Below are 72,089 nucleotides of genomic sequence, written 5' to 3' on the forward strand. Positions count from 1 at the left end.
AACAGCCGAAGCCTGTGTGGAATATAAGGAAAGTAGGAAGGAACTTAAGCAAGGAGTCAGGAGGGCTAGAAGGGGTCACGAAAAGTCATTGGCAAATAGGGTTAAGGAAAATCCCAAGGCTTTTTACACGTACATAAAAAGCAAGAGGGCAGCCAGGGAAAGGGTTGGCCCACTGAAGGATAGGCAAGGGAATCTGTGTGGAGCCAGAGGAAATGGGCGAGGTACTAAATGAATACTTTGCATTAGTATTCCCCAAAGAGAAGTAATTGATGGATGTTGAGTCTGGAGAAGGGTGTGTAGATAGCCTGGGTCACATTGAGATCCAAAAAGACAAGGTGTTGGGCATCTTAAAAAATATTAAGGTAGATAAGTCCCCAGGGCCTGATGGGATCGACCCCAGAATACTGAAGGAGGCTAGAGAGGAAATTGCTGAAGCCTTGACAGAAATCTTTGGATCCTCACTGTCTTCAGGTGATGTCCCGGAGGACTGGAGAATAGACAATTTTGTTCCTTTGTTTAAGAAGGATAATCCAGGGAACTACAGGCCAGTGAGCCTTACGTCAGTGGTAGGGAAATTACTGGAGAGAATTCTTCGAGACAGGATCTACTCCCATTTGGAAGCAAATGGACGTATTAGTGAGAGGCAGCATGGTTTTGTGAAGGGGAGGTCGTGTCTCACTAACTTGACAGAGTTTTTCGAAGAGGTCACTAAGATGATTGATGCAGGTAGGGCAGTGGATGTTGTCTATATGGACTTCAGCAAGGCCTTTGACAAGGTCCCTCATGGTAGACTAGTACAAAGGTGAAGTCACACGGGATCAGAGGAGAGCTGGCAAGGTGGATACAGAACTGGCTAGGTCATAGAGGGCAGAGAGGAGCAATGGAAGGATGCTTTTCTAATTGGAGGGCTGTGACTAGTGGTGTTCCGCAGGGATCAGTGCTGGGACCTTTGCTGTTTGTAGTTGCTCATTATATAAATGATTTGGGGGAAATATGTAACTGGTCTGATTAGTAAGTTTGCAGACGACACAAAGGTTGGTGGAATTGCGGATAGCTATGAGGACTGTCAGAGGGTACAGCAGGATTTAGATTGTTTGGAGACTTGGGCGGAGAGATGGCAAATGGAGTTTAATCCAGACAAATGTGAGGTAATGCATTTTGGAAGGTCTAATACAGGTAGGGATAATAGGTTTAAGGTACGAGGGGCAAGAATTGTACACCTAGATCTCTCTGACTTTCAATACTCTTGAGGGTTCTACCATTCACTGTATATTCCCTACCTGCATTAGACCTTCCAAAGTTCCAGAAACAGACCTCTTCATTCACCTGAGGAAGGAGCAGCGCTCCAAAAGCTCGTGACATCGAAACAAACCTGTTGGACTTTAACCTGGTGTTGTAAGACTTCGTACTGTGCTCACCCCAGTCCAACGCCAGCATCTCCACATCATGTTTTAATAATGAGTATCCTCCCGGTAAGTTGGTACAGAGGGGAGTGTATCCTGTTTCTTCAACGCAAAATTAGTGTTTGCACAGTTTGGCCTTGTACAAATGTAATAGTGACTTTTTTTTCGGGGTGTGGCTCTGTATAACCTGCAGTCCGCGGGGGGAGGGGGGGAGCCCTTTGCTCATTACCTGTTGCAACTGAGGGCGTAGCCTCAACAGCTCAGGAACTGAAACACCAGGTGACAACTCTGGAGTGGAGTGCAAGGGTTAGCCAGAGGGATCCCAGAGCTTTTTCCAGAGCAGGGATTTTTGTAGCAGGGAGGGAGGAGATGAATGCAAATGACAATTTGCTGCACAAAGCCAGCTCCCGCAAGCCGCTGGGGAAACTGGCCCAGAGGCTGGAGGAGGTGAAAAACCCCTGGAGGCAGAGCTCCGCGCTGGAGCTCAGCCACAGCGAGGTGGCCAGGCTGGCCACGGACGCCCTGCTGGAGTCCGGCCCCGCCGCCTACCAGCGGGCTCTGGCCGAGGAGAGGGAGCTGGCCTTCCTGTCGCAGCTGGAGATCGCCTACATCAGCCGCAGCGGGGCCGCCCAGCTGGCCGGCCCCACGGCGGAGCTCCGCGACAGGGGCAGCCGGAACAGCTACGCTGAGTCGGAGCTGACCTCGGTCACTTACTTCCCCATGGAGTCCGACTCGGAGGCTCCCCTGCTGGAGCTGGGCTGGGGCAGACCCCAGCACAGTGTCACACTGCCCTCCCAAACCCAAATCATCTTCCAGAGGGACCGCAGCCACAGCATCAAGGACACCATTCGCCTGCTGCTCAGCAAAGCCAAATCGGTAGGACAATGTTCTTTCCTGCAATTAAATTCAATGATTATCCTGGACAAATTGGGAGGGGAATCCTCCAACCCTGTGGCTCTTTGACAGAACTATCCAATGAAGCACTGTGGCTTCACAGCGCCAGGGTCCCCGGTTCGATTCCCCGCTGGGTCACTGTCTGTGCGGAGTCTGCACGTTCTCCCCGTGTCTGCGTGGGTTTCCTCCGGGTGCTCCGGTTTCCTCCCACAGTCCAAAGCCGTGCAGGTTCTGTGGATTGGGCATTCTGAATGCACTTCGTGTCCAAAAAAAAAGGTTAGGTAGAGTTACGGGCATAAGTTGAAAGTGTGGCCTTAAAGGGCCGGTGCAGACTCGATGGGCCAAATGGCCTCCTTCTGCACTGTAAATTCGATGATCTATGATAAATGGCCTTATGGCCCATTCCTACACCTATTTCTATCAGGATGGCAAAGCGGCACAATGGTTAGCACTGCTACCTCACAGCGCCAGGGACCCGGGTTCAATTACACTCTTGCGTGACTGTCAGAGTTGGGTTTGCATGTTCTCCCCGTGTCTGCGTGGGTTTCCTCCGGGTGCTGCGGTTTCCTCCCACAGTCCAAAGACGTGCAGGTTGGGTGGATTGGCCGTGATAAATTGCCCTTCGTCACTAAAAGGGTTAGGAGGGGTTATTGGTTTACGGGGATAGGGTGGAAGTGAGGGCTTAAGTGGGGTCGGTGCAGACTCGACGGGCCGAATGGCCTCATTCTGCACTCTTATGTTCTATGAATCCTGTTCGTTCCCCTGCACAATATTTATCCAATACCCTTTTGAAAATTATCTCAATCGTTTGCTGTCCTTTCAGGTAGCGCATTCACTTTTCTTTTTTTATATAAATTTAGAGTGCCCAATTCTTTATTTTTCCAGTTAAGGGGTAATTTAGCATGGCCAATCCACCTAACCTGCACATCTTTTGGATTTGTGTGGGTGATACCCACGCAGGCACGAGGAGAATTTGCAAACTCCACACGGACAGTGACCCGGGGCTGGGATCGAATCCGGATCCTCAGCGCCGTGAGGCAGCAGTGCTAACCACTGCGCCACCGTGCTGCCCAAGGCAGCGCATTCACAATCGTTGTTAAATCCATTATCAAAAAAATACTCTCATCTTCCCTCTTGTTTCCTCTGGTGACAGACCCTCCTGCCCCTCGAATCAGCCACCCCTCGCCCCATCTGCTCTTTCAAAACTTTTGAATCTCTCTTTTACTTCCCTGCTGTCTTCTCTGGGATTTCCATGTCCGACAAGCGCCTCAGGAAATGTGAGTTTCCCCCCACGATTGACGAAGCATCAGCAGAGAGTGGGAACATGCCCAGTGTAGAACATAACAGTCGGGCCTCTGTGCATGTTAATATATCCCAATATCAAAACATTACAGTGTCGTCACTGCAGAGCAAGTTGCTCCAGAAATCGCCATGAGGTTTGCCCAAATCCATCCCCAAGATGTACAAATAAATTAGTCTTCAGCTACTCACTCTGAAATTAGTCTCTTACAAACAAGTACGGTTGCTAATTGTATTGTGTTATTGGAATCTTGAAACGTGTTGTTTGTTAGCCAGGACGTGGGACCCGGGGCAGGGGGGCGGGGCATTCCCAATCACCTGTAAAACGCCTGTTGCCGCTGAGTATCCCCCCCCTCATTTTCCACCATCCCTCCTTTCCAACTCGATAGCCCAGCTCCTCAGCCTGACTACCTACACACTCCCCCTCTTCACTCTGTATCCCAATTAGATTTTATTTGTATATTTTTAAAGGTACTTTACAACACAAGTTGAGTGTTACAGGACAGAAAGTGTACTCCAGGCTGTCTCAGTCCACTTAGACGCAGACTATAGCTACATTTCCATCTACGTTACAGCCCGTGCAGTTTTACTCCGGTTCCAGTTCTTTGGTATCTTTCTTTATTCTTTCACAGGATTCGGGTGTCACTGGCAAGGTCAACATTTGTTGCTCAACCCTAATTGTCCTTGAACTGAGTGGCTTACTGGGCCATTTCAGAGCGGCGCTGAAAAACCAACCATATTGCTATGGGCCAGGAGTCACGTGTAGGCCAGGCCAGGTTAAGGATGGCAGATTTCCTTCATGGTCACTGTTTCTGAATGTATTATGGTAGGAGAACTCGAGACTGTGGCCTTTCCCCATTGAGCCTTTGCAGTGGCTGCCCCCAATTCTGTCCCTCCTTCAGCACATAGTCCTGGAAAGCACTCAGTTGCCCCTCGCACTGAAAGACGAACAAATTTAAGACCGACCAAAGAGCATCTTTCGCCAAATTGATGTGCTCCATCAGTAGTTGATGTTATTCCTGGTGTGTTTCCCTGGGAACAGCCATAGAGTACAGGAGGCTGTTATTCTGGAGCTGTTCAGGGTGAACCTGAACTCAAGGCATTCCATCTCTTTCCAGAACTTTATTCCCAATGATTCATCCCAGAGACGCTGAATGAGGGCCTCTTTCCCCTCCACATGCAGTGGCGATGCTGAGATTCCATATGCGACTGAAGAATCTGATGGGGAGAGGCAACCTCACAAAAGCCAAATGCTGTCTTGATGCTTGTTTGAAAGTTCTGGCGATGAGGTGTTCTGGCGATGAGGTGTTCTATCAAATGAGAGTCTGGTCGGGGAACCACACGACGGGATCCTCGATTTACTTTTCCTGCAGGGCCTCAAGACCATTATGTGCGGACCACTGCCTGATGGGCTGGTGGTCAATGGTGCTTTCCTGCACAAACATCTCGATGATGTCAGTCCAGCCAAATGGTGCTTTCTGTAGCACAGCGACCAGATATATCCCTTGCAACCCCAGGACCGAGACATGAGGACACCTCACACCTGATGACCAGGTCCTTACCCACGATGGAGCAGAATTATTGCTCCCACATGCCCAGCTTTGGTTTGAGCCTGGCTGTTCATTCATCCCAGAGTTTGGCACATGCCCCGGCCCCTCTGAACCATATCCCAGAACCTTCAGGTAGCCTGACACGATGGTGAAGAAATCAAGGAATTGATTGGCCCAGTTCCCAAGTAATACATCCTTGCTCTTTCCAAGATTCATTTTGGATTTTGAGGAAAATCTTAGCGAATTCCAAGACAGCGAGCTCTTCACTTCCTGGAGATCCTCCTCTTTCTTACTGAGACCATCTTCAGTTCTGCTTCACCCTCAGTTCTGCAGTTTGCCCTCTCTGGAACTGAGGTTAAGTATTGGACTTCCAGCCACAGCGATCATACACTGTGCCCTCCAGCATGTCCAAAAATGGGCACAGTCTGATTTCCAAGTCAACTATTCTAAGAATTCAGCCTATCCAGAAACTTCCTGATAATTCTTAAAATGCCTTCACTCTTTGGACAAATTTTACTATTTTTGGTTTTTTTTAATATAAATTTAACGTACCCAATTATTCTTTTCCAATTAAGGGAATAATTTAGCGTGGCCAATCCACCTACCCTGCACATCTTTGGGTTTGTGGGAATGAGACCCACGCAAACACGGGGAGAATGTGCAAACTCCACACGGACAGTGATCCAGGGCCGGGATCGAACCCGGGTCCTCAGCGCCGTGAGGCAGCCGTGCTAACCGCTGCCCCACCGTGCCTCCCACGGACAAATGTTACTATAACAGATTGTTTTGAGATACTCTGCAAATCTGATCAGCTTTCAATCAGTTGAATTTCTACAAAGTTCACTTTTATTTCAAAGTTTATTGCTCATGATCATTTTTGTTACCTTATACATGGGGCGGTCCAGTGGGATGGAAACACACAATGGAATATTTGTTCAGAAGGCAGTAATTTGAGTCGAGCTGATGACTTCCTGGTGAAAGAGGCTGTATAACTGAAGTCACTTGACATAGAACCATCCCTCATTGAGCACCAGTTGGCAATATTGGCAAGGTCACAGAATGATCAGTGTGGGAAATGTATAAGAACAAATGTGGCATGTACTGCTTCAATGCAATGGTACTTTGCTAAAATTTGATTGAGGTCAAGGAAGTGCTGCCGTGTAAGGAAACTGTGAGCCATTTAACCGGGGACTGCTTAATGAGGACAATGCCTTCATTTCCAGAACCAATATGTGTCAGGTTCACATTGACCTAATTGACATCTTCAAGTTATGATAGAGCAAATAATAGATCTTTTTCACTGGCAACAAATATCTTTAACATAATAAGTCAAATTCCCAAGACATAGATATAGTCTTTTATAGATATAGAGGTAGAAGGAAAGGTGAATTCCGGGCAAAGGGAATAGGGAGGGGAGGGAAACTTAATAGTTGGCCAGTGGTGGGTTTCAAGTAAGACCTTGATGAAGATGAGCTGAAGAGATTTGGGGAGGGAATTCCAGAGTGTGGGTCTTGATGACTGAAGCACGCCTGCCAATGTTGGAGTGACTCAAGGAGGGGTTACATAATAGACCACAATCCGAGGCGCCAGCGGTTTGGTGGGTTAGGGTTAGGGTGGGTATCACGGCTGGGGTATGTTAGGAATAGGGAGACGTGTTAATTTGTTAGAGGGTTAAGTTGTTTTTGTTGGCATATTGTTTTGTTCTCTTTGCATTCTCTTTTCTTTTGTAGTAAAGATTATTGAAAATTTTTGAATAAAAACATTTTTTTAAAAAAAGGAATAGGGAGGGGTGAGGCCATGAAACATTTGAACCAGAATCATAAAGTGATCAATTTTAAATTTGAGGAGCGAGGGGCCAGTGTTGAGGAGTGAGGAGCGAGCGCAGTTAAGTAAGGACCGGGCTGGTGGTCCAACAATCGGAGACTGGCAGCAGGGCTTAGGGTGAGATGACTTTTACAAAGTGTGGGTGCTGGGAGGCCACCCACAGGGACACTGGATTAGCCGAGACGGGAGGTGAGAAAGGCATGGCTGATGGTCTCAGCAGCAGACACAGCAGAAATGAGAAGATAGATGGTCATCAAAATATTAGGTGGGAGGTTATTAAAAAATCTGTCTGCAGAAAGTGGTTAAACTGTGGAACCCTCTGCCACCAGGCATTATTGAGACACTGTTCTTGTATCCTAATTAAGGGAATGAGATAATTGCTTGGAATGGAGGAATAATAATAATAATCGTTTATTGTCACAAGTATGAAGTTACTGTGAAAAACCCCTAATCGCCACATTCTGGCTCCTGTTCGGGTAAGCTGGTATGGGAATTGAACCCGCGCTGCTGGCCTTGTTCTGCATTACAAACCAGTTGTCTAGCCCACTGAGCTAAACCAGCTCTTGTATATTACAGCAAAAGGGCAGCAATGGAGCACTAAAATGAAAGCAAAATACCGCGGATGCTGGTAATCTGAACCCAAAACACAAGCTCAGCAGGTTTGGCAGCATCTGCGGAGAGAGAAACAGAATTAACGTTTCGAGACCGAATGACACTTCAGAGCAATGCAATGGAGCACGACGGCTCATGTGACCAAACGGGCGGGCCCAGCCTTGACGGGCACAATGGCCAGTTTTGGTGTTGTGACATTCTGCGATCCACATTCTGCGATCCTATCTGCTGCCTTGCAAGTAAAATTCTCTAGACAGACGGTGCAACTTTTCCCCATCATTCACCTCCATCAGTTTGAAATAGTTGCTGTTTATTCCACAAGAGTTGCTTTTGTACAGGCTAATTGTCTACCGACAGTCCCTCTGGCCTTTGTAACTCTTCAACAGTTCCAATGTTGGACGCCCCTCCATGTGGCAGACAATGATTGATTGATTTTTTCTATTTTGCAGCCAGTGTGTCGTTTGGTAGTTTGTTTTGCAAAAAGCAGAATGAATAAGATTGGAATCAATATCTCTATCATTCATGTCCTCTTTCTAATGCAGCTCATTGCAATTGTGATGGATCTGTTCACTGACATTGACATATTTTGTGACTTGTTGGAAGCTTCTAATAAACGACGAATCCCTGTGTACCTGCTTCTGGATGAGAGCAACCTGGAGCATTTTATGGTGATGTGCGATGAGCTTGACATCCAAAGAGATCTCACTGATGTAAGTATCTCTGGCTTATATTATGTCATGTTGACAGATCACGGTGGTCTTTCAAAAATGTCAGATTCTTTTATATTAGGGCTTAGACCTCGGAGATGTTATAACCTTGAATTTCTATGATTTTGTGAAACCATTAATTGTGGAAAAGAATAGATGTTTCCTTATCTTTGAGTAACTCTTTCCCTCATTCTCACTTTCAGTGGATTCCTTTCCGTGTCTTCTGCCTTATGATGACCCTGTGCCTTCCGCACAGCAAGACACAATGTAGGGGGGGAAGTTACGTTTCCCCTTGACATGGGAGCAGCACAAGGAACACGTGCCCCAGTTAAACTGGTTTCTATCACATTCAATATGTCGCCCAGGAGTTCCACCCATATTACAAACTAAAAGCCAGGGTTGCAGTGAAGCCAATACTCAGCAAGGTGCTGTTCCTCTGGGGAGCTGGCATCTGATGCTCCTTGGTGCTGTGGACATTGAGCATTTTGTGTTTGGTCATTCAGATGGATGATTAGGAAACCCATTGCTTTGGGTAAATTTAGACTGTGATGTTTATACATCAAAACCTTTGGAACAAGGTTTTAAGTAGAAAACATTTTTCATGAACCTTTGGTGTGCCTGCACGGCTCTTGGAATGAATTACATTTTTGTAAAGGTTGTCCACCCGCTCTCAAAACTGGGCCACAGTCATTTCGGTGTCAGAATTCCTTCCCTAAACATTTCCAACTCTATTTCTGCCTTGAAGATTCTCCTTAAACCCCACCTCTTTGGCATCTGGTCTAATATCTCCTGATGTGAAATTTTGTTTGATAACTCACCTGTGAGGTGGCTTGGGACGTTTAACTATGTTAAAGCTGACTTCCGGGTGCGGCGATGACCAGCTGAGTCCCACGTTTCGGCAGCTCCCTGTGAAACGGACTTTTGGGCTCTTGATAGGAGCCCCAACGGCAATTTTAACGGCTGAAAACACCGTGCGGTAAACCAGAAGGGTGTTCCCCCTGGACACGGATGGAAAAAGGCGAGGAAAGTGGCCGGATTGCAGCGGATCCTTTGGAACAACGGCAAGGAAGGCAAGCAGAAACCAAGATGGCGTCGGAAGGTGGCAGTTTCATATGAGGCCCTGAACAACAAGAGTTTTTGAAACGCTGCGTGGAGGAGATAAAAAAGGAAATGAAGAAAGAATTGTTGGCCCCGATATTACAGGCGATTGAAGGGCTGAAAGAGGAACAAAAGACCCAGGAGCAGGAGCTTCGGGTCGTGAAGGCGAAAGCAGCAGAGAATGAAAACGATATACAGGGTCTGGTGGTGAAGTCAGAGATACAGGAGGCACACCAGAAACGATCTGTGGAGAGGTTGGAGGCACTGGAAAATAACGCAAGGAGGAACAACTTGAGGATTCTTGGCCTTCCTGAAGGTGTGGAGGGGGCGGACGTCGGGGCATATGTGAGCACGATGCTGCACTCGTTAATGGGAGTGGAGGCCCCGACGGGTCCGTTGGAGGTAGAGGGAGCATACCAAGTTATGGTGCGAGGATCGAGAGCAGGAGAAGCTCCCAGAGCCATAGTGGTGAGATTTCTCCGTTTTAAGGATAGAGAAATGGTCCTTAGATGGGCGAAGAAAACTCGGTGTAGTAAATGGGAGAACGCGGTGATCCGCGTCTATCAAGATTGGAGTGCGGAGGTGGCGAGAAGGAGGGCGAGCTTTAATCGGGCCAAAGCGGTACTTCACAAAAAAAAGATAAAGTTTGGAATGCTGCAACCGGCAAGACTGTGGGTCACATATCAAGGGAGGCACCACTACTTTGAGACGGCGGATGAAGCGTGGACTTTTATTGTAGAAGAAAAATTGGAATGATTGGACTACGAAAATGAACGTTTGGACAAAGTGGTGGGACGAGTGGGGGGGGGGCGAAGAGGGATTGTATGATTAATCCTGCGGTATGGTAACTTTTCTTTCTCCCACAGGTGGTGATGGGGGGAGGTGGGGAGGGAGAGGAGATGGGGCGTTGGCCATGGGAGGCGGGGCCGAGGGAGAGGCGCGGGCTTGGTTCCCGCGCTATGATAATTATGGCGGGAATAGAGAAGCAGGAAGGAGGGGGCGCCGCACGGGGCGAGCCGTGATCACGGGGGGAAGCCGAGGTCAGCCAGAGTTTGCTGACTTCTGGGAGCAACATGGGGGGAGTAATTACGCTAGCGGGGGGTCTAGCGGGGGGGGGGGGGGGGAGGGGGGAATTACTGGGTTGCTGCTGCTGGGGAAAGGGGGGAGTGGGTACGGGAAAGGATGGGCGGGGGGGGCACCGTCTGGGAGAAATACAGCTGCGTGGGAACTGGGCGAGAAGCTGGAAAAAGATGATGGCTAACCGGCAAGGGGGTGGGGTGGGAAGCCCCCCAACTCGGCTGATCACGTGGAACGTGAGGGGGCTTAACGGGCCGATAAAGAGGGCACGAGTACTCGCACACCTTAAGAAACTTAAAGCAGATGTGGTCATGTTACAGGAAACGCACCTGAAACTGATAGATCAGGTTAGGTTGCGCAAAGGATGGGTAGGGCAGGTGTTCCATTCGGGGCTGGATGCGAAAAACAGGGGGGTGGCTATATTAGTGGGGAAGCGGGTAATGTTCGAGGCAAAGACTATAGTGGCGGATAACGGGGGCAGATACGTGATGGTGAGTGGCAAATTACAGGGAGAGATGGTGGTGTTGGTAAACGTGTATGCCCCGAATTGGGACGATGCCAATTTTATGAGGCGAATGCTAGGACGCATCCCAGACCTAGAGACCGGAAAGCTGATAATGGGGGGAGACTTTAACACGGTGTTGGAACCAAGGCTGGATAGGTCGAAGTCCAGGACTGGTAGGAGGCCGGCAGCAGCCAAGGTGCTTAAGGATTTTATGGAGCAGATGGGAGGGGTGGACCCGTGGAGATTCAGTAGACCTAGGAGTAAGGAGTTCTCGTTTTTCTCCTATGTCCATAAAGTCTATTCACGCATAGACTTTTTTGTGTTGGGTAGGGCATTGATCCCGAGGGTGAGGGGAACGGAATATACGGCTATAGCCATTTCGGATCATGCCCCACACTGGGTAGACTTGGAGATAGGGGAGGAAACAAGAGGGCGTCCACCCTGGAGAATGGACATGGGACTAATGGCGGATGAGGGGGTGTGCTTAAGGGTGAGGGGATGCATTGAAAAGTACTTGGAACTCAATGATAATGGGGAGGTTCAGGTGGGAGTGGTCTGGGAGGCGTTGAAGGCGGTGGTTAGGGGGGAGCTGATATCAATAAGGACACATAAAGGGAAGCAGGAGAGTAAGGAACGGGAGCGGTTGTTGCAAGAACTTTTGAGGGTGGACAGACAGTATGCGGAAGCACCGGAGGAGGGACTGTATAGGGAAAGGCAAAGGCTGCATGTGGAATTTGACTTGCTGACCACAGGCACTGCAGAGGCACAATGGAGGAAGGCACAGGGTGTACAGTATGAATATGGAGAGAAGGCGAGCAGATTGCTGGCACACCAATTGAGGAAAAGGGGAGCAGCGAGGGAAATAGGGGGGGTGAGAGACGAAGATGGAGAGACGGAGCGGGGAGCGGAGAGAGTGAATGAAGTGTTTAAGACATTTTATAAAAAATTGTATGAAGCTCAACCCCCGGATGGGAGGGAGAGAATGATGGAGTTTTTGGATCGGCTGGAAATTCCCAAGGTGGAAGAGCAGGAAAGGATGGGATTGGGAGCACAGATCACGGTAGAAGAAGTGGTGAAAGGAATTAGGAACATGCAGACGGGAAAGGCCCCGGGACCGGATGGATTCCCAGTTGAATTTTACAGAAAATATTTGGACTTGCTCGCCCCGCTACTGACGAGGACCTTTAACGAGGCAAAGGAAAGGGGACAACTGCCCCCGACTATGTCAGAAGCAACGATATCGCTTCTTTTAAAGAAGGAAAAGGATCCGCTACAATGCGGGTCCTACAGACCAATCTCCCTCCTCAATGTAGATGCCAAGGTATTGGCCAAGGTAATGGCAATGAGAATAGAGGAATGTGTCCCGGGGGTGGTTCATGAGGACCAAACTGGGTTTGTGAAGGGGAGACAGTTGAACACGAACATACGGAGGTTGCTAGGGGTAATGATGATGGCCCCACCAGAGGGTGAAACGGAGATAGTAGTGGCGATGGATGCCGAGAAAGCATTTGATAGAGTGGAGTGGGATTATCTGTGGGAGGTGTTGAGGAGATTTGGGTTCGGAGAGGGGTATGTTAGATGGGTGCAGCTGTTGTATAGGGCCCCAGTGGCGAGTGTGGTCACGAATGGACGGGGATCGGCATATTTTCGGCTCCATAGAGGGACAAGGCAGGGATGTCCTCTGTCCCCATTACTGTTTGCACTGGCGATTGAGCCCCTGGCGATAGCGCTGAGAGGTTCCAAGGGATGGAGGGGAATACTTAGGGGAGGAGAAGAACACCGGGTATCTTTATATGCGGATGATCTGCTACTATATGTGGCGGATCCAGCGGAGGGGATGCCAGAAATAATGCGGATACTTGGGGAGTTTGGGGATTTTTCAGGGTATAAATTGAACATGGGGAAGAGTGAGCTGTTTGTGGTGCATCCAGGGGAGCAGAGTAGAGAAATAGAAGACCTACCGTTGAGGAAGGTAACAGAGACTTTCGTTACCTGGGGATCCAGATAGCTAAGAATTGGGGCACATTGCACAGGCTAAATTTGACGCGGTTGGTGGAACAGATGGAGGAAGATTTCAAGAGATGGGATATGGTAGCATTGTCAATGGCAGGGAGGGTGCAGGCGGTTAAGATGGTGGTCCTCCCGAGATTCTTCTTTGTGTTTCAGTGTCTCCCGGTGGTGATCACGAAGGCTTTTTTCAAAAGGATAGAAAAGAGTATCATGGGTTTTGTTTGGGCCGGGAAGACTCCGAGAGTGAGGAAGGGATTCTTACAGCGTAGTAGGGATAGGGGGGGGCTGGCACTACCGAGCCTAAGTGAGTATTATTGGGCCGCTAATATTTCAATGGTGAGTAAGTGGATGGGAGAGGAGGAAGGAGCGGCGTGGAAGAGATTAGAGAGGGCGTCCTGTAGGGGGACCAGCCTGCAGGCTATGGTGACAGCCCCATTGCCGTTCTCACCAAGGAACTATACCACGAGTCCGGTGGTGGTAGCTACACTGAAGATTTGGGGACAGTGGAGACGACATAGAGGAAAGACCGGAGCACTGGGGGGGTCCCCGATAAGAAACAACCATAGGTTTGCCCCGGGGGGAATGGATGGGGGATATGGAATGTGGCAAAGAGCAGGTATAACGCAATTGAAAGATCTATTTGTGGATGGGAAGTTTGCGAGTCTGGGAGCGCTGACCGAGAAATATGGGTTGCCCCAAGGGAATGCATTCAGGTACATGCAATTGAGGGCTTTTGCGAGGCAACAGGTGAGGGAATTCCCGCAGCCCCCGACACAAGAGGTGCAGGACAGAGTCATCTCAAAGAAATGGGTGGGGGACGGTAAGGTGTCGGATATATATAGGGAAATGAGAGACGAAGGGGAGACTATGATGGACGAACTAAAAGGGAAATGGGAAGAAGAGCTAGGGGAGGAGATTGAGGAGGGGATGTGGGCAGATGCCCTAAACAGGGTAAACTCGTCGTCCTCGTGCGCCAGGCTAAGCCTGATTCAGTTTAAGGTATTACACAGGGCACATATGACTGGAACACGGCTCAGTAAATTTTTTGGGGTGGAGGATAGGTGTGCGAGGTGCTCGAGAAGCCCAGCGAATCATACCCATATGTTTTGGTCATGCCCGGCACTACAGGGGTTTTGGATGGGGGTGACAAAGGTGCTTTCGAAAGTAGTAGGAGTCCGGGTCGAACCAAGCTGGGGGTTGGCTATATTTGGGGTTGCACAAGAGCCGGGAGTGCAGGAGGCAAAAGAGGCCGATGTTTTGGCCTTTGCGTCCCTAGTAGCCCGGCGCAGAATATTGCTAATGTGGAAAGAAGCCAAGCCCCCGGGGGTGGAGACCTGGATAAATGATATGGCGGGGTTCATAAAGTTAGAGCGGATTAAGTTCGTCCTAAGGGGGTCGGCTCAAGGGTTTACTAGGCGGTGGCAACCGTTCGTCGAATATCTTGCGGAAAGATAGATAGGGGAGAACAAAGAAGGCAGCAGCAGCGGCCCAGGACTTGGGGGGGGGGGGGGGGGGGGGAGGGATGGGGGGGGATGGGGGGGTGTGTGGCCTGAGACAAGGCAGTTGCCAATTAGGGCTAGTTTTTATTTTTTGTTATTTAATATTTATTTATTTGTTGTTGTTTTTGTTTAAATTTAAAAAAGGTCATTATTATCTGTATTGTTACAATGTTGTGTAAAGGATGCACAATGTACTGTGTTGGTTGACCAAAAATTTTCAATAAAATATTATTTTTAAAAAAAACTATGTTAAAGCTGCTGTATAAATGAAATTGTTGTATAATGCACATCATTGCAAAAGCGAAATTGTCACTGGTACTGATCGGACCCAGACCCATCTCAATGCATTTCTTCATTCCAGCAATGATATGAACTCATGCTGACCCCACGCTGTACCAGACAATGTCAATCTGCATTATTCTTAGTTAAAGTTAACATAGACATACATAGAACATTACAGTGCAGTACAGGCCCTTCAGCCCTCGATGTTGCGCCGACCTGTGAAACCACTCTAAAGCCCATCTACACTATTCCCTTATCATCCATATGTCTATCCAATGACCATTTGAATGCCCTTAGTGTTGGCGAGTCCACTACTGTTGCAGGTAGGGCATTCCACGCCCTTACTACTCTCTGAGTAAAGAACCTACCTCTGACATCTGTCCTATATCTATCTCCCCTCAATTTAAAGCTATGTCCCCTCGTGCGAGACATCACCATCCGAGGAAAAAGGCTCTCACTGTCCACCCTATCCAATCCTCTGATCATCTTGTATGCCTCAATTAAGTCACCTCTTACCCTTCTTCTCTTTAACGAAAACAGCCTCAAGTCCCTCAGCCGTTCCTCATAAGATCTTCCCTCCATACCAGGCAACATTCTGGTAAATCTCCTCTGCACCCTTTCCAATGCTTCCACATCCTTCCTATAATGCGGCGACCAGAATTGCACGCAGTACTCCAAAAGCGGCCGCACCAGTTTTGTATAGCTGCAATATGACCTCATGGCTCCGAAACTCAATCCCTCTACCAATAAAAGCTAACACACCATACGCCTTCTTAATAACCCTCTCAACCTGGGTGGCAACTTTCAGGGATCTATGTACATGGACACTGAGATCTCTCTGCTCATCCACACTGCCAAGAATCTTACCATTAGCCCAGTACTCTGTCTTCCTGTTATTCCTTCCAAAATGAATCACCTCACACTTTTCTGTACTAAACTCCGTTTGCCACCTCTCAGCCCAGCGCTGCAGCTCATCTATGTCCCTCTGTAACTTGTAACATTCTCAGCACTGGATCCTGATTTTACTGTCCAAGTAATCCCTCTCTCTCACATTCCCAAATTCTCAGTAAAATGACTGTAGTTTTTTTCCCTCCTAGAACATGCGGATCAGGAGTGTGATGGGAGACACTTACTGTACAAAGTCTGGGAAGAAGTTTAATGGTCAGGTGCTGGAGAAGTTCATGATCATTGACCTGGAGCAGGTGATGGCAGGTTCATACAGGTAAACAATGAGAATGTGATTTACACTAATTATTTCAATTGTTACCAAACTATTACCTGGTCTACCCCTCCAAGCCTTCTCCCCAACTTCCAACATTTTAACATGTCTCTCATGCCTTCATTTTCAGGCTCTAACCATCCAAACACACCCTGAACTGTCCCAGTGCTCTCTTGTCCAGCTTCGCACCTTCCATTCTTCAGAAAACACAGCTGATCCAAATCTCTGTTCACCATGTCCCAACTCTCACCATGACCTGTTCACCCCTCTGCTCAATGACCTACATTAGTTTCTGGTCAACCAATGCCTCAATTTTTAAAAATAGATTCTCTTCATTATCTTCAAATATCTCTGTGGTCTCACTCCTCCCACTCTCTGTAGCCTCCTCCAGCCTTACATCCCCCTCAGAACCACATCCCTCCAACTCGGGGCTCTTGTGCATCCCTCACTTGATTTGCTCCACCACTGGGGCAGCCTTCAGCTGCCTGGGCCCGAAACTGTGGAATTCCCTACCTAAACCTCTATGCCTCTCTCTTCTTCAAGGCACGCCCTAAAACCTACCTCATTGACCCACGCTTTAGTCACTTGTCCAAAGTCCCCTCCCGGTGCCAGGGACCCGAGTTCGATTCAGGCTTTGGGTGACTGTCTGTGTGGAGTTTTCACATTCTCCGCTTGTCGGCATGGGTTTCCTCCGGGTGTTCCGGTTTCCTCCCACAGTCCAGGGATGTCCAGGTTAGATGGATTCGCCATGTTCAATGTGCGTGGTTACAGGGAAAAAATGGGGTGAGTTGGCCATGGTAGAGTGCTCATCATAGAATTTACAGTGCAGAAGGAGGCCATTCGGCCCATCGAGTCTGCACCGGCTCTTGGAAAGAGCACCCTACCCAAGGTCAACACCTTCACCCTATCCCCATAACCCAGTAACCCCACCCAACCCTAAGGGCAATTTTGGACACTAAGGGCAATTTATCACGGCCAATCCACCTAACCTGCACATCTTTGGACTGTGGGAGGAAACCGGAGCACCCGGAGGAAACCCACGCACACACGGGGAGGAAGTGCAGACTCCGCACAGACAGTGACCCAAGCCAGAATCGAACCAGGGACGCTGGAGCTGTGAAGCAATTGTGCTAACCACCATGCTACCGTGCTGCCCCGTTTGAATGGCCTCCTTTTGCACTGTAGGGATTCTATCGAGTATCAATTATCTGAGTTTTGTTTTGTGATGTTTTACTATATTGAAGATGCTATATAAATGTAAGTTGTTAAATATTGTTGTGAAACCATCATTAGCTCCAACAGTGAGGCTCAGTCTCAATCTTCGATCAACACATTTATTTCATCTGATATACATTCCTCATCAGTTTCCTCTTCCCTGCCTCCCATTCGGGTAAGATTTGAGATCAGCATTGGCTCTGCGCTCTATATGGGGAAGTGTCAGGAGTGATATTGACGTCCTTCCAAGAAATGAATTCAACAAAGTTACCAAGAGTGGGAGAGGGAATAAGCATTAGGCTTCAATTGGCATCTGTTGACATTTAATTTTTTAAAAGCAACACATGTAATTGGAGCAGTAAAGTTGTTGAATTTGGAGTCCTTTCCTTTGCTGTTGGCCCACTGACCAGTCATTGCAGGTCGACACTGGTTAAGTTGTGGGATGATGGGTGTGACCATGTATGAGAACCCCCCCCTCCCCCACCGTTCCCCCGCTGAAGCTGTTTGGCAACATTCCCAATATTGTCCAGGAGACACAATTGGGAGCACAGCTTCCCTTGGGAGTTTTTGTAACCAGCGATCCTGTTCGTTTTGGTAGAATTAATAGATTTCTTGTCGCACCTTGTCCAACCCCCCCTGAGGTCAAAATGGCTGAATGGATTTCCCAGTCTGGGAAGATCCAATGCTCAATTCGGGATGGATGGTAAATGCTGGCCTTTCCAGCAATGCCAATTTCCCCCACACAGACTGGAAAACAAATTATGGGCTCTGCTGTTTTGATCATTTTCACTCGGGGCTCTGTAATTAATCTCAGTGTCTCGGCAACTCTCAGTTAGTGAAGACAGAGCAGGTGAGTAGAGTGGAAATCATCCATAATTCCGGCTCCTAATTGTATCTTGGGTTCCTGTTATCCAGTGTGTATGTCAATGTGCAGTGGGGACTTGCATGAAGAGAGGCTGAGAAAGAGGTTCAGGAGAGGCCTCAGCACTTGGTGATTGTAAGGCAAGAAAGAACGAGGGTTGGATTCTCCAATAATGGGGCTATGTCTCCACACCAGCATCGATACGCTGGCGTTTCACTCTGGACTTTCCTTAAGTCCTTACCTGCAGGAGGCTGGCAGGCCCCGAATGCTTGTTGCAGCTCTGGCTGCGGATACGGGCCCCGCACTTCCTGTCGGGAGTCAACGCGTGTGCACAGTGACGACCTGCAGCGTCCGCCCCGGGGGACATGGCGGACTTGGACCACGAAGCGGCACTATAAATGTAGGCCTCCCCGATATCGCGTGACACACGATTGTTTCCCTGGCCATCCATGAGACCCCCCCCCCCCCCCCCAGTGATCGATATCCCTGCCCCGCCACCAGGGCGGGCGTGGAATGAGTCCACAGCCGGCACCCGACAATCCCGACGGCCGTTAGGTGGTCAGAGCCACGCCGTCGGGAACTCGGCCAGTTTTGCGCGGAGAATCGCGGGGGCCTCTGTCAATGGCCCCCTACCCGCGCCTCTGTCAATGACCCACTACCCGCGCCACGTAGTTCGCGCATGAGAATCTCCCCGGAGAATCTCGGGAGCGGCGCCGGTCCAGCATTCCGGTTTGACGGCCATTGTCCGCCCCCGCGCCGAACGCGGTTTCGGTGCGGAGAATCCAGTCCCTTGTGTTTATATAAAGTCTTTCCCGAGCATTTTAAATTTCCCGTTGGAATGTAGCAAAAGCAGCAACTAATTTGGGCATATTTTTATTTGTTAAATTCATCATGTATCACAGGCAGTCCCTTGATCGCCACCTTGTCACAATACTCAATGGGAACTGTACAGAGGCGCAAAAGTAAGATTTATTTCAGCCTGAAGGCTGAATTGTAAATCAGTGGATAATAATCTTTATTATTGTCACAAGTAGGCTTACATTAACACTGCAATGAAGTTACTGTGAAAATCCCCGAGTCGCCACATTCCGGCGCCTGTTCGGGTACACAGAGGGAGAATTCAGAATGTCCAAATTACCTAACAAGCACATCTTTCGGGACTTGTAGGAAGAAACTTAGGGTGCAGAAGAGATTTACCAGGATGTTGCCTGGTTTGGAGGGCATTAGCTATGAGGAGCGGTTAAATAAACTCGGTTTGTTCTCACTGGAACGACGGAGGTTGAGGGGCGACCTGATAGAGGTCTACAAAATTATGAGGGGCATAGACAGAGTGGATAGTCAGAGGCTTTTCCCCAGGGTAGAGGGGTCAATTACTAGGGGGGCATAGGTTTAAGGTGCGAGGGGCAAGGTTTAGTGGAAATGTATGAGGCATGTGTTTTACGCAGAGGGTAGTGGGTGCCTGGAACGCGCTACCGGAGGAGGTGGTGGAAGCAGGGACGATAGTGACATTTAAGGGGCATCTTGACAAATACATGAATAGGATGGGAATAGAGGGATACGGACCCAGGAAGTGTAGAAGATTTTAGTTTAGACGGGCAGCATGGTCGGCGCAGGCTTGGAGGGCCGAAGGGCCTGTTCCTGTGCTGTACTTTTCTTTGTTCTTTGAAACCGGAGCACCCGGAGGAAACCCACACAGACACCGAGAGAACGTGAAGACTGCGCACAGTGACCCAAGCCAGGAATCAAACCCAGGTCCCTGGCGCTGTGAAGCAACAGTGCTAACCACCGTGCTACCGTGTCGCTGGGTAGTTATTTAAAAGAAAACTGTGAGGACCAATTTCAGTCAGCATTGTCACCGGATGATCCTTCTTTAAAATGAGGTACTAGGAAAAGTAAACTGTTTTATTTAAAATAACAAATGTTGAGGATATCACCAGGGTTAATTTACATTTTTTGTAGGAGAGGACTAGTCTGAAAAACACTCCTGTCAGAAGGCAGGTGGGGATCAATTGAAAATGCCAAGACTGAGGTTGATGGCTCTGTGTTGAGCAGCAAGCGAGGGTAGATGGACTTAAGGTACAGTTGGTCAAATTGAACGGCAGAGCAGAGTTGAGAGGCTGAATGTTCAACATCCTTTGCCAGGTTCCGTAACTGGAAAGTTACTGAGATCCCAGTATTGTGTGATCGGCAGATTGCAGAGACAAAGTCCTTTCCCTCAGGTGATTCGGGTTCAGTGATGTGCGTCGACTTGCCTCCTTCAATCTTTCACGCTCATTAATCCTCAGACAATCATCTCCACTGATCCCATCAGCGTTCCTTGTTGTAATGAAAAATATGCAACAGAACCCTTCCTCCCACCCAAACAAAAGGAACACTAGACATCATGAGATTTACAAAAACAACAGGGCTAAAAATATACAACAGACCTGATGGTATCTGGGGGGAAAACCATAAAAGGTAAGCTCTGTACACGGTTTCCTGCAACAAAATTTAAACCTGTCCTATTTGAAGAAAACCAGCATGGTGGCAGATTTTATTTTAAGTTTACTTTATTCATTGATTTCAAATCATAGAGTCTTTTAGCACGGGAGGCCATTCAGCCGATCGTGTCTATGCCAGCTCGTTGAAGGAGCAATCCAGTTAGTCCCATTCCCATTCGCTCTTTCCTCCACAGTCCTGCAGTGTTCCCTTTAAATCATGCAAAGTCCACTTTGAAAGTTACTATTCAGTCATAAAAATATTAAATCTGATTTTTGATTGAATGTTCCTGATCATAACTCACTGCAAAATATAAAGCCTCTCCTCTTTTCTCTTTCTCCACTCATTGATATCACATAATTTGATTACAATGTCCTCTAGTTACCAATCCTGCCACTGGGAACCAATGAGAAGCAATAGAAGCCACGGAATATCAACAAATCTTGCCCCAGTAGTTGAGAGGCAGATGGAGCTGCCAGTTATACTGTGTGCATTAAACAATGTTACCCTTAAAGAATCACTTGCGTTACCTGAAACACCTGTAGCCAGGGGTAACAACTGACCTGTAAAACTGGCTGATTGGAAGGGGAGATTTTGGGTGATTTTCATTTGTAACTGATTTGATTTTGATTTGATTATATTTGATTTATTGTCACATATACCGAAGTGCAGTGAAAAGTATTTTTCTGCAGCCAAGGGAACGTACACAGTACGTACATGGTAAACAAAAAGAATAATCAACAGAGAACATTGACAAATGGTACATCGACATACAGTGATTGGTTACAGTGCGGAACAAGGGACCAAACAAAGCAAACACATGGGCAAACACTCCGGGCTTGTGGGGTCCATTGAATTTTAAAAGAAGCAGATGAAGTTTCAAAGCCAGCAGTCAATTTTTATTTTAAAAAATGATTCAGTATTTTCTAAACGTTTTTGTTTTGCCCTGTGCCGGAAGCAGCCAGAGTTCTTTCATCAGGAATCACTGATCCCAATTGGAATCTGGATGTTGGGTAAGGACAGGAGCAGACTGGGGAATGATTCCCTGCAGAACTGAGCAGTACTGAGAAAGGGCTGCACTGTCTGGAATGCTGTCTTTGCAATGAAACCTTAAACTAATCTGCCCCATCTGCCCTCTCGAATGGGCAAAACAGATTCTCCGCTCCGTCGCCGAACGCGATTTCGGTGTCAGGGAGCGGAAAATCCAGCCCTTGTTCTCCTCCATGCCCTGGCCAATATTTATCATTCAACCATCAGCTCGAACAGATTACCTGGCCATTATTACAATGCCAGTGGGATTTAATTGTGCAAATTGATCTCTGGGTTTCCTGCATTGCACAGGTGACTGACTATGCTTCAGAAGTGTGGCACGGTAGCACAGTGGTTATCACTGTTGCTTCACACTGCCAGGGTCCCGGGTTCAATTCCCGGCTTGGTCACTATCTGTGTGGAGTCTGCCATTCTCCCCGTGTCTCCGTGGGTTTCCTCCGGGTGCTCCGATTTCCTCCCACGAGTCCCGAAATACGTGCTTGTTAGGTGAATTGGACATTCTGAATTCTCTCTGTGTACCCGAACAGGCGCCAGAGTGTGGCGACTAGGGGCTTTTCACAGTAACTTCATTGCAGTCTTAATGTAAACCTACTAATAATAATGTAAGACACTATTAAAGATTATTATTATTACGCTTAATTGTAAAGCACTCTGAAAAATCCTGAAGAGGTGAAAGTTGCAGTATAAAAGGCAAATGTGCATTTCTTTAGACCACAGCGGCTCACAGCCTCCTGGCCTTAGATTCCAAGTCAGCAGAGTTGGAATCTTGTCGGGGGTTTGGAGGCTGGAAGGGCCTGTGTGTGGGTCGTACCCAATAGTGGTGTACCCAAGCCCTGTCTTCACCTGAACTACCTTCTGGATGGGAAGGCTGAAGGTTGACCTTCCCACCCAAATCCATGGGGCGCTGATCCATTGTAAGAGTCCTTCCTGTTATTTCTTTTGTTCCCAGTTTGTTTATTTTGACCCGTGTACTCCTAATCGGGATGCGCCTTTAAACAGAAGATTAAAAGTGAACCAGTCTGCTTGCAGGGATAGTTTCCCAGGTTTTGTATTTTGGAGAGGAGAAACCCAAGTCGATCTTGGGAATCAACTTTGGAGGGCATGGGTTCAAGTGGTTAACTGGCAAATATGGGGCTGGTCAGGAACAGTGTTCTGCCTGACAACAGTAAGTGATTAGTTCCTGCGTGATGCTTTCTCAGAGAACTGGGCAGAAGTGTTTAGATCTTGGAAGTGAAAGGAGCGCTAACTCTATCTCTATGTCTCAGTCTCACTCCCTCGCGCGTTCTGAAGTGAAAGGAGCGCTAACTCTATCTCTATGTCTCAGTCTCACTCCCTCGCGCGTTCTGAAGTGAAAGGAGCGCTAACTCTATCTCTATGTCTCAGTCTCACTCCCTCGCGCGTTCTGAAGTGAAAGAACTGCTCAATTGTTCTGAAAGCATTGCGTGCCTGGCACAATCTTTGCTGTGAATCGTAGAATCATTGAATTTACAGTGCAGAAGGAGGCCATTCAGCCCATTGAGTTTGCACTGGCCATTGAAAAGTGCAACCTACTTAAGCCCAGGCCTTCACCCTATCCTCGGAACCCAGTAACCCCACTCAACCTTTTGGACACTGAGGGGCAATTTATCACGGCCAATCCACCTAACCTGCACATCTTTGGACTGTGGGAGGAAACTGGAGCACCCGGAGGAAACCCACGCAGACATGGAGAGAAAGTGCAGACGCCGCATAGACAGTGACCCAAGTCTGGGATCGAACCTGGGTCCCTGGAGCTGTGAGGGGGGCGGTGCTAACCACTGTGCCACCGTGCTGCCCATGAACCTGAAATAATGCTGGGACTGCTGAAAAAGTCAACAACCTTGCCAGAGAAAACCACCTCGAGCCCAGAAGGAAGAAGTATCGAAACGAAAGCCTGAACTTCAGAAAGACATTGACTGGAAGTCATCCCAGTGCATCAAAAATCCTTATCCTTTTATTTTTTTTCTCCCTTCCCACCACCCTTTCGCCTGTGTGTCTGTGAGTTAGGGCTGGGAAGAGGAAGTTGGGTAAGTGATACTAGATAGTTGATTACATTTTCTGTCTGTTTAATTATAAAACTGTACATAATGAAAGGTCACTTACGTTTTAAAGTTACAAACCAGGTGACTCCAGTGTTTTGGGCTCTGCCAAAGATCTCGAGTATTTAAAATAAAATCTAATTTCACCTGTGTTGCGACTCCGGGTCAAGTAGGGCTGGAATTGACTGTGCACAGGGCCAGGGTGTCGTGACACCATCAATCTCAGTTTTGGCATTTTCAGTTGATTCTGGGAATACATCCTGTTTGTACATCAAAAAGAAACAAATGATTCATAGCATGTTCAATGACATGTTCTTGGAAATCTGCCAAAGGAATCTGATACCATATTTGCATATCTGCCATGAGAGTGGCGGAACATTCAGACTTGATCTGCATTCATTTTACTTGCGAGGTGAATTGAACAAATACAGTTTTTATACGTGCCGTTGGCAGGTGGGGTCACAAATAGACTAAAAGTGGTATGTTCCCTTGAAGAATGCAGGAGAATCAATTTGCTGCAGGCCTTATTTTGTTTTTGGTGGTGACCCAGAGATTGCCATCTTTATTAAGTTCAGCTTTACAAAAGTGCCACGGAAGGATTTGAACTGCCCAAAATCTGGCTCGCTGTTCAATTAGCATAACCACTGGTTTGCTGTTTGGGAACCTTTACATAAACAGTGGGGGTCGGGGGACAACATATCCTCATATTTCTTTTGCTGTGCAGCTTTCTAAAAAATCATTCTTGGGGATGTGGGCGTCGCTGTCTAGCCAGGAGTGTATTGCCCATTCCTAATTGCCCTTGAGAAGGGTGTGGTGAGCTGCCTTCCTGAACCACTATTCCATGTGGTGTTGGCACACAAACAGTGCGGTTCGGAAAGAAATTCCAGAATTTTAACCCAGAGACAGTGAAGGAATGGCGGCATATTTCCAAGTTAGGGTGGTACGGGACTTAGAGGGGAGCTGGGGTGGAGTTCCCATCTGCCCTTCTAGATGGTAATGATTGTGGGTTTGGAAGGTGCTGTCAAAGGAGCCTTGGTGAGTCCCTGCAGAGCATCTTCTAGATGGTACAACCTGTTGCCACTGTGCATCAGTGGTGGAGGGAGGGGATGTTGAAGGTGGGGAATGGGTTGCCAATCAAGCAGGGCTGCTTTGTCCTGAATGGTGTCGAGCTTCCTAAGTGTTGGTGGAGCTGCTCTCATCCAGGCAAATAGCGAGTATTCCATCACACTCCTGACTTGTGCTTTGTAGATGGTGGAAAGGCTTTGGGGAGCCAGGAGGTGAGTTACTTGCAGCTGGATTCCTAGATCCTGGCTTTCTCTTGTGCCCACAGTATTAATATGGTTAGTCCAGTTATGTTTCTGTTCAATGGCAGCCCCCAAGATGTTGGTTGTGGGGAATTCAGCAATGGTAATGCCATTGAATGTCAATGGGTGATGGTTAGATTCTCTCTTATCAGAGATGGTCATTGCCTGGCACTTGTGTGGTGCAAATGTTGTTTGATTCACTTAAGTGCACAGGTCCTTTAAATGTTCTTGCACGCATGCGGTATAATACAAGGGGCCAAATTGTGCAGGAGTTTGCATTCTGTACAGTTGTGCAACTTGAGGAAGCAATGGTGGGTGGGGGTGGGGTTAGGTTGAGATAATGAGGAGAAATGTTCCTCCGCAGTAAGTTGTTGTGATGCGGAACACACTTTGAAAGGAATATGTTCATAGAATCATCGATCATAGAATCATAGAATTTACAGTGCAGAAGGAGGCCATTCGGCCCATCGAGTCTGCACCAGCTCTTGGAAAGAGCACCCTACTCAAGCCCACACCTCCACCCCCATCCCCATAACCCAGTAACCCCACCCAACACTAAGGGCAATTTTGGACACTAAGGGCAATTTAGCACGGCCAATTCACCTAACCTGCACATCTTTGGACTGTGGGAGGAAACCGGAGCACCCGGAGGAAACCCACGCACGCTTGGTTCTGTTGGAGACACCTCGGTGCCTGTGAAAATGCAGCCCTAAGCATTTCTACAAGTATATAAAAAGGAAAAGAATAACTAAAGGGTGTGTTGGTCCTTTCGAAAGAGTCTGGAGAAATAATAATAATCTTTATTAGTGTCACAAGTAGGCTTACATTAACACCAATGACGTTACTGTGAAAAGCCCCTAATCGCTACATTCCGGCACCTGTTCGGGTACACGGAGGGACAATTCAGAATGTCCAATTCACCTAACAGCACGTCTTTGGACTGTGGGAGGAAACCGGAGCACCCGGAGGAACCCACGCAGACACGGGGAGAACGTGCAGACTGCGCTCAGACAGTGACCCAGCGGGGAATCGAACCCGGGTCCCTGACGCTGTGAAGCAACAGTGCTAACCACTTGTGCTACCGTGCCGCCCTCCTGGGAAACGAGAAAATGGCAGAAGCAGATATTTTGCATCTGCCTTCACCGTAAAAGATACAAATAACATCCCAGAAATACTTGTAAGTCAAGAGGTGAAAGGAGAGAGGAAATTAAAACAATTACAATAACCAGGGAGAGAATACTGAGAAAAATATTAGAACTACATGTTGACAGGTCCCCCACTCCTGCACCCACGCGTTTTGCTGAGATAGTAGATGCATTGATTGATTATAATTTTCTAAAATTCCCTAGATTCTTCAAAGGTCCCAGCAGATTGGAAAATAGTGAATGTATCCTTTATTCAAGGAAGGAGCGAAACAAAAAGCAGGAAACTATGGACAGAATGTTATGCTACCCCCAAGGCGGGACTCTCCATGCGCCCCCCCACTCCCACCCTCGCCGCTCAAACCCAGACGCAACTTCACAGTAGGGCCTCGGGCGGGAAACCCAACCTTTCACCTATTAGGGTCCTTAAGTGACAACCTAATGGCCTCTTAAGGGCCTTTTCCTGCCCAGCTTCAATTTTCGGGTGTGAGTAGGGTGGGCAACCAAGAATAAAACTTTTACCCATTTCGGGGCAGAAAGTGTGGGGATGCCTCTCCGCAGAATCCTTTAGATTTGGAGCGCAGTACATTCCGGGACTTTGAAGCACCAGCACCCTTCTCTCACCCCCCCTTTCCCGGCCACTATCACACCTCTCCCAAACCCCTGGGGCACCTCCTACCCTCCTGCCCCCAGGACTTTCTTTGAGAGTGGTCCTGGGATTTAATCTCAGGAACTGTGTTTCAATACTTCCTCCGACCACTGCACCGCTGTGCCTGGATGTGCCAGCCCATCAGATTGGTCAACAGCTCTGACGGGCGGGACATCCCTCCTGGGTTGATGGAGGTTCCACCCACTGCATATCCCTGACTTCCGAGAGTCGGTCAGGATGGCGAGCAATCAATTTCTACCCTATGGGCAAGTTATCTTAACATCTGTCATAGGGAAATTCATAGGATCTATTATTAAGGACACTTAGAAAATCTTAATGTAATCAGGTAGAGTCAACATGGTTTCATGAAAGAGGAATCGTCTTTGACTAATTTATTGGCGTCTTTGAGCAAGTAATGTGGATAAAGGAGACCCTGTAAATGTGACGTACATGGAATTCAGAAGGCATCTAATAAGGTGCTACAGCAAAGATTACAATTCAAAATAATGGCTCATGGTATAAGGGTAACATATTCGCATAATATTAGCAGAGAATAGGGGGAAATGGGTCATTTTCAGTTTGACAAGCTGTAACTAATGGAATGCCACATGGATCGGTGCTGCGGTCTCAATTATTTGCAATCTATAACAATTACTTGGTTAAAGGGGCTGTATGTATGATTGCTGATGACGCAAAGATGGGGGGAGGGATTCTCCAGTCCCCCAAGCTGGGAAGTAGCGTTGAAGCCACAACCTAATTAACCATGGTGGAACAGGCTCAAAGGGCCGAGTGGCCTACTCCTAACTTCCAGGCTCATACGTTGACAAGGCCATAAAAAAACAAACCAAGCACCAGGCTTTATTTCTACACTGAGGAAGTGCATATAAATTTAACGTACTGTGACATCTTCAAAAGTTGGCATTGTTATTACCAGTTGCGGAGGAGTCAGATGACTTCACTCTTTTCCCACTCCTTGTTTGACTGCAACAGTACTTATTGTTAAAAAGGATGTGCTTGCCAACTCAATAAGTGTTTGAATGTTTGCGTACGGTGGCTGTAAAAGACGCAAACGAAGATGTTTCCTTGAGTTTTGTTTTAAAGAGAAAGAATTGTACTTATAGTATTTAAACCAGGTTGAAAAAGATAATAAAATTCTCCAATTTACACACATACACATATACTGATTACAGCGTTGAAGGATAGATTAAGCAATTAAACATCTAGTGAAGTTACAGGGATTTGGCTATTGAAGGTTGGTGATTTGGCCAGCTTCAGATTGAACTTGCTGGTCCTTCTGTGTGAGGGGTTGAAGTGGTTTAAAGATGTAAATGGTCAAAATCAGTAGACTGGATTCAAAACTTTGCAAGTTGGATAGAGAGAAAGCAAGAGAGAGGGAACCCAGCCATCTTGCTTCCTTAGCATCGCATTTACTCAACATGGCCTGCAGAGAAAACAGGCGCTCAGCCACACAAAGGGGGTAGTGCCACATGACTCTCTACCAATTTCCACGTGACCCGAATATGGTCATGGTGAGTGAATTCCATTTGCCTGACTTGAATGATTAGAATGCATCTGGGTGCATTCCTTTCATAGCCAAAGCCCCTTGTCCAAGTGATTATGTGCAATGGTTTGTCTCCGCACAGTTGAATATCAAAATGACTGACTGGATGCTTTGCTGATGGAGTAGAAAATGGCCCCCATTCATACTCCTTCAAGACAATTGTTCCCAGTGAGGCTTTGCAAACAGGTTGTCTCAATTTCAAAGGTTTGGGAATTTAGAAGGTGCAGTGATGCAAATATTCAGCCATCTTTGACTGTGGGTTTAAAGTCGTTGGAACGTGGCTTTAGTCTTTTTTAAAAATTGAATTTGTGGTTTCTAGCCAATAAATCATGTAGTTGTTTTTTTAATATAAAGCATGGCTTCATGGCAATATAGCCACAAGGAATTCTGCGAACACTGACACCTGCCCAGGGACTCCAGTCTGAACTTTTGCAATTCTGCTATCACCTGAAGGAAAACCAATACTATGATTTATCTTTTAACTGGGCGATTCTAACCGAAATGAAGTACTGACAGGCCAACAAGTACTGTAATCTGATAACCTTCGGGTTTCAATCTGTGAACCCCATTGGCTTGAGACTCTCGTGCTAAATATACTCACTTGCTACAAGGAATTCTGCCGAGGTTTACAGCCTCGTAACTGACGGCTGGTATGCCACAGATGTCTCTGCGAGGCGGCACGGTGACACAGTGGTTAGCACTGCTGTCTCACAGCACCAGGGACCCAGGTTCGCTTCCGACCTCTGGCAACTGCCTGTGTGGAGTTTGTATGTTCTCCCCGTGTCTGCGTGGGTTTCCTCTGCGTGCTCCAGTTTCCTCCCATAGTCCAAAGATGTGCGGGTTAAGTGGGATGGCCATTCTAAATTGCCCCTTAGTGTCTAAATATTAGGTGGGGTCACAGGGATAGGACGGTGGATTGGGCTTAGGTAGGGTGCTCTTTTGGAGGGTCGGTGCAGACTCAATGGGGCGAAGAGCCTCCTTCTGCACCGCAGGGACTCTGTGATTCCCTTGTGCACGGGTTCTTGTTGCGAAAGCTAGACCTTCCTTGGGACCTCCTGCAGCAAACATGGACGGGTGTCGCCAAAGGACCTGAGGCATAGGGTGTTTGGTGCTTAACGGCCATACACTGGCATCAAGAATAATCTATGGTCATAAACAAGGGGTTTGATGGTTTCAGCCTTGCCTCAGCTTAGTCAGAAGGTTCTGGGTCCCAGTCCCACTCAAGGGATTTGAGGGCATAATCCATGCTGGCACTGTAGTTCCCACACTGAGAGAGTGCTGCATTGTTTTAGATGCTGTGTTTTGGATGAGATGTTTAAACAGAGGTCCATGTAAAAGCTCTGAAAGATCAGGGAAATTCGCCCTGTGTTCTGGTCAATATTTATCCTTCAACCAGCATCGCTGAAACAGATGAATTGAGTCAACGTGAGCAGGGTGAATTCACAGCAGCTGCAACTTTAGCCGGGTACTGACTCCCTTTTTAACCTTCCACCTGTCAAACATTGGCAATCGTTTCAAAATGGGGAGGAGGTTCCCTTTTGTCGAGAAACAAGAATGTCAGACATGAGCCGTTCCAGATTTATATGGTTGGATTATAATCCTGGACCACTAATGTAGAGGATGAGAGGTTAATTCCCACTATGGACCGGAATTCTATAAATTTGGTGATTTGAGGATCGGCAGTAGAACAAAAAGATTATAAAAGCTATCAGATTGTCTTCCAACAAATTCACTGATGCCCTTCCAACCCCACGTAGCTTACAATATTCTTATGGTCATTTAATGTTGTCAGAATGATTGCCGCACTTTCTCGGGCAGCTAAGATGGACAGTAAATTATGGCCATGTCAACATCATCCACTTTATAGACCCAAACGGAAAAAATGAAGGAGCCCATTGTTAAAATTGCAGCTTAGTTTAATACTGTAGCAGCCTGCTTTCGCTAAACTGCGATTTTCATTTAAAAATTTTAAAAATCCATATAATACACATCAAAATCTTCTACACAAATAAAGATGTTAAGCCATGTTCACAACGTGTGGTTCATTATATATACATACTATTACTAGAGCCTAATTAAAGCCTGTGGGTATTAGAGAGACACCAGTTTTGATACAAACTCTGGGGGAGCTCCCACAAACAGCAATGTGATTATGTGCTGGAATAATGAATCATTTGGACCTGCTGTGTAGAATTTTGTAAGAAGTACAACAGAAACAGGGGGCGAAATTCTCCGGTATCGGCGCGATGTCCGCCGACTGGCGCCCAAAACGGCGCAAATCAGTCGGGCATCGCGCCGCCCCAAAGGTGCGGAATGCTCCGCATCTTGGGGGGCCGAGCCTCAACCTTAAGGGGCTAGACCCGCGCCGGATGAATTTCCGCCCCGCCAGCTGGCGGAAAAGACCTTTGGTGCCCCGCCAGCTGGCGCGGAAATGACATCTCCGGGCGGCGCATGCGCGGGAGCGTCAGCGGCCGCTGACTGCATTCCCGCGCATGCGCAATGGAGGGAGTCTCTTCTGACTCCGCCATGGTGGAGATCGTGGCGAAGGCGGAAGGAAAAGAGTGCCCCCATGGCACAGGCCCGCCTGCGGATCGGTGGGCCCCGATCGCGGGCCAGGCCACCGTGGGGGCACCCCCCGGGGCCAGATCGCCCCGCGCCCCCCCCAGGACCCCGGAGCCTGCCCGCGCCGCCTTGTCCCGCCGGTAAGGTAGGTGGTTTAATCTACGCCGGCGCGACAGGCATTTTAGCAGCGGGACTTCGGCCCATCCGGGCCGGAGAATCGCAGGGGGGGGCGGGCTCGCCAACCGGCGCGCTGCGATTCCCGCCCCCGCCGAATATCCGGTGCCGGAGAATTCGGCAACCAGCGGGGGCAGGATTCACGCCAGCCCCCAGCGATTCTCCGACCCGGCGGGGGGTCGGAGAATCTCGCCCAGGCTGTTTCCCCCCAACCAGTCTGTGTTGGTGAGTGTCCTCCACGTGGACAGTCCAGTGACTTTGTCCCAAATCCCCTTTCCTTCAGCCATCAACCTTAGCTGTTCTTAAATGTTGGCATGATCTCTACTTCAATAACTCACTGTCCAAAATATCTTGAATTTAATCAGATCTCGGTGGATGGCACGGTAGCAAAGTGGTTAGCACTGCTGCTTCACAGCTCCAGGGTCCCAGATTTGATTCCCGGCTTGGGTCACTGTCTGTACGGAGTCTGCACGTTCTCCCCGTGTCTGCGTGGGTTTCCTCCGGGTGCTCTGGTTTCCTCCCACAAGTCGTGAAAGACGTGCTGTTAGGTGAATTGGACATTCTGAATTCTCAGTGTACCTGAACAGGCGCCGGAATGTGGCGACTAGGGGATTTTCACAGTAACTTCATTGCAGTGTTAATGTAAGCCTACTTGTGACACTATTAAAGATTATTATTATTATTCCGCCACTTGTCAATTGTTGCTCAGGCCTCTGGCCTACCCATTCAGGTTTCGAACATGACTGAGTTTGTTGACCTATCTCATCCCCTACCTGAATGGGACATTCAATCTAAAAATGTATCTGATAATCCAAGTGGTATTAATGCGACAGTAGCTAAAAGTAAAGGATTGGTCTAACCTCCAGTAGTGTTGTGATGCGGCACAATGCAGTGGTAAGATGCAGGTGACATTAATACCACTGTACGAAGTCTTACAACACCAGGTTAAAGTCCAACAGGTTTGTTTCGATGTCACTAGCTTTCGGAGAGTTGCTCCTTCCTCAGGTGAATGAAGAGGTCAAGAGGATGCTAAATAGAGATGGGTGCAGAGAAAGATGGAAGAGTCATTCTTGGCCTGTTCTCACAGGTTGGAGATGGGCAGTTCTGTGCAGTGTTGGTAAGGCGCTCACTGTACGTTATCCACTTGTTCTCTCAACTACAAGTATTGTTTAGTCCAGAAAGACCCCATTAGAAGCTGAAGTAAAATTGACTATGTTCTGTTTCTTTCTAGCTTTACCTGGCTGTCAGGACAGGTGCACCTGAATTTCGTCACACTTTCGACAGGACAGGTAGTGCAGACGTTCGATGATGAGTTTCGATGTCTTTACGCAGAGTCGAAGCCTTTAGAGCGTTTCTCCTGCTCAGTGGACAAGGATCTTTCTTATTACACGTCCAATCTCCGGATACTTCCGGAACGCCAGAATGTGAAGGAGAGGCTGCCGGAACCGATCCATTCTAACCCATCCAGCAGCCAATCAGGGAGTAGTCCTCGCAGTGTCATACAGTTAGCTGCTCCAGCTATGAAAAAATTATGGGATGGCGAGCAAATCAGCCCTTGTGCATCCAATAGCTCTTCTAACATTGATTGCACAATCAAAGGGAACGACAAATCAAACACAAACCGGAACCATGAGCTATTGCCTAGGCCTAGTGGATTAGGCTTTTGTGATGCAAACCCTGGCAATGTGCATTCTCCAGTCAGTTCTCGTTTTCAAAATCAAGGGGCAGCTACCCAGCAAAGAAACCCCATAGTCCCATCTACACCGACTGAAATGCCAAAGGCCGACTTGTCTGACGCGAGACTGCCAACCCCTCCAACATCACCGCGACCGTGGGCTGCCAATTCACAAAGGCTCAATCTTGCAGAAGCTCCCGAGGAGACGGATGACCCCGCCAAAGATTTAGGGCAACTTTGGGGGGGAATTGCAAGGTCACCAAATCGAATGACCCTTGGCCACAGTAAATTAGAAATGAGGATGAAATATAATGATAAAATGAAGGCCAAAAATGTTTACAGTCGGTTTCAGTTAAGGAAACACGATCCTTAAGCACGGAATTAAAGCTAAAAGACTCCAGATGCTGGAAATCTAAAATAAAAACAGAAAATGCTGAAAAAGCTCAGCAGGTCTGTGATCATCTGTGGTGAGAGAAACGGAGTTAACGCTTTGAGTTAAAAGTGACTCTTCATTGGAACTGAAGGAAGGTTCTTAAGCATGGATTCCTCTGGCAGTGCTCTCTTCAGACTGTTTCCTGCTGACAGTCAAGTTACCAAAGCTGCTTCATTCATTGAAGAGCCAGTTTCCTGCACAATTGTTATCTGGAGCCCAGGAAGGATGGGTTCTGTGGTCGACGGCATTGTTCAAAATCTACAAGGTGGATGGTTCACAAGGTCGACCGGATTCATGGCCACATGTGACAATGAAGATGATGGGGGGGGGGGGCGACAATGTTGACCCTTTAAAGTGGTATCGTCACCCAGTTGGGAGGTCTGAGGCCGAGGGAGGGAAGGTGGAAAGCGAGGTTCAGATGAATCAAGTGGGTATGTTGAAAAGCACTTTTGTAAAACCTGTTTCACAGACTATCCAATCGCCGTGGTGCCCTTCAGAAGACCAGTGAGGACTTTCATTAATTTGCCATTTGCTTCCTGTATATCCAGCAGAGGAAATGTTGGACAGACATGTTACTCAGGCTTGTTTTGTGTCAGGCATGAATTAGTTGGTAGCACCCACCCCTCAGATCTGATAAAAACATTGCAGAGACTCCCCTATACAGTACTGAGGGGGTGTTGCACTGCCGGAGGTTCTGTCTTTCAGTTGAGACATTAAACCAAGGTCCCACCGACCCTTTTGGGTGGTGATAAAATGATTCCTTTGCATTATATTGAAGGAGAACAAGAAAACTCTTCCTAGTCTCCTATTTATCCCCCAACCAAAGTCACTAAAAGAGATTATTTGGTCGTTATATCTCATTGTACGTGGCAGTTTGCTACATAGAATTTACAGTGCAGAAGGAGGCCATTCAGCCCATCGAGACTGCACCAGCCCTTAGAAAGAGCATCCTACTTAAGCCCAACCCCCCCTATCCCCGTAACCCCACAAACCTTTTTTTTGTACACTAAGGGCAATTTATCTTGGCCAATCCACCTAACCTGCACATCTTTGGACTGTGGGAGGAAACCAGAGCACCCGGAGGAAACCCACGCAGACACATGGAGAACGTGCAGACTCCGCACAGACAGTGACCCAAGCCGTGAATCGAACCTGGGACCCTAGAGCTGTGAAGCAACCGTGCTAACCACTGTGCTACCGTGTTGCCCCAAATGGGCTGCCATGTTTCGTATCTTAACAAGAGTGACTACATTCCAAAAGTGATTAATTGGCTAGAAGCACGTTGAGACAACCAGTGGCCATGAAAAGTGCTATGAGTCTTGATAATGTCAAATCTCTAACTTCACAAGTATAATGAGTTTATGTTTAGAAATGTTAGACTTTGAAATATTTCAGTGTGTGGGTTCAATATCCCTTTTTCTAACTGTGAAGTTGTAACAAGAGATGCTCTTCAGTAGCACCTCAGTTCAACTGGAGAAAGGAACTTTTGTCCTTCCTAATTTGAGCGGTGGAAGAATTTAGTCTCTCACTGAGAATACATTTAACTTTTGTAATGGAAAAATAATCGACAAAGTCAAGTACGGATTGGCAAATGAACCAGAAACAACATGAGGAAATATATTGTACGCTGCGAGTTATAATGATCTGGAAAGTATTGGCTAGGGGTGGTGGAAGCAGGTTCAATAATAATACTCCAAACAGAATTGGGTAAATGCTTGAAGGGAAATTAATTCCAGGGCTTTGGAGAAAGAACAAGGGAATGGTATTGATTGGATATTCTTTCACAAAGTTGGTTTGCACTGAATGCTGAATTTGGGTGCATTTGAGTGCTATAGTGAGAGTTTGGTGACAGGGAGTTAGGTGAGGAGCGAGTAAGGTGCTCCTTTCATTTCATTTCCTACATTTCCTCAGAGCATGAAAGGAGCCGGGAGTTTACAGCGACTGCAGCTGACTGGGAGCAGAGTCGGAGGGCAGAGGTCCAGTTGCTCCACAGTGCATCTATATTCTGTAAGGTAAGAGGGGATGGAGGCTAGGCCAGTTGCATGCTCCTCCTGTAGGATGTGGGTAGTGAGGGATACCACCTGTGTCCCCGCTGACTATACCTGCGGGAAGTGCTCCCAACTCCAGCTCCTCGGAGACCGTGCTAGGGAGCTGGAGCTGGATCACCCAGGAGGCAGAGAGGGTAATAGAGAAGAGTTACAGGGAGGTAGCCACACCCAAGGTACTGGACAAGAGTAGCTGGGTTACAGTCAGCGGAAAGAAAACGATCGGGCAGACAGTGCTGGGATCCCTAGTGGCCGTTCCCCTTCAAAACAAGTATACCGTTTTGGATGATGTTGGGGGGGGATGACCTACTGGGGGAAGGCCCTAGCGGCCTGGTCTCTGGCACTGAGTCTGCCTCTGGCGCCCAGAAGGGAAGGGGGGAGAATAGAAAAGCAATAGTGATAGGAGACTCGATGGTTGGGGGAATAGATAGGCGATTCTGTGGCCGCGAGCGAGACTCCCGGAAGGTATGTTGCCTCCCGGGTGCCAGGGCCAGGGATGTTTCGGATCGTGTCTTCAGGATCCTTAAGGGGGCAGCCAGAAGTCATGGTGCACATTGGTACCAATGACGTAGGTAGGAAAAGGGGTGTGGATATAATAAATGAGTTTCGGGAATTAGGCTGGAAGTTAAATGCCAGGACAGACAGAGTTGTCATCTTTGGTTTGTTGCCGGTGCCACGTGATAGCGAGGCTAGGAATAGGGAGAGAGTGCAGTTGAACACATGGCTGCAGGAATGGTGTAGGAGGGAGGGCTTCAGGTATTTGGATAATTGGAGCCCATTCTGGGGAAGGTGGGACCTGTACAAGCAGGACGGGTTGCATCTGAACCAGGGGGGCACCAATATCCTGGGAGGGAGGTTTTCTAGTACTCTTCGGGAGGGTTTAAACTAATTTGGCAGGGGACTGCGAACCCGACTTGTAGTCCAGCAACTAAGGTATTCAGGACGCCAAACCGTGTAGTGAGGCAGTGGGGAAGGGAACACTGACAAAGGAGAGTACTTGCAGGCATGGAGATGGGTTGAAGTGTGTATACTTCAACGCAAGAAGCATCAGGAATAAGGTGGGTGAACTTAAGGCATGGATCGGTACTTGGGACTACGATGTGGTGGCCATCACGGAAACTTGGATAGAAGAGGGGCAGAAATGGTTGTTGGTGGTTCCTGGTTATAGATGTTTCAATAAGATTAGGGAGGGTGGTAAAAGAGGTGGGGGGGGGGGGGTTGCATTGTTAATTAGAGATAGTATAACAGCTGCAGAAAGGCAGTTTGAGGAGTATCTGCCTACTGAGGTAGTATGGGTTGAAGTCCGAAATAGGAAAGGAGTAGTCACCTTGTTGGGAGTTTTCTATAGGCCCCCCAATAGCAGCAGAGAAGTGGAGGAACAGATTGGGAAACAGATTTTGGAAAGGTGCAGAAGTCACAGGGTAGTAGTCATGGGTGACTTCAATTTCCCAAATATTGAGTGGAAACTCTTTAGATCAAATAGTTTGGATGGGGTGGTGTTTGTGCAGTGTGTCCAGGAAGCTTTTCTAACACAGTATGTAGATTGTCCGACCAGAGGGGAGGCCATATTGTATTTGGTACTTGGTAATGAACCAGGGCAAGTGATAGATTTGTTGGTGGGGGAGCATTTTGGAGATAGTGACCACAATTCTGTGACTTTCACTTTAGTAATGGAGAGGGATAGGTGCGTGCAACAGGGCAATGTTTACAATTGGGGGAAGGGTAAATATGATGCTGTCAGACAAGAACTGAAGTGCATAAGTTGGGAACATAGGCTGTCAGGGAAGGACACAAGTGAAATGTGGAACTTGTTCAAGGAACAGATACTACGTGTCCTTGATATGTATGTCCCTGTCAGGCAGGGAAGAGATGGTCGAGTGAGGGAACCATGGTTGACAAGAGAGGTTGAATGTCTTGTTAAGAGGAAGAAGGATAATTATGTAAGGCTGAGGAAACAAGGTTCAGACAGGGCACTGGAGGGATACAAGATAGCCAGGAGGGAACTGAAGAAAGGGATTAGGAGAGCTACGAGAGGGCATGAAAAATCTTTGCCGGGTAGGATCAAGGAAAGCCCCAAGGCCTTTTACACATATATGAGAAATATGAGAATGACTAGAGCGAGGGTGGGTCCGATCAAGGACAGTAGCGGGAGATTGTGTATTGAGTCTGAAGAGATAGGAGAGGTCTTGAACGAGTACTTTTCTTCAGTATTTACGAATGAGAGGGGCCATATTGTTGGAGAGGACAGTGTGAAACAGACTGGTAAGCCCGAGGAGATACTTGTTAGGAAGGAAGATGTGTTGGGCATTTTGAAAACTTGAGGATAGATAAGTCCCCCGGGCCTGACGGGATTATCATAGAATTTACAGTGCAGAAGGAGGCCATTCGGCCCATCGAGTCCGCACTGGCTCTTGGATAGAGCATCCCACCCAAGGTCAACACCTCCACCCCATCCCCATAACCCAGTAACCCCACCCAACACTATGGGCAATTTTGGACACTAAGGGCAATTTATCATGGCCAATCCACCTAACCTGCACATCTTTGCACTGTGGGAGGAAACCGGAGCACCCGGAGGAAACCCACGCAGACACGGGGAGGATGTGCAGACTCCGCACAGACAGTGACCCAAGCCGGAATCGAACCTGGGACCCTGGAGATGTGAAGCAATTGTGCTGTCCACAATGCTACCGTGCTGCCCCAAAAATTGGTGTGGGCGGTTTTGAGGAGTGGTCTTAAGTCCGCCCAGTTGAGTGCATCTTTTGGGCGATGAGTTTTTGGCGGATTTGACAGCCGATGTGCCAATTTTCAAAAGGATTCCAGTCGTTTTGCTGGAGAGGTACAAACACCCCATCAGGGAATTGAACCCCGGTCTCCCGCGTGACAGGTGGGGATACTAACCACTATACTAACCAGGGATATATCCAAGGATTCTATGGGAAGCAAGAGCTGAAATTGTAGAGCCGTTGGCAATGATCTTTTCGTCCTCACTGTCAACAGGGGTGGTACCAGGGGATTGGAGAGTGGCGAATGTCATGCCCCTGTTCAAAAAAGGGATTAAGGATAACCCTGGGAATTACAGGCCAGTTAGCCTTACTTCAGTGGTAGGCAAAGTAACGGAAAGGGTACTGAGGGATAGGATTTCTGAGCATCTGGAAAGACACTGCTTGATTAGGGATAGTCAGCACGGATTTGTGAGGGGTAGGTCTTGCCTCACAAGTCTTATTGAATTCTTTGAGGAGGTGATCAAGCACGTGGATGAAGGTAAAGCAGTGGATGTAGTGTACATGGATTTTAGTAAGGCATTTGATAAGGTTCCCCATGGTAGGCTTCTGCAGAAGGTAAGGAGGCATGGGATAGTGGGAAATTTGGCCAGTTGGAAAACGAACTGGCTAACCGATAGAAGTCAGAGAGTGGTGGTGGATGGCAAATATTCAGCCTGGAGCCCAGTTACCAGTGGCGTACCGCAGGGATCATTTCTGGGTCCTCTGCTGTTTGTGATTTTCGTTAATGACTTGGATGAGGGAGTTGAAGGGTGGGTCAGTAAATTTGCAGATGATACGAAGATTGGTGGAGTTGTGGATAGTAAGGAGAGCTGTTGTCGGCTGCAAAGAGACATAGGTAGGATGCAGAGCTGGGCTGAGAAGTGGCAGATGGAGTTTAATTCTGAAATGTGTGAGGTCCAGTTTGGAAGGACAAATATGAATGCGGAATACAGGGTTAGCGGTAGGGTTCTTGGCAATGTGGAGGAGCAGAGAGATCTTGGGGTCTATGTTCATAGATCTTTGAAAGTTGCCACTCAAGTGGATAGAGCTGTGAAGAAGGCCTGTGGTTTGCTAGCGTTCATTAACAGAGGGATTGAATTTAAGAGTCATGAGGTGATGATGCAGCTGTACAAAACCTTGGTAAGGCCACATTTGGAGTACTGTGTGCAGTTCTGGTCGCCTCATTTTAGGAAGGATGTGGAAGCTTTGGAAAAGGTGCAAAGGAGATTTACCAGGATGTTGCCTGGAATGGAGAGTAGGTCTTACGAGGAAAGGTTGAGGGTGCTAGGCCTTTTCTCATTAGAACGGAGAAGGATAAGGGTAGACTTGATAGAGGTTTATAAGATGATCAGGGGAATAGATAGAGTAGACAGTCAGAGACTTTTTCCCCGGGTGGAACAAACCATTACAAGGGGACATAAATTTAAGGTGAATGGTGGAAGATATAGGGGGATGTCAGAGGTAGGTTCTTTACCCAGAGGATAGTGGGGGCATGGAATGCACTGCCTGTGGAAGTAGTTGAGTCGGAAACATTAGGGATCTGCAAGCGGCTTTTGGATAGGTACATGGATTACGGTAGAATGATTGGGTGTAGATTAATTTGTTCTTAATCTGAGACAAAAGTTCGGCACAACATCGTGGGTCGAAGGGCCTGTTCTGTGCTGTATTTTCTATGTTCTATGGTACAGGCAAACTGGGGCCAAATGGCCTCCTGCTCTACTGCATCATATTCTGAAAACAAAGTTGTTTATGGTAGCATTGGTTCCAATACATACGGACACAAGAATTAGGATGTATCTGATAGAGGATGTCCAGTAGATTTTGTGCAAATTATCCTATCGATGCGTAAACATAAAATGTTCTGTTTTCAATTCCAATAAATGTCACTTGTTAAGAAATGTCTTGTTCTCATTTGATTTTCTATATTCAATTTGCAAGCTATTTAACACAGCACATTAGTTATTGATTCAACAATTCCATCAAAACGGGGCAGCACCTTCCAAAACTGCAACCACCGCCGTCTCGAAAGACGAGAGCAGGAGAAACCTGGGAGCAATGCTACCTGGAAGCCCCCTCCGAGGCACTCACCATCTTGATTTGGAAATATATCGTTGTTACTTCACTGTCGCTGGGTCAAAATTCCCTCTTTAACAGTACTGTGGGTTCACGTACATCTCCTACATCTCAGGGACTGCGACAGTTCAAGAAGGCAGCTCAATACCACCTCAAGGGCAAATAGGGATCGGCAATAAATGCTGGTGTAGCCAAGCGACACTGACATCACATAAATTCATATTTAAGAAGCTGTAATACCCGGTGCATGGTCCATTCCCCCCCCCCCCCCCCCCCCAAACCACCACCACCACCACGCCCACCTTTTCTGTTCTAAAGGAATACATCAATTTGAAAGTCAGTTCCAGGCTGAGTAACAACATCCTGGAATCTTGTGTTCGATCTGCTCAGGCGTTCTGATACGTTGGTGCTATTGTAGTCTTTCTGTGGCCAGTGTCCTCCCTGTTACATTTAATCTGTGTGTTCGTCAGATACATCGACCCAATCATCTTTGATGAAAGTATTGTAGATAGTTGGGAAAAGTATTGACCTATTTACTGTGCTGCTGCACTCTCTGACAAGTCACAAACGTACAGACTTTTACCCTATTAAACCTCGCGGTCCAAGGCCGTCAGGAATTTCAAGTCGTTTGCTTTCCAGATCGAGGAGGAAATAGTAGACCCCAAGATAATCCTGAAACAGTTCAAGAACATCGGGCTCCTGGTAAAAACCATAATCTTTGATGGACGTGTGTTCAAACCAATGAAGCAAAGGGCAAATGAGTCAATACAATCTTATATAGCCACCCCAAAAATGTGCATTTGGAACTCTCACTGAAGACCTAATCGGGGATCGAGTAGTTTGTGGAATATATATTTATTTCATCCGCAAACAGCTGTTGTCAGAAAAATAAATAACATTACAAGCAGCCATTAATATCTGTATGTTAAACAAGCAGAGAAACGGAGTAGAGATTTTCAGCAGGAAACCAAGGTATTCGCTGTCGCCTGTGAAGACATGGGCTCGTATCCCACCCCTGACACCATGTCGAAAGTTGTGGGTTCCTAAATCATTGGCCACAAGGACTTCCAAGAAAGGCAGTTTATTCCTGAGCTCAACAGCTATGTACAACACTTGTGCTCTGCCTGTGCTCCCGCCTACTTGATCCTCGGACCACAATCGAGTTACAGCTGACTGGGCATTGGCCACACTTAGTTGCTCAAACAATTTGATAAACTGCACGGCTCTAGAAGGCAATTTGAATCAACCACAGTGGGTTCGTACTGGAGCCATATATCGGCCCAGGCCAAGACATGTGAGTAATGCTTATACGCTTCCTTCCAGGAAGGACATTCGGGAACTAGTTGGGTTTTTATGAGAATCTGACTGCCTCATGGCCATACGTTTTCCAGATTTTTGGGAAACTGTAATCAAATTCTCAACCTATCATGTTGAAGTTTTAATAATCCAAGCTTCTGAATTACTTGTGTTAAATTCCTGTACTCTTTAAATGTGACGTTGTTATCTCTCATTGGCCCTCCCTCTCGTGGCTCCCGTGTGGACGTTCTTAAGATTCCGAAGGGATAAATATATTCGAGCAAGATTCCTCAGCGGGAAATGGAGTAAAATTGAGAATAGCAACAGAAACTGCAGCTGGTAATCCTCTACATTGTAAATGAATGGCGTTGGGTTTAGTCCACTGGCTCACAGTGTAATGGGGATAGGTGTTAGATTGGATCATGATGAAATGATGTAAGTGTTCTGTATGGTGCCCTGGACGACGGGGGGAGGAGGGGGGGGGGTTAGTAACTGCCAGCCCTGTCTATGTCACCTGCAGAACTGCAACAGTACACACTGGTGTGAATCGTTGCTCTGTGCTTCATGTTGATTTTGGGCTGTACGAGGTTCCTCTTACACAATGGATGACTTGGACAGAGGCTGTATTAAGTTTTTCAAGTTCCAAAGATGTTCCGGTTAGGTGGATTGGCCATGCGCCCCTTAGTGTCTAACGGTTAGGTGGGTTTACTGGGTTATGGGGATAGGGTGGGCGAGTGGTCCTAAGTAGGGTGCTCCTTCAGAGGGTCGGTGAAGACTTGATGGGCTGAATGGTCCCCTGCACTGTGAGGATTCTATGGTAAGAAGCACTCTTTACACAAGCTGGTCTGTCACCTGCTCATTTGGAGTCCTTTGGTCTATGTCATGCTTGCATCATCAGTCTAATTAACATAAACATTAACTCTTGACCTCCTTCAATAATTGTAAATTATTTAAATGCATATTATCAATCAGCTTTATGAGCTTTTTGTTCACCTCTATCCTGGTCAGGCACCTCAATATCTGCTTATGCCCCAGAGGGCTAACAATCACAATGACCGGCACAGTGGTTAGCGCTGCTGCCTCACCGCGCCAGGGACCCGGGTTCAATTCCGGCCTTGGATCCCTGTCTCTGTGGAGTTTATACGTCCTCTCTGAGAGAGTTACAAGTTAGCTAGGAAGGACCTAAAGAGAGAGCTAAGAAGAGCCAGGAGGGGACATGAGAAGTCTTTGGCAGGTAGGATCAAGGATAACCCTAAAGCTTTCTATAGATATGTCAGGAATAAATGAATGACTAGGGTAAGAGTAGGGCCAGTCAAGGACAGTAGTGGGAAGTTATGCTTGGAGTCCGAGGAGATAGGAGAGGTGCTAAATGAATATTTTTTGGCAGTAATCACACAGGAAAAAGACAATGTTGTCGAGGAGAATACTGAGATTCAAGCTACTAGACTAGAAGGGCTTGAGGTTCATAAGGAGGAGGTGTTAGCAATTCTCGAAAGTGTGAAAATAGATAAGTCCCCTGGGCCGGATGGGATTTATCCTAGGATTCTCTGGGAAGCTAGGGAGGGGATTGCTGAGCCTTTGGCTTTGATCTTTAAGTCATCTTTGTCTACAGGAATAGTGCCAGAAGACTGGAGGATAGCAAATGTTGTCCCCTTGTTCAAGAAGGGGAGTAGAGACAACCCCGGTAACTATAGACCAGTGAGCCTTACTTCTGATGTGGGAAAAATCTTGGAAAGGTTTATAAGAGATAGGATGTATAATCATCTGGAAAGGAATAATTTGATTTGAGATAGTCAACACGGTTTTGTGAAGGGTAGGTCATGCATCACAAACCTTATTGAGTTCTTTGAGAAGGTGACTAAACAGGTGGATGAGGGTAAAGCAGTTGATGTGGTGTATATGGATTTCAGTAAAGCGTTTGATAAAGTTCCCCACGGTAGGCTACTGCAGAAAATACGGAGGCATGGGATTCAGGGTGATTTAGCAGTTTGGATCAGAAATTGGCTAGCTGGAAGAAGACAAAGTGTGGTTGTTGATGGGAAATGTTCAGACTGGAGTCCAGTTACTAGTGGTGTACCACAAGGATCTGTTTTGGGGCCACTGCTGTTTGTCATTTTTATAAATGACCTGGGGGAGGGCGTAGAAGGATGGGTGAGTAAATTTGCAGATGACCCTAAAGTCGGTGGAGTTGTGGACAGTGCGGAAGGATGTTACAAGTTACAGAGGGACATAGATAAGCTGCAGCGCTGGGCTGAGAGGTGGCAAATGGAGTTTAATGCAGAAAAGTGTGAGGTGATTCATTTTGGAAGGAATAACAGGAAGACAGAGTACTGGGCTAATGGTAAGATTCTTGGCAGTGTGGATGAGCAGAGAGATCTCTGTGTCCATGCACATAGATCCCTGAAAGTTGCCACCCAGGTTGAGAGGGTTGTTAAAAAGGCGTACGGTGTGTTAGCTTTTATTGGTAGAGGGATTGAGTTTCGGAGCCATGAGGTCATGTTGCAGCTGTACAAAACTCTGGTGCGGCCGCATTTGGAGTATTGTGTGCAATTCTGGTCGCCGCATTATAGGAAGGATGTGGAAGCATTGGAAAAGGTGCAGAGGAGATTTACCAGAATGTTGCCTGGTATGGAGGGAAGATCTTATGAGGAAAGGCTGAGGGACTTGAGGCTGTTTTCCTTAGAGAGAAGAAGGTTAAGAGGTGACTTAATTGAGGCATACAAGATGATCAGAGGATTGGATAGGGTGGACAGTGAGAGCCTTTTACCTCGGATGGTGATGTCTAGCACGAGGGGACATAGCTTTAAATTGAGGGGAGATAGATATAGGACAGATGTCAGAGGTAGGTTCTTTACTCAGAGAGTAGTAAGGGTGTGGAATGCCCTGCCTGCAACAGTAGTGGATTCGCCAACACTAAGGGCATTCAAATGGTCATTGGATGGACATATGGACGATAAGGGAATAGTGTAGATGGGCTTTAGAGTGGTTTCACAGGTCGGTGCAACATCGAGGGCCGAAGGGCCTGTACTGCGCTGTTATGTTCTGTGTCTGCATGGATTTTGCTCCGGTTTCCTCCCACAGCTGTACGGGTTAGGTGGATTGGCCATGATCAATTGCCCCTTAGTGTCCAGAGATGTGCAGGTTAGATTATAATGTTACGGGGATAGGGCAGAGTGGATTGGTAAGCAGACTTGGGTAGAGTGTTCTTTCGAAGAGTTGGTGTGGGCACGATGGGCCGAATGGCCTCTTTCTGCACTGTGGGGATTCTACAATTCAATGACCAGTTATTTCCTATTTTTAGGAACAATGGTATAGCTAAGGCTAGACATGATACAAGGAGTTTGAACGTGGGATAGAATGCATGGGAATGGTGCTGTGTAAGGGAAATAATATTAATTTGGAGTAAGTGATTAATGTCCAATTAAACCTCTGTCACTGGCGGGTCGGGTACAGGCGGTTAAAATGAACGTGTTGCCACGATTTCTGTTTAGTTTTCAATGCCTGTCGATTTTCCTGCCAAAGGCTTTTTTCAGAGAGAGTGAGGGAAGGATTACTTCGTTCATATGGGGAGGGAAGGTGACCAGAGTTAGAAAGGTGCTACTACAGTGGGGAGGGAAGGCAGGCAGAGGGTTTGGGTCTTCCGAACCTGATGTATTACTGGGCGGCGAATGTGGAGAAGGTGCGGAGCTGGGTCAGAGGGGTTGATTCCCAGTGGGTCAGAATGGAGGAGAGTTTGTGCAGGGGGTCGGGATTGAAAGCACTTGCAACAGCGCCGCTCCCGATAGCCCCGGGGAAATACTCAGGGAGTCCGGTAATAATAGCTTCATTGAGAATTTGGAGGCAGTTTCGCCAACACTTCGGGCTGGGGGCAGAATCAAGGGAAATGCCGATTCGGGGGAACCACAGATTTGAGCCATGGAGGTGGGATGGAAATTTTTGGAAATGGGAGGAGAAGGGGGTTAAGACACTGAAGGATTTGTTTCTTAGGGGTCGGTTTGCAGGATTGAAGGAGCTGGAAGCGAAGTATGGGCTGGAGCAGGGAGAAATGTTCAGATACATGCAGGATCGAGATTTTGCTAGAAAGGAGATACAGAACTTCCCGGAGAAGCCAACCTCCACATTGCTGGAGGAGGTGCTAACAACGGGGACTGGAGAAGGGGGTAGTGTCGGTGGTTTAGGGGGCTATTTTGGAGGAGGAGAAGGCACCACTGGAAGGGATCAAAGCAAAGTGGGAGGAAGAGCTGGGAGAGGATATGGAGGAGGGGTTCTGGTGTGAGGTACTCCGCAGAGTGAATGCCCCTCCACCTCGTGCGCGAGGTTGGGGCTGATACAGCTGAAGGTGGTATACAGAGCACACCTCATTAGGGCGAGGATGAGCCGATTCTTTGAAGGAGTAGAAGATGTGTGTGAGCATTGCCGGGAGGTGGGCGGGGTGTGGGTGTGGGGGGGGTGTGGGGGGGGGGGGGGGGGGGGGGTTGGGAGGTGAGCTAACCACGTTCATATGTTTTGGTCCTGTCCAAAGCTAGAGGATTACTGGAAGGAGGTTTTTGGGATAATTTCTAAAGTGGTGCACGTGAAACTGGACCCGGGCCCCCGGGAGGCCATATTCGAGGGGGTCAGACCGGCCAAGGTTGGAAACGGGCGCGGAGGCAGATGTTGTAGCCTTCGCCTCGTTGATTGCCCGAAGGCGGATCCTGTTGGGATGGAGAGCAGCCTCTCCACCCTGTGCCCTGGCGTGGCGGGGGGATCTGTTGGAATTCTTGACTCTTGAGAAGGTTAAGTTTGAACTGAGGGGAAGGATGGAGGGGTTCTACAATTCATGGGCATTATTCATTATGCACTTTCAAGAACTGGATAAGATCAAACATTAGTTGGGGGGGGGTGGGGTTGGGGGGGGCGATGGGTGTTAATGGTGGCCATGGGTGATTCCTGATTCCTTTTTGTCAGTTGTTTATGTGAACATGTTGGCGAATGTTTAGGGTTTGGTGGGAGGATGGGATCGTTGTTATTGATATGGGGATTGACATATTTGTTACTGATTATTGTTTATTGTTGGTGGGTGTAAATTTGGGAGAAAATGCGAAAAAGGAGGACGTCCATGGAAATTACTTTTATTTTGAAACATGTTGAAACTACTTCTATTTTGAAGTCTTTTCTTTTACTCTTCCTTATCTCTAAACTTAGAAGATTTTTTGCTGTGGTCTCAAAGGTTTATGTATTATTTTGATCTGAGTTTCGATTTAATTTTGCGCAAATGTATTAAGCGAATTCTTGAAAAATAGAGAGTGTTTTGGACACCTCTTCAACCAGACAGAGTACCTTATTCCGAGGAGAAATAAGAAGATCTTACACCTGGCATCTCCAAAATAATTTTGGAACAAATCAATGACCATTGCAATAGGTGAGGCTGCAATGAAACCTTTCTGTCTGGTGATCAAGATAATGGATTTTAGTTCTTTATTCTCAATTTTATCAAAAAATGAATATCAAGCCTTTTGGGACTGGCATCTGATTATCCATGTTCTTGAGTGGTTCCACATCCTTCAACTTTGGGAATTAAAACCATTCGACTCCTTTAGAAAGTTCCTGGAATAAATTTTGACCCAGAGAGAAAGATCTCTGTAGTAAAATCAGATCAGTTCCAATTATCTCCAGTAAACCCTCAACAGTCATAACTTCCCCTGTTCAAGTATTTATTCAATTCTCTTTTGAAAGTTGTTACCAATTCCACCATCCGTACAGACAGTGCACTCCAGATCATCAGAATTCATCAAGTTCAAAAAAGTTTCATCACCCTTTATCTGTCTCCTCTTGTTACTGACTGAAGTGGGGTTATTGAAATAATTCAACAATGCACATTAATACTGTTGAAATCAGCAAATGTGGTTCTGAGCATTAAGAGTTTTAGAGGAGTAATTATTGGAGTCCTTTCTCAGCATGATGGCGTGGGGAACGTAATGAGCTTGACAGGGTGGGTAAGCAGAGGCGGGATAAGAAGCACAGGAGCTGTTGTCCCAGTCACAGAAAGGCACGCTGCATAATTCTGCTGACAGAGTGAAATGTGGGAACTGGACGATATGAATATATTACACAGCTTTTGCAGAAGCACGCTTTCCCCAGCCGTGGAGAGTGCTGATCACGCAAAGTCCCATAGTTATCGGCAGCACCAGAAGATCCCTCCGCTGCTGGAAAATACGCTGCAGGAGGTGGTGGGGGGTGAGCACAAAATCTCACCCTCTGTTACTGCAACTTACACACTTGAGTGATTTCGATCTTTTACCACAGCACTGACCCACCTGCCAATTGTTGCTCTCTTTATTTGGTTCTGAATATGGCGGTCAATATGGTCGCCTTCCTTAATCCTAATTACATTTGCTTTGGAGTTGCCAGGTATCTTTCGATACCGCCACAAGGTTCAAACCCGAATACTGACCAAAGAGCCAATACACCAGTTAGTTAGTTCAAACAATACTATTTATTTACATACACGGCAATATCTACTCATGCACGAAATGCTACAGACTAAACTATATCTACTGCTAAAGCCTATACTTAGCTTCGGGCGCCCACTCAGTCAGAGGAACAATGGCTGTTGTTCGGTTCTGAGGCTGCTGGGGTCAAAGTGGTACAAGAGAACAGCTAAGGTCATCCGTCTGGTAGTGAGCGTTGACCTTGGACATAATTGCTGGTGTAGCTGGTGGAAGGGTCACTCCGCTTTGAGAGCCGATTCCAAGAGAGCGATTCTCTCTCGGGGCCTTCTTCTTATACCCGAAGGGGTCTTCGCGCGCTTTTGGGCCGGCCTTGGACTTGGCCCCAATCAATTGGGCCATTTCTTGATCATTCGCATTGATCCTGACCAATAAAGGGGTGGGTGCCCTGATGGCTGGGCGTGTCCTAGGTGGCCGTTGTCCTGGCTTTGTTTGTGTTTTCGGTTTGGGGAACTGGCGCCGCGAGGTCTGGACCCAGATCGGTTACTTGAGTATCTCCCCTTTGTTCCCGGAGATGGGCCATCAATATACTAATAGACCTACAGTTTCAGTCTCGTCTGGGAGCTGCCGTCCCAAGACACGTACAGGCTCTGTGCCTGCCTGCTTTCTTAGCATTGTCCATAGTTCCCCGCAATCTTTGCAAACATCCATTTAGTATTCTGGAAGTGGCCATCCCAGATGGCTACACAATGGAAGCACTTTCTCCTTATTTACTTCTCAATTCTGAAGATCTCTATCAATTCTACCTTTACCTTTTCCCCCATAAGAACAGCAATCCCAGACGCAAAACCTGCTTCAGCAAAGTAGCTTTAAAGATTTAGAAGGATTGTTGGCCCCAGGCGCAGATCAGTATTTGAACGACAACAAGCAGGCACCACCCTTTCCTGCCTCTATGCTTCAGCCTTCAATTGTTACTTTAAACTTCGACCTGTTTGCATTATAAGTCCGCATTCCTCACCATAATTGTGCTTTATCATGGACAGAGGTTTATATTTAATTTGGCCCAGATCATCCAACCTCCTGACTATTGGAGTCTGAACATACAACCCGAGATGCGGGTAGCACGGTTATCTCACAGTGCCAGGGACCCGGGTTCAAATCCGGCCTCGGGTGGCTGTCTGTGTGGAGTTTGCACTTTCTCCCTGTGTCTCTTCCGGGCGCTCCGGTTTCCTCCCACAGTCCAAAGCTGCGCAGGTTAGGTGGATTGGCCATGCTAAAATTGCCACTTGGTGTTCAAACGTGTGTGGGTAAAATGGGGTTACGGGGATAAGGTGGGGGAGTGGGCCCACCCTAGGAAGTGTGCTCTTTCCAAGGGTCACTGCAGACTCCTAGGTCGTATGGTCTCCTCCTGCACTGTAGGAGTTCTATGATTCTATGTACGTCAGGACCCCGTGGAAGTCTCAACGGCTGACCTCTGTGAGAATTCCTGGGAAATTTGAACTTACAAAGAGCAATTCCCTTGTTCCCGGTGTCCCTTGGAGAATGTCCCCGACTCTGTGTTCGAGTCAGAGTTTGGACAGTCCTGTGGACTTGCCTGAATAGTTACTAAGAGAATTTCGAGTCTAACTCTTTGGTAACTACAGAACTGACCCACCCTAAAATAGTCACGCTGACACTGCTCTCCCCTCCCCCCCCCCCCCCCCCCCCTCCAACCATCCAACTAGCGCCCCTCCACCCCCTACAACCAGACCTGGCCACGCTCCATCGCCCAACTGGCCCTCCGAACTAACTGTCCCTGCCTGACCTAACCTGACATGGGGGGCGGCATGGTGACACAGTGGTTAGCACTGCTGCCTCGCAGCGCCAGGGACCTGGGTTAAATTCCGGCCTAGGCTGACTGTGAGGAGTTTGCACGTTCTTCCCGTGTCTGCGGGGGTTTCCTCTGGGTGCTCCGGTTTCCTCCCACAGTCGAAAGATGTGCCGGTTCGGCGGATTGCCCATGATAAATTTTTCCAGGGATGTGCAGGTTGGGTTCCAGGCATAGGGTGGGGCTTGGTGTGGGGTGGGACTGGACCTCAGTAGGGTGCTCTTTCTCGTTGGGCTGATGGCCTCCTTTGCACTGCAGTGGTTCTATGAGTACCCCCAACCAACTTACCCACCTGCAATCCTGCCATCCTCCTCATTCATCCACTCACCCATTCACTAACACTGAACATCTAATCGTACTGTGCAGTAGTTAGTGCTGTAACAAGAGGGCGTGGCTTGTCTTCTCCCTGATGCGGCAGTGTTGCCATGGAGCTCTCCAATGGACACTGTGCTCTGCATTTCTGGAGAAGCTGGACTCGGAAGACCTGGCAAGAAATGCGGAGCATCGGTGGGCGTGGAACAATCTGAGGGGATCGACAATTCGACACTGATTGCTGCTTCGCTGAAGATCCGGGATAGCCTTACACAATTCCTGCAGCTCAGAAGGAAGCCTATCATTTGGCCTTTTCCTTGTGCCCTTTCTGGATGACCTTGTTGTGCTCTCAACTTACACATTTCAATAAATCTTGGGAGTTGCCTGTTCCATGAAACACATTGTCTGTGTGTAGCTGTCATTACAGAAATGATGGATAGATCCCGCATGGTGTGACAGAGTAGCTGTCTGGGCTTTCTTCTTCACCTTTGGTGAAATACATTCAGCTTTCATTAGGAAATTTGTACCAGTATCAAGTCCGCACATGCAATATGATACAGAAAACCTTGTCTAACATGAATGCAAAGAACAAATGCAGATGGTGAAAATGTGAAATATAACAGAGCGTGCAGCAAATACTCAGGGTGGGCAGTTAGTGGCAGGAGTTTTTCATGGAGGTGGGGGTCTCTTCCCACTCCCCGGGTCGGAGAATCTGCAGGCAAGCCCTCCTCCACATCGCCGGCAAGCTCCAACCTAGCTGTCTGTTAATTGCCTCCGATCCCCCACAGCCCCACACACCCACCCTACATCTGGGCTGAGATCTGGTCCACACAGGTAACAGCCAATGCAATTAATCCCCCACAAGAAGGGTCAGATGACAATGTAGGTTGGATGATTTCGCTCAGTCAGTCAGGGAGACCCTGGCACGCAAATTGGGGGTGAGGCGTGTCACGATTGGTTGGCCGATGGGAGGGGTAAGTGGGGCGATTGGGGGTTCACTGTTCCAGAAACCTCTCTTGGGCGGCAGGGTTTACCGAGCAGTGTTGCCATGTGGTGCGGACCCTCCACCACTGGTAGAATTTCAGCACGGTAGGTACGTGGTGGGCATGGCACCCACCATCCCATCCAATTCAACCCCGCTCCACAGTCTGCCAGCCAGCACAGTCCAGTATCGGGGGCAGGGAAGTGTAACATTCCAGCCGGACTTCCAGGTCAGTGATCCAAGTTGAAAGAAATCCATTTGTATGATTCATTCTAAAGCATTTCCAAGCCTACAATGCTCTGAAGTGCAACCACAGGGGCTTTTAGGTAAACATTCCAGCTTCTAACTGTGCCATGGGATCTTTAACCAGAAGATGCAGATATTTGTTCATCATCTATCCTGGAGAATGACATCTCTGACAATGTTGCACTCCTTCAGTGCTGCCTTGAGTTAACTGCCTTGTTCACACGTGAAAGTCCTTGTCATGAGGAGGGCGGGTCTATGACACATACCTCCCTGTTGGAGCGTCCTGGCCCAGAGTAATATTATGGGGTAACGGCCACAATACAGTTTGGTGTTCCCGCCTGGTGACTAATGTTACAACACCCTGGGCCAGCGCACGGTCAAGTCCAGCCCCACTGGAGTCGCAACACGAGTGAATTAACCAATAATTCTTATAAAAATACCCAAAGCCACGCCGAGGTCCCGGGTTCGATCCCGGGTCTGGGTCACTGTCCGTGTGGAGTTTGCACATTCTCCCCGTGTCTGCGTGGGTTTCACCCCCACAACCCAAAGATGTGCAGGCTAGGTGGATCGGCCACGCTAAATTGCCCCTTAATTGGCAAAAATTAATTGGGTACTCTAAATTTAAATTTTTTTTAAAAACAAAATACCCGAAGTCTTTGGCCCTTGGCTGCCCTATAATTACAGTCACCAGGTTTGTAAATGTAAACACAATTACTGTTTATTTATAACAAGAACTATCATGAAACATGTAGCAAATACAACTGATTAACTTTAAGCTACTTCCTAATTCCCAGTTCACCTTGTACCCTCTACACACGCACAGGACAGACCAACACAGAGGGGTGGAAAGGAGTAAAAATCATAAATGAAAGGAAAAAGAGTCAATGGGCGGGGTTCTCCGGTTGGTGACGCCGAAATCGCCTTCGGCGATCGGCTGGAGAATCCCCGTGCTCGACCGAATCGGGGGCGCTGCAGCTCTTGCGATGCTTCGCTCCCCTCCAAAGCACGTAGCGACGGCCTCAGGACATTCCCTGAGGCCCACCCCCCGATTATCCACCCGACCGGCCGAGTTCCCAACGGCATCGGTCACGTGTGGTCTCATTCGTTGGCAACTCGGCGTGGCGGCTGTGGACTCTGTCCATCGCCGTCACATCTTCGGGGGTGGGCCGGGCCGCGGGCAGTGGGGACTTTGCCAGGGGCTGGGGCACTGTTAGGGGGTGGTCCAGGGCGCGCGAGCCGGCCAAAGAGGGGCACTATTTCGCAGACTGGGTCCGTGAGCGGCTGGCGCCGTGTTGCCCATGCGTGGCCACGGACCCAGCAATTCTCTGGGCCGTATCGGCAGATGGAGCCGGGTGCTACGCTGCCTTGATGCTAGCCCCATAGCAGTGCCTTCCCACAGGAGTTGCAATTACAACCTGTTGGATTGGCATCGGATTGCTGGCCCCATAGTTTCTCAGTTGAGTTTGAGTTTGTGAGATACCATTAGCCTTCTAGTACATCACTCAAGAGGTTATTCCTCTAAAGAGGCTGCTGTACCCAATCAGTGTAAATGGGTGATAATGAATCCGCATCCTGCTTTAACGTCTTGATTCGTATTTCTGCCTTGCGCTGTTGCACAATGTCAAAGTGACTCCCACACAATGGCACCTTGAATCAGGCAGCAGCTTCCCTGAATAATTCCGGTAGTAAGGATGGCACAGTGGTTAGCACTACTGTCTCACAGCGCCAGGGACCCGGGTTCAATTCCGGCCTTGAGTGACTGTGTGGAATTTGCTTTTCGCTCCGTGTCTGCGTGGGTTTCCTCCCACAGTCCACAGAAGTGCAGGTTAGGTGGATTGCCCATGTTAAATTGCCCCTTCATGCCCAAAGATGTGCAAGTTAGGTGGGCTTATAGGTTTAGGGCAAGGCAGTGAGCTTGGGTAGGATGCTCTAGGAAGAGGGTCAGTGCAGACTTGATGGCCTGAATGGCTTCCTTCTGCACTGTAGGAATTCTATGGTTCTAAGCTGAAAGGAAAAGGCAGGCTCTCCTCAAGCTGATCTCCTTTCCCAGTTCAAATGGTTATGATTAAAACATTGGTGTTCCACCTGTTTAAAGGTTCACTATTGGTGACATCATCAGAATATTTCTATATGTTATGTAGTTGAGGTCAAATGGAGCAAAGTTGCTGAACTAACATTTACAATTGATACTGAATTATCTCAGCTCTTGGATGAGAAGAAATTACTTCTTTCAAAGAGTCGTGAATCTGTGGAATTCGCAGCCCTGAGTGCGGTGGATACTGGAACACGGAGTAAATTACGGCTTCGTAAGCGGATAAACAGCACCTTTCCCCATGAAACCAGCAGGTTCCACATGCTTATCAGAAAGGGGAAAGCCATGTTTCTGAATTAATGTCCAGTCTAGCGAAGAATGAGTCGCGCCAGTGTCAATCAGGAAGGGGATAGGCACGCCCTCTAAGTAAATCGTAGCGGTGGGCTCGTCGGAGTGGTCTGTTGAGAGGACCGGAAAGTTTGATCGGGCTAGTCAGTAGGGGTTAGAGGTAGTGAAGGGTGTCCGCCGACGGGATTGAAATCTACCTTGTCGTCGGGGTGCTGGACAATCCCTAGCGTAATGGCCTGTACGTTGACAGTTGAAGCAAGTGACGTTATATTTGGCAGGAGGACGACGCGGAGGAGTGCTGTCGAAATCCTCCATGTGTGGAGTGAAGGGGTAAGAAGCCTGTGGGCTGTAACCAAATTCAGGAGGGTCCGTGCAATCTGGGCGATAGTGACGTGAATCTGTCTGAGAGTTCTGACCTTTAGGAGCTCTTCTTTGAGAGGGACGTTGGATGAATTGGGATTTAATTCTGGGCGAAGTGTCTTTGTAACAGGTCTCACGGTTGCGGCCATTACTCCTATACTGCAGACCCCATTTCCGACATCGCCCAAGCAGGTGCGAGCATTTTTAGGATTGGTGAACTTTTGCAGACAATGGATTCCGAATGTTACTGTCCGTACTAAAGATTTAACTCCGTACTCCTCTCAAAATGCTCCTCTTAAGTTTGAACTTCCTGATTCAGCAAAACAATCTTTTGTTACTCTCAAAAACGCCCTGACTACCGCCCCAGCGCTAGGACGACCTATGTATGACAGACCCTTTCAGTTGTACGTTAATGTTCTTGATGAATGTGCCACTGGTGTTCTGACACAAGAACACGGTGACCGGCGTCGCCCGGTCGCCTACTATTCTACGAAATTGGATCCTGTAGCTTGCGGTCTACCTCCCTGCACCCAAATTCTTACAGCTGTCCATTTGTTAGCACAGGCAGCCTGTAATCTGACCCTTCACCAGCCAGTACAAGTGCATACCTCACACTCTATTGTGGCTCTCCTAACGTCTCAGCAAACCCAGCATCTGACTCAAGCCCGCTTGAGCCGCTGTGAGGTTTCACTGTTGCAAAACCCCTACCTCTCTTTTCAGTACTGTTCTACCTTAAATCCTGCTGGATTCCTCGAACAGCCCCCCCCCCCCGATAACCTTGCGGACCCGCCACACGATTGTTTGCTTCGGAATCACTTCCTTACCGCGCCTCGCCCGGATTTAACGGACCGGCCTAATGATAATCCAGTTCTAATTTTTTATGTTGATGGCAGTTCCTCCATTTCTCTCACTGGCATCCCACAGTAGGGATATGCCGTGGTAACCGACACTGACGTGCAGGAAGCAGCAGCCTTCGAGACCCCTGTCTCTGCACAAAAAGCCGAGCTATTCGCCCTTACTCGAGCATGTATTTTGGCCACAGATAAAAGTACTAATGTTTACACTGATTCTAGGTATGCCTTTGGCGTGACCCACGATTTTGGTCGCCTCTGGCAACAGCGAGGCTTTCTCACCTCTGCGGGAGCTCCCATTCAAAATGCTCTTTGGGTTAAAAATCTCCTCGATGCTATTCAGCTTCCCCATCAATTGGCAATTATTAAATGTGCTCCGCACACAAAGGGGGACACCCCTGTTCAATTAGGAAATGCCCGTGCTGATTGGGCTGCTAAGGCTGCGGCTATATCAGCCTCTCTGATTGTTCCCAGTGGGGCTAATCAGGCTCTGAACCAGGTACCTGCATTAGGAACGAAGGGCATGCCAGACATAACTGAAGTTCAAAATTTACAGAGGGACGCCTCTGATTCCGAGCGCACACTATGGAAGTCAATGGGGTGTTCACACTCCTTGAATTCTTTAGTGCCGGTACTTATTGATTATTTGCAATCTTGTACCCCCATCTTGGCAAGGAGGGAATGGTACAGCTACTCCTGAAAACTTGGTGGCACCCAGATTTGAATACAGCAGCGCAAACGCGGCTGGATCGCTGCGTCATTTGCATGAAACATAATAAGGGTAAAGGCATTAAATGCCCTCCAGGAACCACTCCCTTGCCAGATGGCCCTTTTGCCTGTATACAGCTTGATTTTATCGAATTGCCAAAAGCACAGTGCTATAAATATTGTTGAGTAATAATCGATGTGTTTAGTAAATGGATTGAAGCCTTCCCAACCAATAATTGTACGGCACATACGGTGGTGAAGTTGTTGTTAACGTAAGTCATTCCTCGTTTCGGGGTACCCAAAATGGTGAGCTCAGACAATGGACCACAGTTTGTAGCTCGGATCAATGCTGAATTGTGCGAAGCACTCGTAATTAAACAGCAACTGCACTGCGTGTATCACCCACAGGCTGCAGGAATTGTGGAAAGAGCCAATGAGACTTTAAAAGAAAAATTATCTAAATTAACTGAAGAAACTGGGTTAAACTGGCTAAAAGTATTACCCTTGGCACTGTTTCACATGCGAGTGACTCCCCATTCGCGGACCGGACTGTCAGCTGCAGAGATAGTCTATGGTCGGCCAATGAGGACTCCCTGGGATGCCCATGAAAAACCCCTAGAGGGAGTAGACCTCCATGTGATGGGGAAACAAATGCAGAACTATTTGAAGCAATTAACACTTTCTGTGAAGTTTCTCCACTCACAGGTAAAACAGGCACATCTCCCAGTAACGGCAGGAACAGCCGTCCCTCGATATCCAGTGATCAAACCCAGAGACCACGTGTTGGTGAAAAACTGGGACAGAAAGAAACTAGGACAACACTGGAGCGGACCCTTCCTCGTACTGCTGACTACACCAACTTCCATCAAGCTTGAAGGACGTTCAAGTTGGATACATCTATCCAATTGCAAGAAGATAGTCTCCAACCCAGATGAGAACACAGGATGAAGATCTTCATTATAATATTTGGACTCTCTGGACTATTTAGCCTTAATGGCCACTCGGTACTAAACAAACAAACTAAACGAGACCTGCCTTCCAATACCTATTTATATATGTCATATCTTTATGCCGAAAAATTGAATGTAAGCAAGTGTTGGGTTTGTACCCACATCCCCATCCATTTGAGGGAAGGAATACCTCTCCAATCCCTCCCCTTTCATATCACAGAGACGAATAGATTTTACGACAAAATCAAACAGGGAGCAGGGGAGATAGGGGGGATATGGAAATATGGAGATCTGCTGGCGATGGCATGGCTAAATTTTCAGCTTCGTATCAACCTACCTATAATCATGCCTTGACTCCACCCTCCCTCACTGTCCACTCGTATAATGTTCAAGGTTCCATGTGTTTTAATAAATCAAGGAAAGGAAAGTTAATGGGGCAAAGTAGGTGCAACCTTACAGTTGACTGGCATCCGACGAACTGATCCACATGGCCACAACATTGGAACAACTGGCGAACGTAACGGCAGCAGAAGCCAGGGAATTAAACAAGATAAGTTCAGGAAGAAATTATTCTATTCCGACCTTTCAATGTTCCCTCCAAGGACAAGATAATGGTATGAGTGATGTGACCAAAAAAGGTCTGGTCTATGCTTCCGTTTGTATTTCCGATCAAATTCCTGACCATACTGTTGTCACGCAATCTTGATAATGATAATGTATAAATATTGAGCTAATTCTCTGCGGAAACGCAGAACTTGCGAAAGACTCAGCAGTTTTGTTGACTGCTCTCTGACTTCAAGTTTCAGCCAGTACTGCATGCAGTCGTTTTGTAAATAAAGTCTTGTTATTTTTGTCTTAATGAGCGTGTTGAATCTTTCTACTACAGAAGCGGGGAAATATTGACTTCAGCAGGGGTAGACAGATTTTCAATTCGTAATGGGTTAAATAGTTATGGAGAACGGGCAGGAGAGTGGAGATGAGGCTGAGATCAGATCCGCCATGTTCGTGTTGAATGGCACAGTGGGCTCAAGGGGCTGAATTGCCCACTCCTGCTCCTGGTTCTTATGACAACAGGCTCAATCCAATGGCCACCCTGCACCCGCGGCCCAGGGTGGCCGATAGAAGCTGGCTGACTGTGCCCCTGGGATCTACCCAGCTCGCAATGCCTCACAAGATCTAATGCGATCTCGCGAGGCGTTGCAATGAAAATCCTGCCCATTGTGGGCAGGATGACTTTTTAGCAAATCCGCATATTAGAGCGAGACAGCTAGTCTCACTTTAATGTTTCTTGAGGTACCTGAGGCTTTGGGACAGGGACCAGATGGAACGGCACTTGTGGGGGTCTCCCAGGGGATCGGTGGCCCCCACAGGTGCATAGTTTGGGAAGGGTGGTAACCTTGGCACTGCTGGTGCCACCTGGGTATCCTGGGACTGTTAACCTGGTACCCTGGCAGTGCCACCTGGGTGCCAGCCTGGCAATGCCAAGGTGTTCAGGTGGTGCTGGCAGGGGAATTGCCAGGGTACCAGGTTAATGCTGCCAAGCTGGCATTGTTTGTGTGCTGGCGATCGGACTGGGGGGGTGCCCTGCTTGGATATTGGGGAGGGTTTGAGGGAGGCTGGGGACCCTCCCATAGTGTCTTTTGGGGGGGTTGGGAGATCAGGGGGGGTTGGGGGCCTCGGAGATCAGGTTACCATTTAAAAATGGTGTCCCGTTCTCGCTCTAAACTGAGAGGTTCTGGCGAGCGGAGCTCCTCGGTGTAGAAAACGGGGCTGGGTGCGGCCTTGGCCGGCATCTAGAGACATCAAGGAGCGAATGGCCAAATCAGAAACATTGTTTAACGGAGATCAGAGGGGTTATGCAAATTACAATCTCTAAAGGCAACATTCCACAGAGGGGGAATATCAAAGAGACTGGGCAGTATAACTGCCAGCACCCTCAATGGGGAAGGAGGCTCGTTCTCCATCCAACAGTCAGTGAAGCAATTTCCATCTACGATCCGAACCACGGCGGCCTGTTCCAGCTAACGTTTACAGTCACGGCAGAGTACAGATATTCTCCTCTTAAAGATTAAGTTTTGTGTCTCCGCTGAATCAGGAAGAGATGTTTTCCCAGACTTGGGAGGTGGTGGTGTAGTGGTGGTATTGATGCTGGACTAGTAATCCAGAGAGCCAGAGTCATTTTCTGGGGACCTGGGTTCGAATTCCACCATGGAACTATTGCTGATTGTCAAATGCCCAGCCAGTTCACTAATGACCTGTAGGGAAGGAAAGCTGCCACCCTTACCTGGTCTGGCCTACACGTGATTCCAGATTCACAGCGATGAGCTTGACTCATAAATGCCTTCGGGGATGGGAAACAAATGCTGACCCAGCCAGCAACACCCATAACCCATGAACGAATAAAAAAAATCTAAGCAGTATTGTGTGGTAACTATAAGGTGGATTTGAACTGCTAATTTTGCTCCCTGCGAGAGTGTCTCAAAACGCCAAAGGATAACTTTACACATCGGTTCTTAGTGGTGGACATTTCTTTGGAAATATTCTGAGGAACAATGCGACACCCAGTGAGGAAGCAGTCCAGTCTTTGTACAAACAATTAATAAACAATATTTATTAACGTAAAAGAAATGAAAAAACACACAACAAAAGACTAATATCCACTATGCCACTTGAGTATATTTATAGCTTGATACTCCATGCTATCTGAAATTACTTCTTGTTCCCAAAATATGCTCACATTCCCTGAACTCACTAAGAAACCCCTTTCTCAAGCAGCATCCAATTTTAGTAACTCGATAGGTCAAATCCAGTTAATACTTACCACACAATACCGCTTAGGTGATCTAACTTTGGAAAAATGTCTCTTCCTGGTTCATCCAAGGCACAAAATGGTGTATTTTAGAGGATAATATCTGAAATCTGCGGTTAGATGGAAGAAGCCTCCAAGGCTCTGGTCCTAGATGGAACTGGCCTTCTGACTGTTGGATGGAGGACTAGTCCGCTTCCCCAATGAGGGTGCCAGCAGTTACACTTTCCAATCTCTTTGACATTCCTATTTGCGGATTCTGCTGTCTACCTTGGTCAAATACCTTGCCTTTCGACGTTCTCATTTGTATAGCCCCATTGATCTCTGGTAAACCATGTTTCTGATATGGCCATTCGCACTTCAATGTTTCTAGACTCCTGCTAATCTTATTATTGGGAAGGCTTCATGAAGAAAACCATGGTGGAAATCCCCGACATAGACACACACCAACTCATCATGGTGGTGGGGGTTGGGGTGGGGGGGGGGGGGGGGGGCTTCAGCAGTGTACAGGACCCATGAACAGACGGATCATACCCCAAGTCGGGGAACAAAATCAAACATGGCAAAGGAGCTAGGCGTGTGCATAGAACAGATGAGGGCAGTGAAGCCATGGATGTTTCCACACTCAGGGGAGAAGGAGTTCTCCTTCTTCTCCAGGGTACACAGGGTCTATACCGGGATTGACTTTTCTGTCGTGGGGAAAGCGGAGCTTCCAGGGGTAGTAGGAGCGGAATACTCCACAATAGTAATCTCCGACCATGCTCCACACGACATGGATGTGAGGTTGGAGACGGGCCAGGAACACAACACCGCCCCCCCCCCCCCCCCTCCACCAGGCTGGACAGCACCCCCCCTGGCCGATAAGGCATTTAGCAAAACAATATCAAGGCCATAGACAGGTACATCAGCAACAACCAGAATGGAGGGGCCTCACCCTCCATGTTCTGGGAGGCACTGAAGGCAGTGATAAGAGGGGGAATTATTGCGTACAAGGTGCGCAGATATAGGAAGGAGAGGGCGGCCAGGCAGCAGCTGGTTAACTCCGTACTGGATGAGGATCGGCGGTACACCTTGACCCCGACTGTGGAACTACTGGCAGAGAGAGAAAAGCTACAGATGGGTTTGACCTGCGCTCCACGGGGAAAACAGTGCACCTGCTCCGCCAGTGAAATGAAATGAAATGAAAATCGCTTATTGTCACAAGTAGGCTTCAAATGAAGTTACTGTGAAAAGCCCCTAGTCGCCACATTCCGGCGCCTGTTCGGGGAGGCCGGTACGGGAATCGAACCGTGCTGCTGGCCTGCCTTGGTCTGCTTTCAAAGCCAGCGATTCAGCCCTGTGCTAAACAGTCCCAGTGGAGGCACAGTGGACCTTCTACGAACATGGAGACAAAGCCAGGCGCCTGCTGGCTCACCAGTTAGGAAAGCAGGCAGCCATGAGAGAACTAGCCCAGGTTAGGGACAGTAGCAGTAGGCTAGTCGGCACACCACAAAAGGTCAGTGAAGCTTTCACAACTTTGCCCAGGGACTGTGCGTCTGCCCGTCCCCCTGAGGGGGACTCGGCGATGAAGCAGTTCATCGATGGACTGGACATGCTGGCCGGAGGGAAGAAAAGAGACTGGGCTGGAAGCGCCACTAGAGCTGGGAGAGGTCATGGAGAGTACCAACTCCACACTGGGGGAGGAGGCATCGAGTCAGACAGATTCGCAGCACCTTCTACAAAACATTTGTGGCAGCATTGGCCCCGCATCTGTGGGAGCTGTTCGCAGACTCGCTAGCTAGGGGCACCCTGCCACTAACACTGGCACAAGTCTCAGTATCACTGATATCCATGAAGGACAAAGACCTGACTGAGTGAAGGTCGTACAGGCCCACCTCGCTACTCAACGTGTACGCAAAGATTCTGGCAGAGGCCTTGGCGAGGTGGCTGGACGGCTGCTGGCCAATGGAGGGCCAGGCGGGCTCTGCCAAAGGCAGGCAGCTAACATCAAACATCAGGTGCCTGCTGAACGTGATAATGACCCCATCCGGGGAGAGAATACCAGAGGTCATCATCCTCCTGGACGCAGAAAAGGCCTTCGACAGAGTCGTGTGGGAGTACTTCATAGAGGTACTGGAACATGTTGGGTTCAGATCACGGGGGTTCACCTCCTTGGTGAAACTTGGTGAAACTACTGCACAGCGTTCCCATGGCGAACATACGACAAAAACCAGCAGATCGGGATACTTCCAGCTGCACAGAGGCACGAGGCTGGGAGACCCCGCTGCCCACTATCCCTGCTGCTGTTTGCTCTGGCAATCAAGCCACTGGCAATTGCCCTCAGAACGGCGAAGGAGCGAAGAGATGTCTGAAGGGGGGGGACAGAGAGCTCAGAGTTTCACTCTATGCGGATGACCTGCTCCTCTACACCTCGAACCCCCAGACCGGCATGGAAGGGATAATGAAATTCCAAAAGGAATTTGGAGATTTCTCAGGTTACAAGCTTACCCTGAGCAAGAGTGAGGTCTTCCCTGTGAACCCACAAGGAGGGAGGGACAGAGTTTGTGGGGGGGGGGGGGGGGGCTGTCTTTCAAGCAACCCCAGACCAAATTCCGCTACCTGGGATCCAAATAGCCAGCGACTGGACACGATCCACAAATGGAATCTGATGAGTCTGGTGGAGGAAGTCAAAAAGGGTCCCACTCCCCACTCTCCCTGGCGGGGAGAATACAGACGATCAAAATGAAAGTACTGCCCAGGTTCCTCTTCCGCTTTAGACCCCTCCTGATCCACATTCCCAAGGCCTTTTTCAACACGGTCGACAAACTAATCATGGCGTTTGTGTGGGTTTGTAGGGGGGGGGGCAGAAAGCCCGAGGATCCAAAAGAAGGTCCGACGAAGGAAAGAAATGTGAGAGGCCTGGCCCTTCCGATCCTACAGCTCTACCACTGGGCGGCCATCGCAGAAAGAGTAAGGGGGTGGGTGAAGGAACTGGGAGTAGAGTGGGTGAAGATGGAGAAACGTCCCTCTGAGCCCTAGCCACAGCCGCTCTCCCATCCCCCCCTCGGCCAAATACACGGGGAGCCCAGTGGTAGTAGCCACGTTCTGGATGTGGCACCAAATGAGGCAACACTTCAGCCTAACCGAAATGTCCACCATGGCGTCCATCTGCAACAACCACAGGTTCACTCCCACCATAGTGGACGCCAACTTCAAAAGGCGGAGACAGGACGAGGGGACTGACGAGAGGGGGGCCCTGGGGGAACTCACGGAGAGGGTCCAATTACCAAGAGGAATTTCCTCCGTAAGGAAACAATGGCGTATCCCCATATACCAGGACACTCGTAAGTAGAACTGCTGGATGTGGGTGACCTAGGGAAGGGAAGCTGTGCGGATCTGTATGGGTGACTGTTGTAGGAGGTATGTTCCCCCCTGGACGAGGCAAGGAAAAAATAGACATTGAGATAAGGGGAGGACCCTGGATTGAAGCTCTGCACAGGGCGAACTTCACCTCCACATGCACAGGGCTGAGCCTAACACAGCTAAAGGTGGTTCACAGGGTGTGACTGACCAGAATCCGAATGAGTGGGTTGTGGTAGTCTGTATTAGGGGTATTACGGTACCTAGGTTGAGGCTGTAAGATCATTGGTGTGGGAGGTACCTGAGACATGAAGATCATTGGTGAAGCCTGCCTGCTGGTTCCGCCCAGTAAGGCGGAGTATAAGAGTCTCTGTCTCCCTAGCAGCCGCATTCTGTACCTGCGCTGCTGGGGAAACATCCAGTCTAATAAAGCCTTCAATTGTCATCCAATCTCTCTTCTGGAGTTATTGATCGAGCATCAATTTATTAGACTAGATGTTTCCACCAGCAGCGCAGGTACGGACAGGTAGAGAGGGAGAACGGAACGGTCTGGAAGATCGTCCTACTGGCCCTGCGGTCCAGGAATCTCCCAGTCTCCTGCTGGCAGGAGGTCCTTCCCAATGCACTCCACTCCATCCGGTCACTTCTGTGTACCACGACAAACGAAACACCTTATGAACGTCTCCTTGTCTTCCCTAGGAAGTCCTCCTCCGGGACCTCGCTCCCAACATGGCTGGCAGCTCCTGGACCCATCCTGCTCCGCAAACACGTGCGGGCGCACAAGTCGGACCCATTGGTAGAGAGGGTCCACCTCCTCCACGCTAACCCTCAGTACGTCTACGGGGCCGGCAGGATAGGGTCTCCCTACGGGACCTGGCACCCGCTGGATCCCCACCCACACCCCCCCCCCCACCAACCCCACCCTCGCTCCCACCGGCGCACCCCACGGCTGCCCCCTTTCCAGGTGGATTGGTTCTTCCACTGGTCCCACCCAGGGGTGATGAAGCTACCGAAGAAGCCAAAGTCATGCTCCCGGAGTCACGGATGCCCGAGCGGCGCCTGCATCACCGCCGAAACTGCGACGATCGCAGAGGATGACAGGGCCCCCGATCGACTAACTGCTTCATTCTGACATGTACATGTAAAATAAATACTGTAAATAGTTGTGACATGTAATACGGCAAAACACTGTACCACCGACGGGTATCACCATAACCTCTACCACTGTATGGCACAAGGCCACCACCCCCGCCGGACTCTTTTTTAACAGGGGATGAATGTGGTAGTCTGTACGAGGGGTATTACAGTACCTAGGTTGAGGCTGTAAGACCATTGGTGTGGGAGGTACCTGAGACATGAAGATCATTGGTGAAGGCTGTCTGCTGGTTCCGCCCAGTAAGGCGGAGTATAAGAGTCTGTGTCTCCCTAGCAGCTGCATTCTGTACCTGCGCTGCTGGGGGAAACATCTGTTCAATAAAGCCTTCAATTGTCATCCAATCTCGCATCTGGAGTTATTGATCGAGCATCATGGGTTCTTCACGGAGGTGGCGGACCAATGTGAACGGCGCCATGGAGGCCCTGCCAACCACACCCACATGTTCTGGGCCTGCCCCAGACTTGTTGGGTGCTGGGCGACCTTCTTTGAGGCAATGTCCAGGATTGTGGGAGTGAGGATGGAGCCGTGCCCAAAATTGGCGATCTTCGATCAGTCAGAGCTCTTTATGAGGAGGAGGGGCCAAAGCCCCCAGACTTTGCCTCCCTGATCGCCCGCCGGAGAATCCTGCTCGGCTGGCGATCGGCAGCACCGCCCAAGGCTGCAGACTGGCTGTCCGACCTGGCGGAATTTCCCAGGCAGGAGAAAACAAAATTTGCCATCCGTGGGTCGGAAGAGCGTTTCCACAGGACAGGGAAGCCCTTCACCAACTTGTTTCAAGAACTGTTCGGAGTCAGCTTCCAGTAGAGTAAGGGTGGGAGAGGTGGGAGGGGGAAGGGGGGGAGGGGGTGAAGGTATGCAAAGGTAGTGAGCGGGACAAGGGACAAGGCCGTAGGGGACAGGTCGGAGGGCAAACTAAGGTCCGAACCAAATTGTAAATAGGCACCCGTAAATACATGCTCTGGCCATCCTGGGGATTGTAACAGATGTATACCGACTGATGTATGAGGAGGGTGGGAGGGAAGACAATTTCTGTCAATACATGTGCTGATTTCTGTTTATCTTTTTAATTTTATTTTTTGCGAGATTTTGTAATGTGTAACTTACGAGTTGTGAAATATAAGATGTGAAAACCTAATAAAAGCACTTAAAAAAAAAGACAATGCTTCCCCCCCCCCCCCCCCCCCCCACACCCACACACATCTCTGCCCCGTTTAACCTTTAAGCTGTTCTTATCTCAGTCTCTATTAGGATAATAGTGCATCATCTTGCTCTTCGTGCTAAGACCAGAGAAACCTGTTTCACTGCTTGTCCCGTGACTCAGCCACAGAACAGTAGAAGCTGCTATGTTAAGTTTGTAAACAAATCATTTTTATGGAGCTGATCAAACATCAACACTGAATGAAGATTGCACAAAGGCAGGTCCCTCAAAGTCCCGGCCGTCAGTTCCAGTGAGGCATTGGACATAACCTCTACCTTTTTTGATAACAGTACAATTTTACCCACCTGCTCATTCAAATAATGGTGAAAGCCGGCAGTCATGGGGGGACAAAGCAGCTGATCACTGCTGCCATTGTCCATAAGTCGTCATTTTATAAATCTGCCCATGAGGCAGAATCTGCTCATAAATTGGTTCATGGAATTAGACAGAGGCTGCATCAGATTCTGGCTTCAAAACCCAGTGTAACATTTCAACAAGAACAGCCTATATTTACCCAGCGCCTTCAATGTAATGTGCCAAGGTGCATCAGAGGAGCACTGATCAAAGAGGTAGGTTTTTAAGGAGTGTCTTATAGGTGGAAATCAAGGCAGGGAAAGGGAGAGTGTTCCAGAGTTTGAAGCCTGGGCAAAAGAAGACATGGTCCACAATGGTGCAGCGATAAACTTTAGGATGGCCAAGCGGCGAGAATTAGAGTGCAATTCGAATGGACAAGTAGCCAGAATTAGAGTGCAGGATTACAGGGAGGGGTGAGACCATGGAGGGATTCGAAAACAATGAGTATTTTGAAATCGAGTCATCGCTTGACGGGGAGTTAATAATGTAGGTCAGTGAGCACGTGGTGGTAGGGGAAACAACATTCTAATTAGAATCTGGAACTTTTAACTATTACTTAAGCAGCTTTGTATTTATGTCGCTCCTTCCAAGATGCCCCAAAGTACTTTCCAAACAGTGAAGTACAGTCACCATTGCAACACAAAGGTTAATCTGTGCACGGCAATGCTCGCTCAGTATACATTGCTGTAACTGTGCAGCACTCCCTCACTACAGCACCCACACTGGCACAGATAGTGGACTCACCTCCAGAGTGGAATTTGAACCCATGACCTTCGAGCTCAGACTCAAGAGTGCTGCCTTTAACCCAGGCTGACATCTGTACTACAATTAAACTTTCAGTTACAGCTTTTCAATGGTTAGAGTTACTTCAACAAGCTTAGATAGACCAATAATCGGGGGTGGAATTCTCAGTCAGCCGACGCCAAAACCGGGACAGACGATTGGGAAGAGAATCGGTTCTGATGCCGAAATCGCGGCAGGCCACCGGTCTGACGTCAAATCGCAATTATTCGCCATCTCGACAGCGACGTCAATGCCTTCCGGAACGCACATACAGTAAACACCTTTTGCATTTCATTAGCAGACCCGACGCGGGATTCTCCGGGGCCTCCGCGGTTCTCCGCCTCCGATGGTCCGAGGTCCCGACAGCACGGGTCACTTGTGCTTTTAGAAATCGTGAATCCGGCATGGCGGCTGCGGAGGGTGTCTAATATCGCCCTAGTTTTCTGACAGTCGTGCCGGTGGCCAGGGGGCTTGTGCCAATGCTTGGGGGAGAAGTGGGGTGTGGCCAGGAGGTGGTCTGTCTGTGGGTTCGGGGTGGACGGGCTCGGTACACCATTGCCGCAGCCGGCAAGGCAGCTGAGCAGATGCGCACGCCACTAACAACCCACTTTGAACTTAGTGTCACGGGTCATATAGGAGTCCCCCCAGGGAGTGTGTGTGTGTCCCCCACCGCCCGCCCCGGGTGCCCTCTGGCCCCAGCCGACCTGTCAACTATGCTGCCATACCTCTACACTTTCACATCTTTTTGGGACCAACTTAAGCTTTAGAAGAGGCCTGTCAGCAATCCTCACAGCCAACAGAGACAATGAAGTGAGAATGAGAGAGCAAGTACATCTTTAAAAGAATGTAACATGGACCCTGTGAAAGTAGGTGCATCTGTTTAAATGTCAATCTGGACTCAAATCAACAACATTAAATCTCCCCAAACAGCTGCCATTCAAACCCCTGTTTTTCCATATGCAGTAATTGGAGAGAGCTCCTCACTACATCTTTCATTAACAACCTCAGTGTGGTGTGGAGTTCATAGATTGTACATATGCCATCTGTAATCAAGTAGAATAAAGCAGTAATCCGATATACTACAAGGTCAAAATAAATATTTGGCTAACACAGTACGACAGTAAAAAATAATTTACGAGCTGTTCCAATTCAGCTCCAACACTGGCAGTTACCTGGAATGTGGAATATTGCCCAGGTACGTCCTGTCCACAAAAAACAGCCAATTACCACTCCATCCGTCTACTCTCAACCATCAGTAAAGTGATTGAAACTGTCGTAAACAGGCAGCACTCACTCAGCAATTACCCGCTCACTGAAGCTCAGTTTGGGTTCCAACAGGGTCAATCAGCTCCTGACCTTATTACGACTTTAGTGCACCATGGACAAAAGAGTTGAATTCAAGAGGTGAGGTGGGAGTGACTGCCCGGGCATCATGGCAATGTTTCGCTCAGTGCAACAACAGGGAGCCCTAGAGAAACTGGGGCCAATGGGAATCAGGGGGGAAACTCTCTGCTGGTTGGTGTCATACCCGGCACAAAGGAAGATGGTTGTGGTGATTGGAAGTCAATCATCTCAGCTCCAGGAAATCACTGTAGGACTTCCTCAGGGTCGTGTCCTAGACCCAACCATCTTCAGCTGCTTCATCAATGACCTCCCTTCCATCATAAGGTCAGAAGTGGGGATGTTCACTGATGACTGCACAATGGTCAGTATCAGTTGAAGCCCATATGCAGCAAGACCTGGGCAAGATTGAGACTTAGGCTGATAAGTGGCAATTACATTTTCACCACACCAATGCCAGGCAATGACCATCTCCAACAAGAGAAAATCCAACCATCTTCCCTTGACATTTAACGCATTACCATCTCTGAACCCCAACTATCAGCGTCCTGTGGGTTACCACTTATCAGAAATTGATTTGAACTGGGCATATAACTATAGTGGCTACAAGAGAAAGTCACAGAATGGTCACCTCCTGACCCCCCAATACCTCTCCACCATCTATAAGCCACAAGTCAGGAGTGTAATGGAATATTCTCCACTTGCCTGGATGAGCGCAACTCCAACACCACTCAAGAAGCTCAACACCATCCAGGACTAAGCAGCCTGCTTCATTGGCACTCCATCCACCACCTTAAACATCCACTCCCCCCATCACCGACCTACAGTCGCAGCAGTGGCTACCATCTACAAGATGCACTGCTCCTTAGGCAGCACCTTGTAAACACATCACCTCTACCATCTAGAAGGACAGGGCAGCAGAGACAGGGCAACACCACCATTTGCAAGTTCCCCTCCCCGCCACTGACCACACTGACTTGGAAATATATTGCTGTTCTTTCACTGTCGCTGGGTCAAAATCCTGGAATTCCCTTCCCGACAGCACACTGGATGTTGTTACGCCATCCTGGGCTTGTGTCAATTCCAGTCCTCCTTGACCCGGAGTCGCAACACAATTGAATTAACAAATGATTCTCAGAAAAATACCCAGCCCTTGGCTGTTCAATAATTACAGTCACCAGATTTGTAAATGTAAACACAATTAAGTTTATCATTAACAGTAACTGTAATAAAATATGCAGCAAATACAACAGGTTAACTATTATCGAATTCCTAACACCCCCCCCCCCCCCCCCCCCACTTAAAGTCACCCCACCCTCTACACACACACCCAAGACAGACACACAAAGAGGGGAGGAGAGGGTTGAAAAAAATGAAAGTGAAGGATAAGAGTCGCTGTTTCACATGGCTGTTTCTAGCACTCCATTCCTCAGTCCAGGCTTTCAGTTCAAGGCTTTTACTGTACATCCATTCAGGTCTCTGCAGTTTCAGAAATACAGATCCTTTTCTCGGTGTGTCTGGGGACCAGACTCTGCTTTCCATAGGTCTCTGGAAATCATCCCCCTCAGACAGGGCACATCACCACCTGTTACTAGGCAGAACACGGCCTTTTGGCCAATTTATTGGTCATCAGCCAATCAATGGAACTGCGATGGGCTTTTTGGTTGTCATGGACCAGTTTGGGTCGAAGGGCCTGCCTCCGTACCGTAGATTCCATGATTCTATGAGTCACGCCCCATCTCTCGGGTGCCACAAATCTGAGTTCACCTGTTCGAACACCAGCACCAAATACCATGGGCTGGATTCTCCGCACCATTGCGCCGAAATCGTGGCCGGCGGCAGAGAATACATGTTCCCGCAAGAAATCTGGACCGGCGCCGGTTCACCGATTCTGCGGGCCCCGAAAAGCGCCGTACTCAGGGAGTACGCCGCGTTGCCTGGGAGCATTGCTAGAGGCCTGCTCTGACATAGGACCAGGAATACTAAAAGGAATAAAACAGGAAGTGAAAACATTAATGGTAAGCGACGTGGCAGGTTGTTACATGAAGATATGGATTCAACGACAAGGAAAATTAGGAGGAAGGTTAAGAGGAAATATAACTTAGGAGAGGTTACTGATCGAGGTGTTAAGATTCAAAACAGAGATATAAAAGCCAACATAAGTGTACTTTACCTGAATGCTCGTAGTATTCGGAATAAGGTAAATGAGTTGATGGCGCAAATCATCGTGAATGACTATGATTTAGTGGCCATTACTGAAACATGGTTAAAGGATGGTCACGACTGGGAGTTAAATATCCAAGGGTATCAAACTATTCGGAAGGACAGAGTGGATGGTAAGGGAGGTGGTGTAGCTCTGTTATTTAAGGATGATATCCGGGCAATAGTAAGGGATGACATCGGTGCTCTGGAGGATAAGGTTGAATCCATTTGGGTGGAAATCAGGAATAGTAAGGCGAAAAAGTCACTGATAGGAGTAGTCTATAGGCCACCAAATAGTAAGATTATGATGGGGCAGGCAATAAACAAAGAAATAACGGATGTATGTAGAAATGGTACAGCAGTTATCATGGGGGATATTAATCTACATGTCGATTGGTTTAACCAGGTCGGTCAAGGCAGCCTTGAGGAGGAGTTTATAGAATGTATCCGCGGTAGTTTCCTCGAATAGTATGTAATGGAACCTACGAGGGAACAAGCGGTCCTAGATCTGGTCCTGTGTAACGAGACAGGATTGATTCAGGATCTCATAGTTAGGGATCTTCTCGGAAGGAGCGATCACAATATGGTGGAATTTAAAATACAGATGGAGGGTGAGAAGATAAAATCAAGCACTAGTGTTTTGTGCTTAAACAAAGGAGATTACAATGGGATGAGAGAAGAGCTAGTTAAGGTAGACTGGGAGCAAAGACTTTATGGTGAAACAGTTGAGGAACAGTGGAGAACCTTCCAAGCAATTTTTCACAGTGCTCAGCAAAGGTTTGTACCAACAAAAAGGAAGGACGGTAGAAAGAGGGAAAATCGACCGTGGATATCTAAGGAAATAAGGGAGAGTATCAAATTGAAGGAAAAAGCATACAAAGTGGCAAAAATTAGTGGGAGACTAGAGGACTTGGAAATCTTTAGGGGGCAACAGAAAGCGACTAAGAAAGCTATAAAGAAGCGTAAGATAGATTATGAGAGTAAACTTGCTCAGAATATAAAAACAAATAGTAAACGTTTCGACAAATATATAAAACAAAAAAGAGTGGCTAAGGTAAATATTGGTCCTTTAGAGGATGAGAAGGGAGATTTAATAATGGGAGATGAGGAAATGGCTGAGGAACTGAACAGGTTTTTTGGGTCGGTCTTCACAGTGGAAGACACAAATAACATGCCAGTGACTGATGGAAATGAGGCTATGACAGGTGAGGACCTTGAAATGATTGTTATCACTAAGGAGGCAGTGATGGGCAAGCTAATGGGGCTAAAGGTAGATAAGTCTCCTGGCCCTGATGGAATGCATCCTAAAATGCTAAAAGAGATGGCTAGGGAAATTGCAAATGCACTAGTGATAATTTACCAAAATTCACTAGACTCTGGGGTGGGCCCGGCAGATTGGAAATTAGCAAACGTGACACCACTGTTTAAAAAAGAAGGTAGGCAGTAAGCGGGTAATTATAGGCCAGTGAGCTTAACTTCAGTAGTAGGGAAGATGCTGGAATCTATCATCAAGGAAGAAATAGCGAGGCATCTGGATGGAAATTGTCCTGTTGGGCAGACGCAGCATGGGTTCATAAAGGGCAGGTCATGCCTAACTAATTTAGTGGAAGTTTTTGAGGACATTATCAGTGCGGTAGATAACGGGGAGCCAATAGATGTGGTATATCTGGATTTCCAGAAAACCTTTGACAAGGTGCCACACAAAAGGTTGCTGCATAAGATAAAGATGCATGGCATTAAAGGTAAAGTAGTAGCATGGATAGAGGATTGGTTAATTAATAGAAAGCAAAGATTGAATGAATGAAATGAAAATTGCTTATTGTCACAAGTAGGCTTCAATGAAGTTACTGTGGAAAGCCCCTAGTCGCCACATTCCGGCGCCTGTTCGGGGAGGCTGGTATGGGAATCGAACCGTGCTGCTGGCCTGCCTTGGTCTGCTTTAAAAGCCAGCGATTTAGCCGAGTGTGCTGGGATTAATGGGTGTTTCTCTGGTTGGCAATCAGTAGCTAGTGGTATCCCTCAGGGATCAGTGTTGGGCCCACAATTGTTCACAATTTACATAGATGATTTGGAATTGGGGACCAAGTGCAATGTGTCCAAGTTTGCAGACGACGCTAAGGTGAGTGGTAAAGCAAAAAGTGCAGAGGTTACCAGAAGTCTGCACAGGGATTTGGATAGGTTAAGTGAATGGGCTAGGGTCTGGCAGATGGAATACAATGTTGACAAATGTGAGGTTATCCATTTTGGTAGGAATAACAGCAACAGGGATTATTATTTAAATGATAAAATATTAAAACATGCTGCTGTGCAGAGAGACCTGGGTGTGCTAGTGCATGAGTCGCAAAAAGTTGGTTTACAGGTGAAACAGGTGATTAAGAAGGCAAATGGAGATTTGTCCTTCATTGCTAGAGGGATGGAGTTTAGGACTAGGGAGGTTATGCTGCAATTGTATAAGGTGTTATTGAGGCCACACCTGGAGTATTGGTCTCCTTACCTGAGAAAGGAC

The 72,089-nt window shown here is 48.1% G+C and overlaps 1 protein-coding gene across 1 annotated transcript; it reads left to right on the plus strand.

Moving 5' to 3' along the window:
* The first annotated feature begins 1,478 nt into the window (after positions 1-1,478).
* On the plus strand, positions 1,479-39,849 carry fam83c (family with sequence similarity 83 member C). Its single transcript, XM_072515282.1, has 4 exons — positions 1,479-2,279; positions 8,125-8,292; positions 15,858-15,982; positions 32,265-39,849. Exons 1-4 carry the CDS (start codon positions 1,773-1,775, stop codon positions 33,079-33,081), a joined length of 1,617 nt encoding a protein of 538 aa, XP_072371383.1. The 5' UTR covers positions 1,479-1,772; the 3' UTR covers positions 33,082-39,849.
* The last annotated feature ends 32,240 nt before the right edge of the window (positions 39,850-72,089 follow it).

Source organism: Scyliorhinus torazame, chromosome 8 (genome assembly GCF_047496885.1).
Source record: "Scyliorhinus torazame isolate Kashiwa2021f chromosome 8, sScyTor2.1, whole genome shotgun sequence".
NCBI classification, from domain to species: domain Eukaryota; kingdom Metazoa; phylum Chordata; class Chondrichthyes; order Carcharhiniformes; family Scyliorhinidae; genus Scyliorhinus; species Scyliorhinus torazame.

Excerpts from the sequence above, each read along its gene's own strand:
- fam83c (XM_072515282.1), top strand. The coding sequence starts at position 1,773 with ATGAATGCAAATGACAATTTGCTGCACAAAGCCAGCTCCCGCAAGCCG. Across the intron at positions 2,280-8,124 it reads TGCTCAGCAAAGCCAAATCG|CTCATTGCAATTGTGATGGA; the intron begins GTAGGACAATGT and ends TTTCTAATGCAG. Across the intron at positions 8,293-15,857 it reads TCCAAAGAGATCTCACTGAT|AACATGCGGATCAGGAGTGT; the intron begins GTAAGTATCTCT and ends TTTCCCTCCTAG.